Raw genomic sequence first — 56,441 nt, forward strand, 5'->3', positions numbered from 1 at the left:
GTTTGATGTGTAGTACTATTTCATGTGAGAAAGCCATATAGCTGGTTTTATATTCTACCCAGGTGCCCGCCGTGCCTCAAAAATGCTTTTTAGGGTACCTGGGACCTTCTTCTACCATGATAAACTGGAAAGCCGCCGTATAGCATATATGCCGGAGTGACGTTAAAAAGAAAATGATGCAAAGAAGACAAATTATTAATCATGCTGCATTTACAAAGGCCTATTAAAATGGTTGGTAAAATTCTAGGGTCTCTTTATCAAAGGTTTCGGATAATTTTAACATATTTCGATTTTTATTTTAGACCGCAAGTAAATCTGATAAAAATGTTAGAAACAAACACAGAATGTAAACAACTAAATAACATATCCCGGCAAATAAAAAATGTACCTCTATTTAATTGAGTTTAATTTCTTAAAAAGTACAAATTAAGGAGGTAGGTTACCTTGTTACAAGGGTAAATTCAAATTAGTTGAGCCGCAGCATGTTTTTGTATTTCGTCTAATATGAAGTTTTAACTGGTACAATTTCAATTTCGTTTGTCTCTGTCCCTTCAAGTTCAGTTTTTATCCAGGTTTGAAGAACATGACCCTCAAAAGGTATTTCATATTGGAAGAAGAAGGAAAATACGGATATTTAACACTTTTCAGTGTATTTCAGTTTCATTGATATCCGTAGAAGTCTACATAATTGATAATTTTACTAGTATGTACGTTAGCTTTCTAATATAAGCTTAAAATGTATATGTCGCGGGGCTCGTGTTTCCATGGTAACGCATTTTCTCTCATTTTTAAACAACTATGTATAAAATACGGGTTTTCGACGGCTTTAGTGCCATTCCATTAATGACCAACATGGAATATTTTGGTAATATTATCAGCAAAATACCAAGCGCTTTACATGGTACCCTATTTTTCTCAAAGTTTAAAGTAACCATGACAACAGAAATGTTTAAAATAGCCTGTATCTTGCTTTTTGTCGTAATTTCTTATTAAAAATATTGAATAAGATTATCTTTCTAGTTAATGTAGCTTTAAAACATATTATTTCTACGTAAGTTATATTTTCGTGTTATTTGCATTTATTCAAACAAATTTTCACAGCTAAGAATACTCAGAGCAGTACACCTCGTCTGGCATTTTTCATGGAAAAATCGTTCAGCATGCTGCTATTATTCTGATGGATATTGTTAAAATGAAAATAAAAGCTGAAGCTGTGTTTCTTAAATAGACCAGTGTCAACGCTTTTGAATTTTACATTTAGATACATAGGTCACGGGCTTCGTTTCCATGGTAACATCAATTTAATTCAAGAAACCACATTTTCTACTGAAATTTGAACAACTTTGGGTCTTAATTTTAGTATATACGTTACAAATTATCAACGGAACCTGAAAAATAGGTATTACAAATCAAACTGCTAGATTTTTTATTTGAAAATGGCCGTAACAAGTAACCTTTCACCCAATTGTATTCCAAATAAAATTGGTTACCATCGTCCATTTCTTTACATTCCGCATAACATTTCAATATAACTACATAAAAGAAGCAAAATATTGATTATTATTCAGAGCAACAGATTCATAAAAAAATATTTCAGCAACTAATGGTTATTTGAAAATAGTTAAAATAAAGAAAATGCACAGAATTACGTACTTTCAAGATAACAGCTATTAATTTTGCGCGGTAACTGACACGTTACGTCATAACGTCAATGACGTCATTTTAAAGCACCATTGTTTTGAAGCGTTTCTGCGGCAATTTATTCATTATTTCTGCACTATTAAGCCATAAAGCATCAGATCGAAGACAGGTTCATGATTTGTTTTCAGAAGAATGAATATACAAAGACATTTAGTTTGTCGTAAACGTCGTCGTAAATCGTCACGTTAGCTTCCGGTTGGACATGCGCACATACAAAATATGAAGGTAACCTACCTCCTTAAAGGTGAAAAGCCCAGGTATTTCGACAGCAATTGTCCAGTTACAACTGTTTATTTTCTTATGTTTACGTTTTTAAAACTAAATTCTTAAACAGAAACATACACGAATGAAATAGTAAACTTTGCTAAGCACTGTAGCAGTAATTGTATTTATAAATTTTATGTAATAGCGAGCGTAGCTTGCGAGCAATTGCGCGAAGCGCAATTGCGAGCGCGTAGCTCGCCTTACGGCAATGTGTAGGCGAATATAACAAAGGTGTGCCGAACGGAGCAAAGTGATATAGCTGAAAAATTTTCCTCTCGTCTGGGCGCCGCCATTTTGGGTGCCGCCATTTTGTTCTACTTCCGTCAAAGTCGGGAAAATTATTGTTGTTTTTTTAATTTTATATTTGAGTTACAATCTCTATGTTCATTAGGTGTCTTTATTTTTAAAAAAGTTATGTTATGGAAATAATTTCAATTTTGCTTTTATTTTACGAAGTGCGTGTCCCTAGAGGACAGGTGCTCACAGGAAATGCTTTGTTGGCAGTGAATACAGAACTTCATTTGATTGCTGAATATTATCCATCGCTCAAAAATAATGCAAGAAAGATGTCCAGTTGGTAGAAAAAAATATAATTTTCTTTTAAAAGATCAAGCATTGGCCAGAAAATGGGATAAAATATCATAAATAAGCATAAAGCCATAAGAACGCCACAAACAGGTAATGACGTCACCGTGACACCGGCTTTCCATAAATTTTGCAACATATGATATTCGCTGTTACAGGTATAATGACACTAAATTTTTGTTTCTTTTCAAGTGAATAGGTTCTCGGAATTGTTTTAAGCAGTGAATAGTTTCTTTGCCGTTTAAGCTACGCTCACTCAGAGGCTTTGCCTTTTTCATATTATCAGTTAAGTCTGTGTCAGACGGTGGTACATACACACAAACCATCGTCAGATACTGCATCTGTTAAAGTGCTGCACGTTTGATTCACTAACGTCATTTCAAAACCTACTTCTGATATACGGGATTGAATAAATGGCAACTGTACGTTGTATAAACTGGTCAAGCTATCAATGTTGGCTTGAAGAATTCAAAATTTTACTGACTCATTTCATCATCGTTTATCGGAAATCACAGATGTCCTTAAAATGTATTCTATGGAGCAATCATTATATCTCCTACGGCTCTATCACTTGCATTGACATTTGACTTTTTGCCATCATTTTTAGCATTGTTTTCGTAATCAAGCTATTTGCTCTGCTCTTGCATATTCAAATTAGTTGAACCGCAGCAATTTTTTGTATTTCGTGTAATTTAATGTTTTAACTGCTACAATCTCAATTTCGTTTATCCCTGTCCCTTCAAGTACAATTTTTATCCAGGTTTGAAGTGCATGATCCTCCAAATGTATTTTATATTGAAAGAAGAAGGAAAATACGGATATTTAACACTTTTGGGGTATTTCAGTTTCATGATTTTACTAGTATGTGCGTTAGCTTTCAAATGCTTTAAATGTATATGTCGCGGGGCTCGTGTTTCCATGGTAACGCATTTTCTCTCTATGTATGAAAGCGGGATTTTCGACGGCTTTAGTGCCATTATGTTAATACCGAACATGGAATATTTGGGTTATATTATTTGCAAAATACCAAGCACTTTACATGTTACTCTATTTTTCTTAAAGTTTAAAGTAACCATGGCAACAGAGATGTTTAAAATAGTTTATATCATGCTTATTTCGTAATTTCTTATAAAAGATATTAAATAAAAATATCTGTCTTGTTAATGTAGCTTTAAAACATCTTATTTCTAACGTAAGTAATATTTTCGTTTCATCTGCATTTATTTAAACGAATTTCACAGCTTAAAATATTTATAGCAGTACCCCTCGTCTGACATTTTTTTATGGAAAAATCGTCCTGCATGCTGTTATTAGTCTCATGGATATTGTTGAAATGCAAATAAAAAAATGAAGCTGTGTTCCTTAAATAAACAAGTGTCAACGCTTTTGAATTTTACATTTAGATATATAGGTCACGGGGTTCGTTTCCATGGTAATATCAATTTAATTCAAGACACCACAATTTTCTACTGAAATTTGAACAATTTTAGAGCTTAGTTTTAGTATATAAGTAACAAATTATCAACGAAAACTGAAAAATAGACCTGTGTTGCAAATCAAACTGCCCGATTTTTATTTGAAAATGGCCATAATAAGTAACCTTTCATCCAACTATATTCCCAATAACATCAGTTACCATCATCTATTTTCTTACATTCCACATACCATTTCAATATAACTACATAAAAGAAGCAAAATACTGATCATTATTCAGAGAGAAAGACTCATAAAAAATATTTCAGCAAATAATGGCTGTTTAAAAATAGTTGAAATAATGAAAATTCACAGAATTACGTACTTTCAAATAAAAGCTATTAATTTTGCACGGTAACTGACACGTAACGTCATGACGTCAGTGACGTCATTTGATGGGAACAATGTTTTGAAGCATTTCTGCAGCAATTTATTCATTATCATTCTACATTATTAAACCACGAAGCATCAGATGGAAGACAGGTTCGTGATTTTTTTTTCAGAAGAGTGGATATATAAAAACATTTAGTTTGTCGTAAACGTCGTCGTAAATCGTCACGTTAGCTTCCGGTTGGGCATGCGAACATACAAATATCAAGGTAACCTACCTCCTTAAGGTCGATTCAGCCCATATTCGTCAATCAAAGACATCTCTTTAAGCCTGCCTTTCGCGAATGCGACTAGCATTACAGGAATTTTAAAACATTTTACAAAATAAATATGTCGTTTTAAATATACAAAACACCTTTGCACAACAGAACTTAGGCTGAATTTTTAATTTGAAAGACATGTTTTTGAATACATATACATTCTTTTACCGGTATTCCAACCACTAGCACCATAGCTCCACTTGTCAGCAAGGCTATTGTGTAAGAATTATTTTCTTCACTGGTCTTTTTTTTTCAGTCCAGAAAATAAATACATTCATTCAAGCCATTTTGCGTGGTTTGTCATCTAATATACACAGGAACAAAGTCCCGATACTTGGGACGTAGGAAGTCGTTAGCCAGAGTTGATAAATATTCAAGTATCGGAATGATCTACGGGCTCAATACAATGTGTTTGAGAAATAGTGAAGACATGCTACAGAAAGCTGTATCTGCAGTACAGTAACTGAATTTTACTGCGGTATTTGATGTGGTTCTGGGCCAGTTTGTATGAAAAGTCTTATGTATGATCGAATGTGGCTACTAACAGTGTCTTTGCTGTATCCCGGTGACACCAGCCAGTAGACATGAAATGTTTAATTCCATTTCTCTAATTTTGATGCCATATAAATGAGGTATGAAACCAAAACATTTAGTATCTGACAGTTGTATCTAATTTTTAATATTTTTAGGATTGATACAAACAGGACTATCCCACCGCAAGAAAATCAAACGTTTGGGTGTTCATCAGTCAACATTATCTGTAGACTTCATTAATGCTATCAAATTACTGGGACAGTCCGTGGTCAAAGAAGGGGAATGTCAAGATGTTAATAATTGTCTACACGACCTTGCCAACCGGATTCGCTGAATCTAATAATCCATGCTAGTAGCCCGCCGGCGATTCAGGGTTGTGGTCAACGATGTCGCCATACAACCCTCCCGCGGCAATAGCAATGCGACAGAGTCACCAGAACTCGGTGAGCAGCAACCCACGCTTGGCTGACATTTAATATTTGGAAAAATGCAACTTTTTCGATGAAACCATACTCATAATTGACTTGAGTGAACGGTGACAACGCTTTTATCGCATCCGTGGGAAAAGATCAACGATATTTGTTTGACGGAAGAGGAACTAGTCTGTGTTAGTATGGGCAGATTCAAATAAAATGGCTATGATGGAAACATTCTAAGGTGTAGAAAAATATCTTGGAATGCTTTAAAATGTTTTTCTTGTTTTCTGTTGAATTGATAAATTTCCTTGTAGAAACATGTTATATGAAACAGAAAGTAACATATACCAATTAATCGTAAAAAGATATAAAATGGTACAATATTAGTCTGTATTCAGATCGTATATTCTGTTCATAGGGGGTAACTTCAAATTTGTATAATCATGCCCATTGTCCTATCAAAACTTGAAATAATTAGAGGTAAGTGGGAATTCTTTGTGGCCATGAAGGTGAAAAAGTAGAAATTCCTAAAAGAATATCTTTAAAAAATATATATATATTATATTATGTCGATGGTAGCCAGCCTAAAACAATACATATATGTATATCTGTTTTGTCTTTTTTGGAGATTTCGCTCCAAGGAAAATAAATATTATTAACTATTATTCGTGCTTTTTAGATTTCTTTGATATAAAATCTAGTATAAATGTTTCTACAGGACATCACAATTTCAAACACGTAGTTTCTTTCTATATAACCGGGTTTACCTGTATACCTAAGGTACTCATTCTATAAAATATCATGTCTGTAGGCCTAAATTTTCAAATGGTACATTGACTTTTGACTACTGATGCTAAACCAAGTATCCATCCACTTACCCACCGTATTTGTTTGCAAGTATACACCGTTTCTAGACAACTTTTCCCTACATCTGACGCAGTTTTTAAGCAATGACTCAGTGTGACATGGTACTACTGACTCCAAATTGAAACTACTAAGCACTAAACAGTAATCAAATGAAGTTAACTGATTATATGTCAAGATATTCGCAAGGGGGTGATACGAAACTTTTTTAAGAGTCAATAAGACCTTGACATTTGACATAAATGTGATGGGGGACTCGACATGATAGATATAAATATACTCTCAAAAACAATGAAAATAAAATGGATACACAATCTTTTATCACATGAAAACGCGAATTAGAAAGTTATACCACAGTTTTTCTTAAATCAATATGGAGAGAATCTTCTGATATTTTTATGAACTTAGATTCCTATAAGTCACTACCACGTACTAAATACACTATTCCTAATTTTTATAAAACACTTATAGATGTATGGATTGAATTCAATAATAGCAAAATCGATACAACTAAATTAGAATCTTTTCAAGAAATACGTAAACAAATACTCTGGGGCAATCGTTTCATAAAATATAGCGGCAAATGTCTTATATTTAAGTCATGGATAGACTCCAAGATCATTTTCGTTAATGATATAATCTCAAATACTGGAGAAATTGATGTTAATAAAATATTAACTTTTCTCAAATCTAAGCATAACTGGATAGCTGAAACTCAAATCATTAAAAGGGCACTACCAAATTCATGGAAAACGAAACTAAAAGCAAAAGATTCGTACTCAACAAGGGTAAAGACAGAATTAGCTTTATTTATTGAACCTAATAAACCTTTAAAAGATATGACAAATAAAATCATATATGATATACTTCTAAAAAGAAAATTTGAACGCCCATATATCCATAAATACTGGGAACAGCAGTTTGGTAAACACATTATGTGGAGTTCCTTCTATTATGTTTTAAATAAAGTCACTTCAGACAACAAAGTAAAACAGTTTAAGTACAAACTTATCCATCATATTGTTGCTACAAATCTGAATTTATTTACTTGGAATATATTTGATAATCCGTTTTGTAAACACTGTAACTGTATTGAGGATTATTCGCAGTTTTTCCTAGACTGCAGATATCTGATAAATTTCTGGACAATCATTTCTAACGTCTTCAAAAAATGTGGTTTTTCGAGATCGTTTAAAAACTTAGAAAGTATCGTCATTGGTTATAAAATTGAACTTAAAGAGTATCAAGGCGTAAATTTATTATCAAATACCATTTCGTATTGCATATATAAAACCTATTTTATTAGCGATAGACGAACTAAATATTTAAATATTAGTAATGTCCTGTACAATGTTATTATTGTTCTAATAGACTATTTGGAAAAAAGAAATACAAGACTACCTATTTTGAAAACCTTTTTGAAATACATGTAATGTAACAAATGTTGAATAATACTTTGTCACACATTCTATACATTTATATTTTCTTTTATACTGCTTTTTATATTGTATATGTTAATTTGAAAAAATAAACGGGTCGTTCTACAGATGTAAGACGATTCCAAAAAGAAAAAAAAGAAAGACCTTGACATTTGACCTACTGACTATGATATACTAGTAAATAAAATAACCTATTCAAAATGCACGACCATTCTTTTATACAACTACAATGTAAATGGAAAAGAAAAAGTATGATGAGCACTACGTGTTGTCACAAAACAGTAAACTGGAAGTGATACACATATAAAGGGAAAAGATGCTGACAATAGGACCCAAGGAATTTTTCATTTATAAGTAAATCACTGTACTGTATCTGGTCTCTTTAATTACATGAAGCTGCAGACATGCACCGAGGATGCAGTATTAACTTTAAGATGATAACTAATCATACTTAATTGAAATTCCTAAACATACGTGTATATACTCGCACCGGTGAGGGACAAGTGCTCTGAAGTCAGTGACTTAACTACTCGGTCATGGACGCCCCCTGGCACAGGAAGGGAAAATTTCTATTTGAACTGTGGCGTGTATTAAATGGAAACTTACCTTAAACTGTCTTCCAGATATTCGTTCGAAACAAACTATTTTACCTCGAGCACAGTCAACGCGTGTATGCTTTAGGTAAAATAGTTCGTATCATTTATAACCACAAATTACTTTTCTTAAAAGCTCTAACCTCATTATCAATACCGCACACGAATTCAGTTATACCATCACGTTATCTAGTACAAGACGACTTTCTTTCTTTGCACATAATTAAATTGACAATTTATCTGACATAGATAAAAGGCCAAACTATATACATGGCTATCTGAGATAATTATGTGTCTAAATTGAAAAAGTGGAAAACCACAGGTCGCCAAACACGACATAAACGAACATGTTGCAGGCTCAGTTTGGCTGAGCCTGTTCATGAACAGTAGTGGAAATGCAAGCTACCGTCCACGCCCTCTAGCCCCGGGTTTAGCAGAACTCAACATTTACATATGTTATAAGTACCAGAGTATTGCAGATGTATTCATACGGCGGTGCACTTAGAACCTTCAATGATGCACAGAGTGCAATTCCATGAAAAGCGGCGTATGGTCCCCAGAGAAACACAATGGTTTTGCCCTAAACGAGAAAAAAATGGGCAGAATTAAACAAACTGGGATCTGTGGTTATGGAGCCTGCATATGACAGAAACTGTCAAAAGACAAAATTAAAAAGCAGGCACCATATCCAAGGGGTGATTAAACAATACGCAAAGTTTCTAAAGCTGGAGTATTGGAACCAGCCAAGCCGAAATGGTCAAGCTGAAAACTTAAACAGGACACTAACACAACATAACTATCGTGCTAAACCTACCGTATTTTCGGGACAATAGGCCGCTGTACCGTACTGGCTGCAGCCGTATATTTTAACTATTTCAGAAAAAAAAAATTATCGTATAGGCCGCTCCGGCATATTGGCCGCGGTTTATATACACCACAATGAGGCGAACATTACCATGTCGTATAAAGAATATTCTTGATAAATAGTCATTGAAATGGATTGTATTTACAGGTAATCACACTTGTTAATTCGTCGAATGCAGTGAACTGTTGAGTCCGAATGTAAGTTTTCGTGAGCTATTTTCAAAGGCCCTTTCGGCAAAATTGTCCATTCTGTACTCTACATTTTACTTGATTCGATCGGATATTAAGCAAAACATGGCTACACCGACTAGAAAGAGAAAATTATCTGATACCGACACTGGAATATCCAGTTGAATTTCAACAACTTTCAAAATGCAAGTGAAAAATTAAAACTGTTGTATAGGCCGCATGAAAGACCCATTTAAAAAAAAATGACGTATAGGCCGCTTCGACGCATAGGCCGCACCCCTGAAAATTTCACTTTTTTGACGTATAGGCCGCGGTTATAAATACAGTTTTGTTAAACTGTAAATTTGTATTTTAAAACTGTGATAGTAATTTCATGAGCATTTAATGTTTTATGTAAACCTTACGTTGTAGCTTTCAGGAGAACAAATATGTAGATTGTTATCGATACCACGCCTTAAACAGCGTAAGAAGATGATACCATCACGTTGCAATTTCAAAATCAACTTTTCTTTAACAGTTTTGTCAGTGGAAAAGCATGCAAAGTTCAAAAGTTGTACCTTAAATTCTGAACAGTATCAGAAATCTAAATGGCTCCCTAGAGGTATATCATGATTTAATTGAAATGAAACTGTTGACCCCAGAACAGTTAATTAACAGCAAACAATTTATTTCTGATGGAAACCTGTCTTCATTTCACAGTCACCAGCAGAAATCATAATATTCCAAATAAAGGAAACTAATTATGCTTATAAATCAAGGGCTAATAACCAGGCATATTCAAAGAAACCAAACCCTTCAAACATAATGTCTACATATGAATGGATTAGTTTATCATGACACTGTACACAAAGTCAATATATACATGAAAACAAAACAAGCAAATAAAGAGACTCACTAGGGTACCGCCTTGGAACAGCCAGTGTCGACTTAATTAAAGAGTTAATTAAACCACACTGTTACATGGTTCCCCCCCTCTCTCTCTCTCTCTCTCTCTCTCTCTCTCTCTTCGATGAGAAAATAAACATTCCATTATATCAAAAGATTGATAAACACTATTTAGACAAAATATAAAACTATTTTACAATAACGATTCCAAGTCTTATTCAGAAAAATAGAAGCAATTTTTCAAAATGGAAAAATATTAACACAAACAACTAGCATGATTTTAACACGTTACCACTATTCTAATATTTTATTTCCAGTTTATAATGCAAATCGATCTCAACATGGTTCAAGTCCCTGAGAAAAGTGGGTCATATTGCAGAAAAAATCGGATTTACTGTGATCTGGAAATATAGAGTATTACAGGTAAGTGATTACATAACTTAAAATGATGTCAAAGCACAGGCTGATGGGACTATAGCTTTTGTATGCATTCGCCTAAAGATTCTACAAGAATAGAATCAGTAATCAGTAAGTCGAGCAGTATAACAAACGGAACAATGCATAGAAGACTGTAAAATTGTGACAACAGCAATAGGAGAAGACGTGAAAGCCCATTAAAACCGCATATCAAGACGTGAACGCCGAACGTAGATATATCAAACGCACGGACGGATCATGTTTTTCTATCTTACATTATCTTGATAAATTAGTACAATGAATCAGCATTCGTTCAAGCATCGGCGGCTCGAATTCAAAGACTGACTGGTGCCATTCAGGTAGTCCCTACCTAAATTCCTTTTGTTTGGAAAACTCGAAACCCTGGATATCTCAAACATATTTTGCTCGTCCCCTTGCAACTCCGAGTGATCGATGTTTTACTGTAATTCATACTATGAAGACTCTTATTTAGATGACAGTAAGATGATATTATCACTAATAAGTGATAACAGTAATGATTACTATGTACTCAGAGCTGTATGTGGAAACAATAGATGAATAGATACAAAGTAAAATATACTTCTGTTCCAAGGTTTGTTAGCAAACCAGGTGTTTGTGCGGCTGGTCATGTTAACCACGAGACCTCAAGATTTAAAATAACATGAGAAGGTATGTGATTTTCGTGGTGCATCTCGGCCACATTTAACAATCATGCCTACAGCTGGAAGTAAAATTGTTTAAAAGTGTTATGCTGTAGGCCAGTACCATACTAATGTAGGTGAAATTTTTATATCTGTTTAAGGTTAAAGGTATTTTCCTTTTAAAATATATGTCCAGCGAGTGCGTTGCATCAATTTCCCATGGTTCAAAACTATTGTGTAGTTTCTTTTAATCATTTATACCAGGTATGGAACAGTGAATGACAGTGTCGGTTGTTTGTTGCCTACATGGCTAGTGTATAGTGTTGTGTAATATACGATGTTGTCTACATATTTCACGGACGTACAAGTTTTGAGATAACTAGGAGCAAAACTGCTCACATAAAGAGAAACAATTATAGATTTAAGTAAACACTTCATTTGAAATCAAAATGTTTCATGTATATTTGTCAATGCCAAATACAAACCGTGTGAATTATAATATAGCATATAACTAATTTAATGAATAAAAATAGAATTACGTGTACACTTTCCATGTAAATGTGGGTTTATGACTGCGAGATAAAAATAAATACGTTTACCTTCCAATTAGTGCAATTATAATACATTTTCTTATAGACAAAATTTTTATTTACATACAAACATTATTCAAATGAATAAATTTTTCAGTTTTATCTGAACTATTTAAAGTGTCCAAAATAATATTTCTGATTTTGAAAGGTATACCATTAGGGATTTTACAGTTTTCTGGCAGATAATTTTTCTCTATAAAGTTTTAATTGATAATGAACATTATTTCCGATCCTATGATTTGTGGTTACATAAAAATGCTCCGGAGATTATCTATATATATTTTGTACAGGATATTTAATTTACATTTCCTTGAAATACGTGGAGAATTCGCGTCATATATAGAAATAGATATATGAAAGGCCTGTGTTATTTTTCTACCATTCAAAACCGACAAAAATAAGCATACAGTCTTAAATTTAGAAATATATCTATCTTTACGATTAGCTTTCCATTTGCCAAAGTTTCGAGTTTTAATTGATATTGCAATAAAAAAAAATTACCACTTACTTCCTGTCTTTGTATAACATAAAATCTGAAAATATAATACTAACCCTAACCCTATTTGTCACTGTGTGGTAAATTTCGTATTGCTTAAGAGTCTTTATGATTCACCGAAGACTGGTGAAAAGAATGCATTTCTTTCACGCCCATAAAACTAATTATTCTTCATTCTCTATTTGTGCACAGTTATAACTCATTAATAAGGGGCATCTGTGTACAATGTTATGTACTGTGTGTGTGTGTGTGCATGCATGTGTGTTTTTGTTATGTGTAATTACTTCATTCTCTATTTGTGCACAAGAACAACAGGCGTATTATTCTGAAATTTATCAAACATGTCTACACCTGAATTTCTGCTTTATTTTGCATAGTCAAGATGTATGTTATAAATCATAGTAAATATCTTCAATAGTTATGGAAGGAACTTATGAACTATAAGACAGCGTTATTTTTTTTCAACCTTTATATATAGTGAAAATGCATTTTCGACCATGAACAATTTGGAAAAACTGTCCAAAGGGACATCCATGGTTTCTTCCCAAAGCGGCCGCAAATTATCAGATAAAAAGACTGCTAAAATAGTTTCAAAGAGAGCACATTGGAAATTTAGTTTAACAGCTAAAAGTAATCTTTGTATACCTATTAATCGCCCAGAAAAAATTATCACCGAAGTATCCATTGCATGACATTTTCCGTCACACCAAAAGCAATTATTCAAGGTTTTTAAACAATGTTTTTATTTCTCGTTATTACAGAAACCCCAAAATACCGGATATTGTCTTAATTTTGTTATTTCTTTTTTAAATGGTTGTTGTTATTAATTGTAGTTTTTACAGCATCCTTGATTTTCTGATTTAGGTTATTTTCAGCTGTATCTGTATCTATTCGTGTATGCACAGAGTCTACTTTTTACATGAATATAGACATTATATTGGGAAATCCAGTCGCACAACTGCGGATTCAAATAGTTCATAGTGTTTCGCTCTTCGTTGTATTTCTTCCTTACTTAAATTTCGTTGCAATTGATTTGCTGAAATCATATAACAGATCTATGCTTGACATAAAGTAGCATTTTCATCATAATAATAATAGATAACAAGATAATTTATTTTATTTCAGTCTAATCATCATGTACATCATTACACATAACAAAAACACACATGCATGCATACACACACAGTACATAACATTGACACAGATGCCCCTTATTAATGAGTTATAACAGACTATACATAAATATCATAGATTTATCATAGATATAAATACAACATCTGGTTAAGAAATTTGGTTAAAAATCTTAAAAACAAATTTTAAGACCATAAGAATTGTTGGAAATGTATTCGGGTTTTTGTGTACAGGTGTAAATGTAGGAGTAAGCGAGTAACGCGTGTGAATGACTAGTTGTTGTAGGAGTGAGTGGATGAGTGAGAGATTTCTGGGCGGATATTAATTTAGATGTGTGACTGAAGTATTATGGTTCTGCTTTAATGCTTACTATCTGAAGAAGCTTTTGTGTGTACGGGCCCTCCGTAAGGATTTTAATTTATCCAACATACAAAACTTTTTCACCTATATAAGAATACAGTTCGGCAACAAATGGAGGTTTTAAATGAGGTCGTAGAAATTTAGCAGTGTGCCGTAACCATGGAAACTACTACTGAAGCTGGTAATCTCGGAAACTAAAAATCTTTCTTTTGTCATATTTCAAAAAGTAATGGTATTAGAAACTTGATTTTTTTCATATTTTAATTAAGTTATAAATGCCTATTGTTTACAGTGATTATATTTTAAATATCTATTTAAATTTCTTAATTGTCGTCAGCACGTGCAATTTTAGTTATTAGCACGTGCATTCAGTTGTGAATCAATAAGGTGCCTCTTTTAATCAGAAAATGTTTTCTGGACTTAGTTACAACTATGGCTGATTTTTGGCTTGAAATTTTTATATAATACGCATGAAATAAAAATTCTAAAAATTTTGATACGTCCGTTTTACACCATTTCATATATTAATGCAGCGGATTGCATGCCATATACGTTATTCATTCGCTTCCTTTTTCAATACACATGGACAATGAAAATAGGGAATAACTCGTTGAATCTCGACTTGGAATATTTAACACATATAATATGAAAAGAAAATGTTTATCAAATTATTTGTTGGAAAACATGTGAATAAATTATGTTTTTTTGTTTTTTTTACCTGTCAGTATTGTATAGATACGCTTAACATATAATGCATGCATAAAATTGTTCTCATTTACGTTGATATTTTTACTATTACCGTTACGAATTCAAGTATTTTAGATTTCATACTTCTATCACAAAGTGATGCTGATGTACATGTTTATATGGAAACCTGGCGCGTCATGTTATTTGTCAATTGCTAAATATCAGATAACAATGCTAAATGCCAAATACCTTATGCAAAATGTTTTGAAAACGAAATGACATTTAATAAGTACTATGGAAGGCTATGGAAAGCCGGTGTGCCATGCTAATTGCCAAATGCTAAATGAAAAACAGTTATTGCAAAATGCTATTTGCTATATGCTTAATGTCAAATATTGCCTGTGAAATGGTACATTTATAACTGTCAAACAATAAATGATAATTGTTAATTGCAAATACAATAAATGCCAAACGCGTATTGCTAAGTACTTATTCAGATAAAGAGCTGAAAATATCAGTATATAAATGCATCCTGTAAATAGTCATTGGCCTTTGTAACATAGCTTTGTCCCTATTAAAAATATTTCTTAACATTTTAGAGTGAAAAGTTTCGATCATGTCATCTCATAACCCTCAGAACATGCTATTGCTTCAAATCAGGCAGACAGAACTTCATATGTTTTCACGTGATTAAAAGTAATGGTCATAAGTGTAAGGGATACAGATTATTAACTCACAAAGTTAAAGCATTTGACGAATAGCATTTGTCATTTGGCAATAATTATAGGCATTTAGCACAAAGGATATGGCATATGGCATTTGATATGTATTGAAGGTCGTTACATAACTTTTCCCTGTTACATATCTTAGTCTATTATATAATAAACATTTTACAGCAAAATGTTTCGGTTCCATGTCCCTGTAACATCTGCAACGTTAACGTTAATGCTTTAAATTAGACAGGCAGCACATTTATTTTTATTTTTTTCCAAATGAGTAAAAGTTACGTTCATTAGTTGTAGAGATAAAGATCACAAAGATTGATAATTTGAGAATTACCATTTTTCATTTGATAAAAAGAATTTGTTTTTATCTTCTTCTCGTTCGCTACTACATTGTCAGACCAGTGGCCATGATGAAACTTGTGGTTTGCCGCAGATCCTCAATGCCTCCATACAGTTTCTGATGCATTGAGGTATCTATCGGTCAAGTCGCAGCTCGCTCATGGTCATGCCTTTTTACATCTCCGAAGTATATGCTCCGCAGTCTGATCTTCCTCACCACATGAACAACTTGGCGATGGTGCCAGTCTGTATTTCTCGTACATGTGGTCATTGAGCTTGTTGTGCCCCGAGCGAAGCCTGACCAACATCACTTGTTCAAGGAGACGAAAGGCATCTTTCTCTATCCTTGGTCTCGTTAGTGCCTTGATGATGGCGACTTTCTTCTTGTAACTCAGAGGCTTTGTTGGTTGTTCTGACTGAGCTTCTAGCTTAGCCAGTTTGTCTGCCTCTTCATTGCCTGCAAATCCACAATGGGATGGAATCCAATGAGGTGCAACTTTGCAGGTTATACTCAGGCCCTGCATTCTCCTGGCTAGTGCGGAGCTTTATTGTTGATCAGAAGGGACTATGAGCCCCAGTGTTACGAAAAGAGAAGTTCTCCAACCATGTAAGACGATGTAAGACGATCTCTTTTTGCAATTCAAAATATAGTTCCATGTTGTTGATGAGAACTTGTATATGAGTCAGATAAGGATATGACAGTTATAGCGTTGGCTTAGATGTATTGCTTATTGTATTCAGAGAAGATCTAGATCACTTTCACTGTGAATTTCCATGTCTACATGTATACGGGTTATCGCTAAATGACAAATTTCATTGGAATATTTTCAGATTGTTATGTTTTCAGACAGATAACGTCTTATTTAATATATGTAACCTAACATCTCAAACTATTTTTTGGTGAGAAGACATGCTATATCTAATGGCTATATATGTGTTTTTATATCATTGAAATGCTGTAAAGCACTGAAAATGAGGTTTCAAGATTTAATTACAAATGAAGAATGTAACCTTTACCATTTCGGTATTTTCACTCAAAGCAAATTGATTCTAATATGGTGTGCATATTGATAAGTACCGGAACAGTCGTACAAAGTTGCAATAAAGAATAAATCCTAGCACTGAGACGTCTAGGATTTATTCAAGTTGCTCAATTTGAGTAAGTGGTAGTGCGTGGGAGTGGGGGATCCGGGGTTTGGCCATCCGCAGTTATTCATTAACACTTGAAATTCGTCCTTACACATAGTCCTATACTTACGTTCTGTTTGCTTTTTAAAACGAGATTATGGTATAATATTATGTATGTTTTTCAACGTTTAGAATGTAAGTCATCATAGTAAAACGATCATTTGGATTTCATTTTGTTTTTCAATTTGTCAATCAACTGTAAAGTACAATGTATATAAAATAACTAGAAATATGCGACTTATTGAAGCAACGGAGCCGGAGTGAAAATGTATAAAGATAACATTTACTGACCATCTTTTTGCAAACCGTCACTTTAACATACGTATTTTTTCTTCGCAACCGCATGCAGAGGATGTATATTGCTACTACAAAGTGCATGAAAGAAATACAGACAAACTCTTTTTAAAAAAAAAAAAAAAAACATCGTATTTTCCTTTTATTTTTCCATTCGTACATTCTTTCTACATGTACATTAGCATCACTTTGGTAGAACCACTCTACACACACTGGAAACCTTTACTCTAGGCCTCGTTTACTCCCATAATGGTGCTGCTGATTTATGAAGAAAAGTACGGTAATATGATTAATTATTAAAACAATAGAAGTATCAAATCTAAAAGATTTGATTTCGTAATAGTAATAGTAAAAATATCAACGAAAAAGGGAACAATTTTATGCATGCATTAAAATATGTTAAGCGTATCTATACAATACTGACAGCTAAGAAAAGGCAATGTCACAAAAACAATTTATCCACATGTTTTCCAACAATTAACTAAATAAACTTTGTTGTTTTTCATATAATATCTATTAATTATTCCAAGCCGAGATTTAAAGCATTATAAATTAACTTCATTGTCCATATGTATTGAAAAAGGAAGCGAATTAATGGCCTGTATGGCATGCAATCCGCTGCATTAATATATAAAAAGATGTGAAACTGACGTACCAAAATTTTTAGAATTTTAATTGCATGCGTATTATACAATATTTTCACGCCAAAATTCAGCCACAGTTGTAATTAAGTCCAGAAAACATTTTCTGATTGAAAAAATGCACCTTGTTGATTCACAACTGAAGGCACCTGCTTATTACTAAAATTGCACATGCTGACGACAATTAAGAAATGAAATAAGATATTTAGAATATAATCACTGCAAACAATAGGTATTCGTAACTCAATGAAAAATTGAAAAAATCAAGTTTCTAATACTACTACCTTTTGAAATATGACACAAGAAAGTTTTTTGAGTTACCGCGATTACCAGCTTCTGTAGCAGTTTCCATGGTTATGGCACACCGTTACATTTCTACGACCGATCTTAAAAGTCAGTTCTTACTTTACTTAATTGTTTATCATAGTAAAAAAGTTTTGTATGATGGGTAAATTAAGTGTGTCATATATTTTGAAAGATTCCTCGTATATACCTGACAAATGATAAAAATGCATTGTTCTTGATAACTAGTAAGTATGAGCTATCTATTTACATAGTAAGACTAAGGAGCAGTTGCTAATCACTCAGAAAATTAGATGAAAATGATGCATCTAAAGACAAAACAAAAAGAAACACATATAATATAGCTTGAAAGTTATTTCTTTTATTTAAAAATTATCACCTGTCTGAAACATCCTGATATAAGTGAACTGATTAGTAGCTACCTTAGAGCAAAGTATGACAGTATATTTGTTAAAAGGTATTACTGACCATTATTTACGCTTACGCTTAAAACTACTAAAATTCATGTTCTACAGTAGAGCTTCTGTTTCCTTTCAAGTGAAAAAAGATAGCAGGTTTTTGGCAGATATATATGCAAAGTTTTCTTCACTGAAAATTGTAATTATTTCTCATCATCAGACATACTGTAAAATACTGCCTAAAGACTGATCCCCATTGTCTAACAATTTGTGGTTTCCATCCCATCTCTCTACACGTTAATGTACAAATTGAACAACACGGGAGATAAGGGGCAGTCTTGTTTCCAGCTACACTTAACACCAAACCATTCTGTATCAAAACCGTTCAGCTTTACACAACATTTAACATCTTTATATAAGGATGAAATTGTTTGCATGATTGTGCCACTTAGCCCCACCTGTTTCCCCGGCTTTCTTAGCTTTTGCACAGACATCTTCAAATGCAATGGAATCAACTATTGGCATGGTAATAACTAGTCAATGTGCAAAGGAATGTCTGCCAGTATCTCAAATATTTTTTTTAGATAAATAATATATCTTACTAGTTTTTACACATATCTATTACATGCTCAAATGTTCTTAGGAGGAAGGTTTAAACTGGTATATAAACATGGATATACTTTTAGTTAATTGTATTTTGTGTTCAGTAATTTGGATACTGAAGTTTCCACCCCGGAAACGGAATCAGTAATTAATTATACAGCATAAGTATATCTCTATATATAAGTATATAGTGGTGTATATTTTACTGTACAGGAACAGAAGTTAGGTCATTAAAATAAAAAAGTTGTAATAACAATCGGGAATCATCTGAGTTTTCTGGCCTTAAATTTGACATTTGCTTTGAGTACATTTCAATACTTAAATGTAGAAGTGCATAAACTCGATCATAAAAGTATTATGAAACATGTTAACAATCAGTATTTACATTAAATGGGAAAACATATACTGATTTGTATCATTGATAAAGATAGGTTAATTTCAAAAGCTGGATGCCATCTTTCCTGATAAACAGATACTGGAGTGTCTGTCCCCAAAGATATTTAATCGAATTTGCTATAATTGAAATAATATCAGTAAACAAATGAAATGAGATCATCTGTCAACACAAAGGTAAGTCATTCATCAACTTTAACATTAAAATTTCCTAAAAGTATTATACGAAATGTATTATATATACATAAAGGTATAACATGACCTATAATTGTGTCAGTGCGACGCTAAACTCAACAAAAAAATAAAAGTACCAGAAACGTCCATTCCCAATTTTGTTTTTATGCTTCTAGATCAAACACCTGTTAAATAATTATTAAATTTCTTTGAAACACAAAGTAATTCATCTCGTTATTGAAAGCAATGTAATAAAAGAAACGGGTTTTAGAATTAACATTAAAGAAATTAAAGAAAATTGCAAGAACATGAGATGACACTTACAGAATATTGTCATTTCAAATAGGCCATCTAATCCACTTGAATTACCCCCACCCACCTGAAAGTGTAAATAATCAAATATCAGACACAATCAAAGCGAGACCAACTGTAAAAAAAAATGAACACCAAACATGCCTTGTATCTTAAACAGTTTGGTCAGAACCTCTTTTCGTAAACCAAATCTTAAGATGTTGGTAAAGTACATCCCCATAAAAACTGGGTTTAAATTCCGTCTCGTAGAAATGTCTTAAATAACTACTGAATTTCAAAACCAAATCTTATTTTATGGTAAAATTTAGTATATTATTTACGTAATTTATAAAAAAAAGTAGTCTTTATGAAGATTTTTATTTGTTATATATAGATCACGTTTAGTAAAATACTCAATATGACTTCACGTTCTTGCACACCGAATCGACGGAGAATTATATATCATATAACATGTTGCTTGGGGTATATCCCATCCAGATGAGGGTAATTAATAAGTCTAAAGTTAAAATCACCACCTTGTAATATGTTTTTGTATGTCGTAAGAAGAGAGATTTCGTTTTATTTAACTGGATAAATGGTAGCCACCATCTGAGCATAAAACAGATTATCCTATTAAGAATATCGTCCAGCGTGATGTATTGTTATATGCGGTTACAATGTCTGCCTGTTTGTCTGAAGAAAGAATCAAGATAACAAAGGAGGATGACACATGCCCCCGATGGCACTTTGAATGAATAGTTATGGCCGATGTTAGAGTTTAGGACCTTTGACCTACGGAGCTGGGTCTTGCGCGCGACACATCGTCTTACTGTGTCACACATTCAGGCATAGTTATTTTAAAATCCATGCATGAATGACAAAGATATGGACCGGACATGCCCATCAATGCACTATCATGAAATTCGATCTTTAACGTCTAAGTGTGACCTTGACCTTTGAGCTACGGACATGGGTCTTGCGTGTGACACGTCGTCTTATTGTGGTACACATTCATGCCAAGTTATTTGAAAATCCATCCATCGATGACAATGACCGATGTTAGAGTTTAGGACCTTTGACTATCAGGAACCTACGGAGCTGGGTCTTGCGCGCGACACATCGTCTTACTGTGTCACACATTCAGGCATAGTTATTTTAAAATCCATGCATGAATGACAAAGATATGGACCGGACACGCCCATCAATGCACTATCCTTTAACGCCTAAGTGTGACCTTGACCTTTGAGCTACGGACCTGGGTCTTGCGCACAGCACGTCGTCTTACTGTGGTACACATTCATGCCAAGTTATTTGAAAATCCATCCATCGATGACAAAGATATGGACCGGACACGCCCATCAATGCACTATCATTTAACGTCTAAGTGTGACCTTGACCTTTGAGCTATGGACCTGGGTCTTGCGCACTGCACGTCGTCTTACTGTGGTACATATTCTTGCCAAGTTATTTGAAAATCCATCCATCGATGACAAAGATATGGACCGGACAAGAAAATTGCGGACAGACCGACAGACTGACAGACCGACAGACGGTTCAAAAACTATATGCCTCCATTCGGGGGCATAAAAATAACAATTTAAAAACAAATCTGCACAACGGGGTGCATAATTAGGTACCGTAAATTCCCTCGTATAAGAATTGTATGTTTATATATATATATATCAACAGCATTAAGTGATAATTTGTAAAAAAATTTACAGGAGTGCCATTAACTCGACTCAAATTAAGACTTAAATTTTGCTACTAATGCTGCCAATTACTCATTTTGAGAATCAGGTCCTAAAACATGTCCTATTTAGTAATTTAGTAAGGACACGAATTTCTGACACTATACATGGTATACATTGCCAGATAGAACACATACATGTGGTTTTACAAACCCATCGCTTGCCTGAAGGAGATATCCTGTGTTATTTTTGTTACAAAGTCAAACCTATTTGTGTTCCTTATGTATCTAACCATAATTTGAGCTGTACAGCTGAAGGAAATACCTGCAAGCAACTTCCTACTTCCGACCCGAAGAAGAGATCCATTAATTTAACCCGCAACCTTTTACATGTACGCACACATTCTATGCATAATATACTAACTAAAGGTTAGGCTTAACCTAGGTTTATAGTAAGAGCGGGCACAGTGGTCGAGCGGTAACACTGTCGAAATACGAAACCAGGAAACGTGAGTTCGAGCCCCGCATCTCCAACTTAAAATTACTAACATTGGGATAAGAGTCCCGTGTATGGGTGTTTTACACCTGACACGCTTAAGCACTAGGGAAGCTTCTGTATCTTGCACTATTCTTCCAGTAAGATTACTAACAGTCTTCTGTGGGAGTCGCCTATATGGGTTAGTGTTGACGACTATAAATAAACCTATATACAAACAAACAAATATACAGGTTTACAGTACATTCAGTATATGCCGACGTTCAATGTGAGAGAATAAATACTCTCCTCAATTAACCGACTTCGTATTTGGACATAGTGTTAGTATTATTTCTGGTATTTTAGGATCAAGAAGCCCACCGATGTTACTGTATAATAGTGTCCCATTCAAGCCGTTGCTATATCATTGCCTCTCATGAACATACTCGATCAAGCCCAGGGCGCTATAGTTTTTGTTAGAAGCATTCTTGTGCATGATTCTTGTACTTCAAAATAATCTTTTGTCATGACCCTAAAATATTTTTGTACGTCGCAACCATTTATTGTCATGACCCTCATATATTCCTGTACTTCAGAACCATCTATTGTCAAGACCCTAACATAATAAAGTACTTCAAAGCTATCAGTAGTCATATGGACAATACTAGTACATTACATTAATTATGATCAGCATTTATTTGCAAAACGAAACAAATTACCGGACTAAACATTTCAGATTTGACTATCTATATCTTCATTATTAAATAAAAAAAAATATCTTCCGGAAACAACATGACAAAACTGACATTAACACGAAAATCCAGACAAAACAACTGTTTCCCATTTTGTGCATCATGTTCAATTTCATAATTGGTATCAACATCTCTTTTTATTGCAATACCTTCTGCAGACGCATTAAGTACTTGAACATAGATTCACATAATTCATTCGCATTTCTATTCAAATATATACTTACATAATTATTTCTGTGGTTTGTGTCATTTTAAACTGTGCGTGATATGGTTTTGTCCGGCGGGGATAATTTATTTCCTGTAACTTTAAAAAATGGTGAGTGTTAGAAATGAAATTTTGTATATATACTACCAGTTTAGACTGTCCATGTGTAGTTTTGCTACTGACTAACCAATGCGGTTATCAATGAGTTTCCTTCTGTTATGTCTGTTTGCTTTACTGTGTCTATATGCAACTATAGTAATGTACGCCATCAACAGCTGCGAGTAGAAAACAAGGGTAAATATCAAACAGGGAATGCCACGTTCCAAAAACGCAGTCTCCCAAAAACAAAACTTACAGCACAATGCCAACACACAAACATGCATACAAAGCAAACACATACGGACAAAACGAACAAATAAAGGAACACAGTGGGTTGATGGTGCGAACTCAACCTCACTCTTATCCTCATCATGTTCCAAAGTCACAGGACAATGAAAATAAAAGTAATCCCTGCCAAGTGTATCTCTAACATACGCAATGGAAACAAAAGGCATGGTATTTAAAACACAAAAATGCTCCTGTATAATTATATAAAAAGCAAACCTTAGGAACCAAAAACGTATTTACTCAGTGCCTTTGCAGAAGACAGAGCATCAAGAGAAACACCCTTAAGGGCCTGACGAAACAGGCCAGAATAAAGAAATCAAAACAGTTTTTGCTGGTGGGATTTAAAAAAATGCTTATCACAGAGTCTCCCCCCTCTTCCGCCAGACACAATCAAAGAGGTAAGCGTAGTGTCCAACTGTAAACGTGTTGAACACTTAACATGCTTTGTATCTCAAAACAGATGGGTCGTAACTTCTTTAAATAAAACGTTTTATGATATTTATAATTTTACTAAATACATGTGAAAAATTACTATGACCCAAAATCTTACGAAGTTTGTAAACCACATCCTCATAAAAATCGGGTTTTGAAATACCTTACACTTCCTGATGTGCTGGTGTGGCTTTTTTAGTCAAAACATTATTTCATTTTTAAAAGGAAGGCTTTCTTGAAAAATGCGAATGTAAGTGATAGACCAGAGACACATATGGGTACTTTAGACAATATGTTATTCCCAAATTTATCCGTTATCAGTGAAATAATCGCAAGTTTATCCACCGAATCGACGTGTTTGTACCATCCTTCTACATTTCTATGTAGATATCCATTTTATACTTATACCTACATAATTGTATAGTTCATTTTAACGGACAGATGTGTTCTTGGCTATTCCATCTGGGTCTTTGTCCTGGTTTTCAAAATACAATTAAATCCTGCACATACCGTTACACACGCTGAAATGCTTCTACTGCATATGTTACGGCAAATATGTTAACTAAATTGTAGCAATAAAAGATAAGAATAATTTTCTACCGGTGTTAGTCTAAATCGATCCATATGCGTATGACAGTTGGTAACTGCAGAAACGAGGAACAGAAAATGGAACCTATAGAAGCACTGACAAGAACTCTCCACACAGTAAAGTCTGAAAATCTAGATGAAACTTTCATCCCTGGTTTCTAGATAAAAAATGTGATTAAAGCATAAAAGTTTTGCTTTTTGCTAGTGTAGGTAAATGGGCTAAGATAAAACATTTTAAGGGTACCTGAAGAGTGATTTGCAGATATGGCAATAATACAAAAATGCAGCAACAAAGTAATCTAAATAAATGCACTCGACAAATGATCTTTCTTTATTTCTACTGAATCGCTCAGATATCTTTTATTATTTTCTAGGGAGAGATTTGAACCATTGTGCTCAGGAATACTAAATCGATAAGATAAAGGTAAAAGAAATAACGTATATCTGACCATTATTGATTACAAGTCAGATACGAAATAAATAGTTTCACGTTCTGTTGCATTTAGAGATGAACATTACCTATAGCTTTTTTTTTCAGTATAAAAATTGTTATAATCACATGAAATTCAATGCAGGCACATTCACTTTGTACACTTAATATGTTGTATACGAAATTAAGCAAAGTATCCTTTTCATATTAAAGGCACTGACCTCCAGATTTTGGCTAAAATTATCTTTCCTTACAATTGAAGTTTGGTCATATTATGAACATATAAGAACATTAGGTTTTGTTTCTAAACTATCTTATTAAAATGGCAAATCAAGAGAAAAAACATGCAGGAGTCAGGAATTGAACCTAGGCCGCCTCGGCAACAAAACTTTTCCTGCGTTCTTGGTCAATACACTACAGAAAAATACGTACAAAACGGTCGTAACATATAAAGCTTTATAATTAAGTCAGTTTACCTCCGATACCCCGATACAAACGCCTTTCGGTATTCAATGGAAAAATTAGTAAACACAAGTAATTCTTATGTTTCCATAATATATAATATGTCAGTAACTAATATAATATGTCAGTAACTAATATAATATATCAGTAACTAACTTTTAAAGTCTTCTTAAAAAAATAAAGCAAACATTTTATGATATGTAATTTTTTTGTTATTTGTTATTTGTTATTTGAGCTCAGTACTTTAACGATTCAAAGTTGGTAAAATGTAATAGCTTTTCATGTCACAAAATTTGCTGTCTTCCGTAACATTTTCTCTAGCAAATCGTGACAATTTATTCAATGAATTAGAGAATAAAAAATACTAGTAGTATTAAAAGAAAATGTAACTGGACCAAAAATGTAAAAAAAAGGTTTTAAAGTGTAGATATCTGTACGTTATAGATTTTTCTCGTTGTTAGTATGTGATACGTCACTGATAACAATAGTGGCACTATCAGAAAGTGAACGACGTATTTGACTGTAGCAAACTTTTCTCATTTTGTGGTTGGCTCAACTTGAGTAGTAGCTCCATTGCAGAAATTGCAGAAACCTAATGTGTGGCGGATGCAAGAATAAACTTGTTGATGTGTAGACGCGTTTTCGATCACTGTGGATTGCGTATAGTTACGACTGACGAAAAATATAACCCAATCGAAAATGTTGGTAATTTATGTTTATTTGAATTTACTCGATAAGAATAAGATATGATGTTTTATATTGTTTCGAAATGCATAGATATAAGGTGCGCTAGTGGTTTAGGTACGATACAAACGTTATATCACTCCGATCATGAATAGGGTTGCATATTGCATTATCTCTGTAAATCAGACTAGTCAAATTATGTATTTTTACTGTTACAACGGCAGTCCTTTAATGCTGAACTGCAGTCGTCAAAAGTCTGTCCGTACGTGAACTTGTTATTATATTTACTAGCCTGTTGGGGTCATGGATTCCATTCAATTTACCTGTATAATAGACTTCCAATTAAGACAAGGCTAAGAGGCTTAGGGTATGTTGTACATTCCATGACCTCTCATGAAACGGCTCAGTCTGTTTTACAATGGAACGTATCCAAGCATTTTCTATTGTTTGTCAATTGGTTTTTATTATTTTTAATGTCATACAACCACTAGCAAGTCCCAATACACGCCAAGTGTCAGTATTTAATGGTTCCTTTCGATAAATCCAAGGCGGATATCAGCCTGCTTGTTTACTTTGGTGATACTACAGTACTCGTGTTCTTCTTAAGGTATGATGCTAATGTTATACTGTTCTCCACATCTTGTAAAATATTATTGTCAAGTTTTATAAAAGTGGGAAGACGTTTTGTTTATGTTCAAAGTATACTTTTGTCATTGAATAATCATTTCTGTGAGAAGATCCTTTGGAAGCAGAGAAAGCAACCAAGCAAAATAATAGCAGACTCGGTTTTATTGAGTCTGTTCATGAGAGGTAAGGAAAGTGCAACACCCCTCAAGCTCCCTAACATCGACTTAAGCAAACCTCTATTACTGAATGGACTCCATGATTCCAAAGAACCAGAAAATATAACAACACTGAATCCAAGCACGGGGAGACTTTTTACAGCCGCCACACGGCATAAAGATTTTACTTAGGAGATCGACCACCGTGGTGATGAGCTGAGTTTCACAAAAAATTCTGGAGAAAACCACTTTAAATGAAGTTACAGTCACTGTGTTGTTTTTTTCTTTCAGTTGGTTCAGTTGATGCTTGCAAATAACGTGCTCGAATATCTTATAAGAGTTTCAATTAAGGGACATTGGTTTATAGTTTCCATGTAGACGGACATCACCTTTCTTGTAGAATCGAGCAAAATTTAGTTTTGCCATTCAGAATAACGATGGAAGTGTTTATTTATAGTGTATTATGTAAATTTATAGTGTTAGAAATAATATAAAGGCTAGGGCCAAATTGTTTGGAGCAGTTTCTAAGCATAACGTTGGCAATGTTATCTGGACCTTTAGTTTTGCAGTTTCTCGACTTAATCTGTCGTAATGATAAGAGGTTGAAAGAGCACTTTTCTTGAACTTTTTTATCGTTACGGGTAGTTGTTTTGAATTATTCTTCAGCTAAGTTATGGTCTGTGTCTCTGCTTCTGCTTAACAAGTGAAGTTCATTGGTTTTAAACACAACAAAAGGCTGAACCCTCCTCATAATGACACTAACATCTTTTGGATGTGATTTTAAATTGAAGGCACGTATATAATGCTTAGTGTTGTTATATATTCTGGTCCTGTGGGATCATGGAGCGCATTCAATTTTACTATTAACAGGTTCCGCGCAAGCCGGCGCTAGAGGGCGTCAGGGGTGTTGCACCTTTCACTACATCTCATGAACATCCTCAGTCAAACAGTCAACTATTATGTTGCTTGGTTACGTTCTATGCTTCAGAATGATCTTTTCACATGTTTTATTAAATCTTGAGCGTTGGAGCTTCTGTTATTGGAGCATCTTCCGTATGCCACGGTGCGGACTTGGTCACTTAAGGAGAGAATATTAACTGAATGCATATCTTTCTCACCCTGTAACATTTGGCGCCCAACGTTGGATATGGTCAGTATTACGACGCTTGTAGTATTTTGTACCTCTTGAATTCGATGACGAATTTTCTATTTGCTCAATCAATCCGAGCCTGTAACATTTCCGATTGTATCGTGTTGAGCGACCTGTTGAGTTTCCACTTTTTCTATTTTGTATATCACGGTAGGGACTTGGTCACGAAAGTGGAGAGCACTCGTCCTGTAAGCGAGGGGTCTCGGGTTCGAGCCCCGGTCTGACTGCACATTTTTCTCATCCTGTAACAAATATCTTGCACTATCCTTTGAAAACATCAAATGACGAAAATTCTGCAGGTGACGTCCATGTGTGAAATATCTTTCGACTATGAATAACTTATTACGTGCTCTATACTATTCAGTTTAAATTTTGATAATGGCATATAACAATTTATCACAATCATGTTTGATATCATGAGAGTGAAATAAATTCGTCAATTTGGTATTATTCTAGTGTCATAACAGTTTGACGCTAACGTCTTTTCGAGTACAGAAGACGTTGTCTTACTTTGTCCGCGAAGTGTTTCAGCCAAAAATGTTAACATGTGATAAAAGAATATTACTTTTGTGTCTTTCTACATTGAATGTAGAAGCTTTGTTCAATAAATATGATAAATTTTCCTGCAGAGCCTCGCATTATATTATTTCATTCAGCCCGTTTAATAAATTCAGTATGGAAAGACACTCATGAAATAACCTGTATTAACTACGCAGGTATTGTAATATGTTGTATGTCTGTGTAAGAAACTACCAAATGCACCATGGGATATCTCTAGGCTTGAAAGAAAGTTTAGGCTGTAATCAGTCGAAATCATTTGCTGAAAGCGTTAATACACTACACTAAATGGTTTTGTTTTCGTTTCTTGTTTGAAATTGAAATTACCGACATAAAATCTCGACAAGACTTATAGTGAACATTTTTTTGCTCAAAATAACCCATTATTGTCAATTTCAGTGTTAAAATAAATAAATATTTAAATGTAAAGTAAAAGTTAAAGGTTAATTTCATTTAATGTCGCATATGATCAACAGACAACATGAGATACGATTAAAGCTATTGTGCGGTCAACAAGTATCATGTAACAGATTCTTACATGTGCTTATTTTAGCTCTGGAACAACTACTGAATAATGTGGTCTAAGAAAGGGGGCTACCAGAATAATGTTTTTTTCGAGTTAGATATAACAAGGTTTGTGATCGAACAACCGTTCACCTGTACTTAAAGTGAGCATGTATTCTTGAGCTGTTTAGCTATTGGGGGGCTTGGGAAGAGATAAACATTTATATCATTGCTTCAGGTTGGAGATTATGTCTAACACAAGAAAATATTGTCAATCAGAGAAATAGTTTGCCAAATTAATCTCTTGAACTGTAACCGAGGTACAAGTTCTTCTGCATAATTCTTAACTGAAACTTGTTTGTTTTGATGCACACCGCATGTTTGGTGTTCAGCCCTTTTACAGTTGAACTCTACTCTTTTCTATTTGATTTTGTCTGACGGAACAGGTGGTGACTCCATGACAGGTAGTGCTTAAATCAGATCGGGAATGAGTTATTTTGATTTCTGTTTTCTGGCCTGTTTCGTCGGGTCATTATGGGTGTTTCCTTTGTTGCTCTGTCTTGCTTTTTACATAAATATACAAGAGTATTTTGTGTTTTACATAACATGCCTTCTGTTGCCATTGCGTATGTTAGGGTTTCACATGACGGGGATATAACTTTTATTTACACTGTCCTGTGACTTTGGAACATGGTGGGGTGAAAGTGAGGTTAGGTGCACCATAATCCGATTTCAGCTCTCAACTGGTGGTTTTGCCACTGACCGTTCAAAGGCGGTACCTCACAGTGTTCCTTTATTTGTTCGTTTTGCCCTAGTATGTTTGCTTTGTATTGTGTTCATTGCTTTGTGTGTGTGTGTGTGTGTGTGTGTGTGTGTGTGTGTGTTCGGGTTTAACGTCTTTTTCAACAATTTTTCAGTCATAAAAACGACGGTGTCTACTTGTAGCAGAGAGCACAATGCCCAACTTTATAGTGCTGCCTCACTGGAATATCACGCCGTAAACACGTGGCATGATACCCCACCCAGTCTTATTATACTGACACCGGGCTGACCAGTCCTAGCACTATCCTCTTAATGCTGAACGCCAAGCGAGGAAGCTACTAGTACCATTTTTACGTCTTTGGTATGACGCGGCCGGGGATCGAACCCACGACCTCCCGCACTCAAAGTGGACGCTCTACCACTAGGATACCGAGACGGTCTACAGCTGAAAAATGACTGAATGCAACCTGAAGATCATGATGTGTGCTGATACTGGAGACAGTAGTAGTTGTTTTGGTTGTTTTAAAATTGAATGAAACATTTAATTTCATTGTAAATATTCTTTTATGGTTGCTTTTAGTTAGGGAACTATTCTGAAGTGTCTTTAATCTATGTAATTTATGTATAATGTATTCATAGACTGCTTTTACCAAGATGAGATCTCATTTGAAAAAAGTTAAAGAAATCACCTATCAATGTCACAGGGGCCTGAACATTGAAACCTAATTCTGATCAATAACTTGAGAACCACTCGACCCAGAATGTTAAAACTTCATAGGATGATTGGACATGTAAAGTAGATGACCCCTATTGATTTTCTAATCACTTGATCAAAAGTTAAGGTCACAGGAACCAGAACTTTGGAAAACAGTTTCCAACCAATAACTTTAGAATCATTTGACCCAGAACCTTCAATCACGATGGTAGGAATTACATAGTAGATGACCCTTAATGTTTCTGGGGTCACTTGACTTAAGGGAAAGGTCACAGAGGTCTGAAGATGGAAAAACTCTTTCTTGATCAATAACTTTAGAATCACTTGACTCAGATCACCTCAGATAATACACCCATAAACTGATTTCAGTTATTTCAAAATTGAATGTATGCTCAAAGCAAAAAGAACATCACTCAGTCCTTAATATTGCAAAAGAAGGCAATAGTCAGCCCTTAATTTATATTTAATACATTCAGACTTTGGTTAGGGAAGATGCATATTACCAGGTATTTCTGTGAGGTCTGAATTTCTCTGAAGTTTATATGATCATGGTTCTGCAATGTTACAAATTTAGCTAGTATAGTTCAGTATTTAATAATTTACTTTTTAGTTTTTATCTTTGACAATACATGTTATCAAAGGACCCGATTGGAAATAAGTTGTAAAACATTCATGAGTCATTCTAGAATAACTATGTGACTAAAACTGTAGAATACCTATAATGTCTACAGTATTAAATATATTTTTTATCTTGTTAGAACTGTGATGTCAAAATTAATGCTATGTTGCTTGTATAATTTAATTTTACATATTTTACCACAGGTAAAATAAATGATTACAATTAAACTGAATGCTAAGCTTTTAAATTTTTGTTTAAATAAACATCGAAATAATAATGATGCAAATAACGATTTCATATCAGATTTGATCTTTTTCTTCAAAAACATAGTGACAAACATTATCAAGTTTACCAGTTGGTTCTATTAAACAATTAGTTAAGAACAAAGGAGCTATGTCCAAGGGATTAAAATAGAGAAAAGTGGAAACTTCACAGGTCGCTCAACACGACAGAAACGAAACTGTTGCAGGCTCGGTTTGATTGAGCCTGTTCATGGACGGTAGTGGAAATGCATGCTACCGCCCACGCCCTCTAGCCCCGGGTTGAGCAGAACTCAACATTTACACATGCTAAAAGTACAAAAAGCAATTTAGAGACATCCGCAGTTGTATTGAACACTTACCATAATATTCTATTGATATTTTTCACAGCTATGAAATGCAAATTAGCATGTTTAAGGGAAGTGTCACTGGTAATAAACTTATAACTACTTGTTCAACAAACTGAATTAAAGCATGTGCCATGTAATGGGAAAGTAATTGAAATGTAATTCTCAATTACACCTCAAAAAAGCACTGAAATTAATTAAATTAAAATTACATGTAACTGACAAATGACCCAATTACAAATTACATTCAATTACTTAGGAAATGTAATTTAATTGCAATTAATTACAATTACATTTTTAATTACCCCAGGTCTGATGTATGACATATAAATTTGTATAGCTGTCCAAAATGCATAGAATACTATAATTTCTACGTGATTCTGTAAATGATTATGCCATGCATCTCTCTGTTATCCTTTAAGGTATTAGATCACTAATAGAGAACCTCCTTTTTGAAGAGTATTCAATTCCTACCATAAACATACTTTTACTGCAATTCTTAGGAGGGCGTAGGTTCAAGCCCTACTGGGACCAAATTTTCCCCCCGTATTTTCTAGTAAGTTTTTACTTCTTTTATTGATTTCTTGTACAAAAATGGTAAAAGATGAATCTTATAAGCGATTTCTTGGTGTTCAAAGTGAATTTACTACTTAAACAGAAGGGGTAGAGTTACACATCTTTAAAGATATTCAGTTACACGCGGTGAAAGTTCTCTATTTTGCTTTCACTCTTAGATTATATATTGTGGAAGAAATTTAGGTAGGTTTTACGTCTGCCCTAAGGTTATTTTTAAATGAAGTAAGCAAAATTCAAAACAGAAACACAGCATTCGACCTTATTTTTTTAATGTTGAAGTATGAATTCTGTCTCATTAAATCCATTTACTTGAGGCACCATAGAAAAAATGATATTGACATTTTTTATTTTGTGTTTTATAATTGTTTACCAATAGTTTGATGTTCCTTTGATTAAAATTAATGGTAAAATGTGTTCTCTGCAAACGTTTTGGATAGTGGCTATCACTTTGAAATTTGTCTCTACTTGAGCTTGAGGAGATACCATACGTTATACAAAATTTATAAAAAACGGCACGGTAAAGTTGTTGAAAAATTGCAAAATTGTGCAAAATACGGTTACCTTTCAGAATATACCAAGCAAAGGCCATTTTGTAAACATTACTATTAGTGCTCTAATACCTTAAGATAACATTAGAAAATATTACATAATGAAGGTAAATCAATTCGCCCCCTATGAATGAAATGTACGTATGAACGAAACGTTTTCGTCTTTGATAATGTAAAACACAATGACAGAATACACACACTGTGTAATATGCAGAGATAAAGCTGATAAATCATGCGAAATGTAAGACGTATTTAACAAAAATATACAATACATCGAATTAAAATTTTATCGAAACACTTAGATAATGTTTATGTTGTTTTAAATGGAAAAGGAATTCCAGCGACCACTTCGTTATAGATTATGACCTCGTTCTATAAATAGCTTATTAAACAAACGCTGGTTCCGAGCACAGTTTCATTCATAACAAATGATATGAATTATACTGCGCATTATTAATTAAATGTTTAATAAAAATATTACTTTTAATTGGTATGATTTTGCATATAATGCAATAAATAATGAGCGCAAAATATGTATAACGTAAAAGGGAAGCATAATTTTTAAAAATCAATTCTTCCAGATCAGTTGCTATAGGTTCTACGGGACGTTATCGCTGCGTGGAATTGCCACAGTAACGTGAGAAGAAACAAATGACCACATTCTACGATTTATATACCGAAACAGCGTACATGTTGTATTTTGCTACAGAAATAATGTTTACATTAACAATAGAAACTATAATATTATTTGTTTAAACAACAGTTTTTTTTGCTATTTTATATTAAAAAATCGTTTTAGAAACATTCTGACGAATGCTGAAAGTAATATTGTAAAAATGCTTTGTCTCTAATTTGCTTAAGGGGGTGGGGGCGTAGATGTAAGCGATAATTGTTTAAACATAAAATTTCAACTGTATTTCAGGTTATATTAAGATAGTGGACTCGTAATGGTAATGTTTAACAATTGCATTGATTTGATACAGTCCTGGAGTTAACATTATTTAGCACTGTGTTGCATTTTGAAACGACTTTTACTGTGTCGTTTTTCATTTTTTTTGTTTTTTTTTTTTTTTTGTATAATTTATGTTATTTCCTCAAGCTCAAACAGAGACAAATTTCAAAGTGATAACCACTGCGCAAAACGATAGCAGAGAATTCATTATACCAAGTATTTTGCTAATAGAAACCTCAAAGTATTGCGTAACAATTATAAAACATAAAATAAAACTGTCGATAACAATTTTTCTGGGGAGCTTCAAGGATTTATTCGGACAGAAATTAAGCTTCTACACTGAAAAATTATGGCCTTGCTCTCTGCATTCAAAAAGAACCATAGGGAAGAAGTAAAACCTACCTACATTCCTTCCAAACTTTGTAAACTAAAGAATAAATGCAAAGTCAAGAACTTTTACAACATGTAAATAAGTCTTTTCAAAGATGTCTAAACCTTCACCCTTCTGTATCAGAGGTTGAATTCACTTTAAACAGCAAGAAAAGGCTAATCAAATGAAAAATCTCCGCTTTTGTACAACTAATCAATCATAATAAGTTTTGAAAATAAACAACAGTTTATATTATTAGATAAAAGAAATTTAATGAAAAAAAAAAGTTTTGTCCTAGTGGGGCTTGAACCTACACCCTCCTGAAAAATTAGTTAAAGTAGTCTCCTAAACACGGTATATTGATATTAGATTTTACCTATTTATATGCAAGTCCATGCTATATTAAAGTCAATGAATCAACTTGGCTTTTTAGTGTTAACTTTGAAACCATGGTGGGGACCAATGATAAGGTTACAAACGTAGCATAAACCGGTTTAAATTAACCTGTGGTGTGTTTGCCACTGACATTTACATGACGGTACCCGACTTTGTTCCTTTCGTTTTTCATTTTGACCCCGTTTGTCTACCATTTTTGTTTCATTTATATTTTGAAGATATGTTTATGTGTACAAATCAATACATACACTGTAATGAGGCTATGGTTTGATTGGATTGCGTTTTCAGAACCTGACTTTTTTGTTAGATATTAATCTTTGCGTTTTTCAGATTCCCAAGTAGAATGTGCAGTTTGTCTCACTAATTATGTCATCCCCAATGGAGCAAACACAATGTATTTTTTCACCATCTATAGTCTGTAATATCCTTACACTACCTTCTCAAGTTAATCAAGATGATTCGTCACAACAGTACCCTATGCTTGCCTTAGTTTGATATGGAAAACCCATAATATCTAAGATTTTGCAAACATCTTTCCCGCACAGTTTTCATCCGGTGTTTTGTGGTAGCCAGCCTTTCTGTACTTTCAGTACTTTGATATATTACTTGCAGTAGAGAGTTGGATGTAGAAATAAAATCGAAATAAGTAGTATACATAAAGTATTTGAAAGATTTGATAAAAAGACTCTAGAAAAGTTTTCCAACCAATTTAATAGGCTTATAACTCTGCTGCATTTATAAATACTGTGTCTTCCTTCTTTGCATCATTTTCTTTGTAACGTCATTCCTACATTTAAGCCATAGGGGAAGAAGTTCCTAGGTATCATAGAGAGCATTATGTAAGTCAAGGCGGGCACGTGGATAGAACATAAAGCCAGCTATATGCCTTTCTCACATGAAATAATTTTACACACCAAGCGTGGCATCGAACCCAGATCGATGAGGATTAAGTGATTCAAAATAAACGACATTATCAACTCGGCCACAGAGGCTCCTCTACATGTTATTTGAAACGCATACCGCTTTTGTAATTGAAGGTATATTGCACCCTTTCTTCCTCTCTGGTTTTAATAGATTTTTATAAAGAATATATTAGTACAATAATACAAATTTATTTTTCATTTGCGCTTTTTTTGTCACGTTGGCGTCCAAACGGACATGACGTCGTTTGTATTGTACGTTGTTCTTTCTGACGAAGACATAAAAGTCGAAACCAGTAAGAATGTGTTGTGTTGGTATTTTTAAATCCTGATCTAATAGTTTTTAATGAATTCGGTCATGAGACCTAGAACCTCGAAAACAAAAACAAAAACAGAAAAGAAGAAAATGCGATAGACAGCAATGATAACTAATTTTAAATCAAGTTTTTAAATCAAGTGCATCTACATTTTTATAACTGCCGTGACTGATGTTGCTTCAAAGTCGATTATGTAGTGCCACCAGTTAATCTTTGACGTCGTCTTTGCTAAAAGTTTTTGTCTTGAAATCCACCCGTGAAACATGAAAATTTAAACATTTTAAAATCACGAGACTTGTATCTAATGATGTAGAACTCAACTTAGACAAGGAATCCTAAATTAAGATTTATCTTTTCTAATGTAAGAAACAAATATTGATTATAACTCTGGCATTTCACAAACTAATTGCAACAGTTATATCAGAGAGGAGAGAGTTATCCTTTTGTAATTATAATACCTCCCTTGAAATTATTATTTTCATCTATAATTTTAATGCATATTTCAATATAGAAAACCTTGAAATTTTGTCATATTTTAGTCACGGCAAATACAGATATCTACTCCCAAGTGCATGCTAAATCAGTTAAATATTTTCACGTTACGATATTGTATACTAGACAAACAACAACATTCTGGTCTTAATCTTATTTAAGATGCACTAAATGCAAAGTACAACAAAATGATGCAGACACTACTTTCTAAATTTTACCATCGTAGTTCAGGTTTGGTTTTAAAATACAATAGCAATTTTAAGACACTTCTGCGAAGAGGGCATTTTTGTGTTTTGCATTACATGCTTTCTGCTGCCTATGCAGAATATAAGAATAGATTTCGCTTGACTGAAACTTGGTACTCGGACGAGAAACAGCATCAGTTTGAACTTCCGACTTGAACCAGAATGATATAAATTAAGCGTAACTAGTAGAAATCAAAGCGCTCAAAGCGCTGATGGTGGCTGCTAATCAATGTGTAAAATATTACAAAGAAAGTGACCTTTGAGGAATTCTTAATATCAACCAAAAGAACTTCAGCTTTTAAGATTTCTTTCTAAAGCCTTTGGACAGTGCCTGTCATTAATTATATACACACTGATTTAGTCCTTATCGAATAACTTTGGTTTTCATGATTTTTTTGTGGAAGAAAACAGCACAAAACATGCACCACAAATGCCCCTCAGAATTTCAGTTCTGCAGCCAGTGTATTTAAGAGGCGCATTAATTACTACTCCATCTGTTATACCGGTACTCAAAAGCCCGCTAGACATAACAGCAGGCTTCGCAAAAATGTTGGACATTTAAGTCAGACAAACTTACACCTTTAGTCAGACCGTGAAAAAAATCGAAAAATAAATTATGTAACTGGCGAAATGAAACCGTTTTAATTTTTATACATATTTGTATCAATCCAGATATTTTGAGCCGCACCATGAGAAATCCAACATAGCGCGTATGCGACCAGCATGGGTCCAGACCAGCCTGTGCATCCGTGCAGTCTGGTCAGGATCCATGCTGTTCGCTTTCAAAGCCTATTGCAACTAGAGAAACCGTTAGCGAACAGCATGGATTCTGTCCAGACTGTGCGGATCCGCAGGTCCATGCTGGTCACAAATGCACTATGTTGGTTTACTCTTGGTGCGACTGAAGTGAGCAGAATCTGACTTAAAACAATTCAATTTTTAAGTTGGTCAAATCTGTTATCCGATGGCTTGATACAGTCTGACATATTGTCGTTTCAAAAAGGCGAGTATTAATATCATCGCTGCGCCCGTTGATAATTCGTGTTTTGTTAGACGAAATTGTACCGAATACCTGTGTATCTATGCATTAATAGAGTATCTTATGTTGTACATTTGCTGAAGGAAGATTATCCGTGAGGGAATATTATTTAGAAAACATACATGTCTTTGATTCTCGTGGCAGGTCACATTGCAAAAAATATTGAATGAATTTTATCTGAATATACTTTTGTTTTGTTCACTCTCGTATTGCAAAGCATGTTTAATTATATTTTGTTCTTAATATAACGATGAACTGTACATGTTCAAGTTATATCAATAAATTACTGTCCTGTTCTGTTTTGTTCATAAATCATCTTACTAAATTAGAGCGCTAATTAGTGTTAATTGGCAGTAGCAACGCCTGAGAAAATCCGTATCACTGCTGATTATTGATTTTCTATAAATAGCCTTATTAACATGTGGTCATATTTTTGAGTGTTTCAAACGACAACGAGACAATACTGTCTAAAATTCGGTAACATTCTTAAATCATCAGGGTTGCATTAATATAATATCTTATAATTTGATAGCTATGATTGACGAACATTTAAGTTTATTCTGACAAACTTGAAAATTGCTGGCTGGAAATTTTAAAGCTATGGTAGGTACAAACTGGTATTGTCTATGGACCGGAAATGTTCGGAAACTTTTCCGTTGAAATTCCGTTTCTATTTTTAGCCGACGTATATAATCTGTAGATATTGCTATTAGAAGTCATCGTTCTTTATCAAATACAGTCTTATATTTCGAGAGTTATACATGTGACAATGCGGTTAGGAAACATGTTTGAATTGTCAGTCTGGATTCCCGGCTAGATTTCTACCTTTTCTACGTTATAAGCTACGTGACCTCTAGGGCAGTACTATGCAATAGCTAATCAATATCATCGCTCATTTCAGGTGACATAAGGTCAACGTTTATTCACGTGATCATAAATTTGCATATTTGTATTCATACACGTGGTTGTTTTAATTAAAACGTTGGCTTCAGTTTGTATTGATTTTAGTTGCCGAATTTACATTAAAAATGGTAATAAGGCATATATTGTAGCATTGCATATTCTCCACGTTGTGTAGATAATTATTTCCCTGGAAAGCCTGGAACTATTTTTGGTTGTGTTGTTAGGATGGTCTTAAATTCTGACAAGATTTCTCAAACAGAGTATTCTTTTTAACACTGGTGGCAGCAGCCACCAAAAATCAAAAAGGCGGTGATGTTGCGATCACATGTAGAAACACGATCAATATGCGAAGGGTAACTCACGGCACTGTTTAAAGCTTTGAATATGATATTTGGAAGTTCGTTTTCAAAAATTTAGCCATACACGTAGTGGATGTGTATAGACCACCGGCTCTATTGACTGGTAACCGGTTCGTTAATGATTTTTTTTATTTCATCGAAAATATTTTACCCCATTATGACAATATTCTTATAATAGGAGATTTCAACTTGCATATGAACGATGGCAACAGTTTTATTACAAACTTCAAGGACTCCCTAGTAGCAATGGGCGTGGAACAGCACGTTGATTTCAGTACTCATACAGGAGGACATAGCTTGGATCTAGTCATAACTGAGTCACTTAATGGTGTTCATGAAGAGAAATGTGAGCCTGGACCATTTTTATCTGATCACTGTGTTGTTAAGGTTCTCTTAGATGCTAAAAAAGAGACTATTACTAGTAGGAGCGTGACATTTAGAAACTTTAAAAATTTGAACAAATCAGAATTTTCCAACGACCTAAGTGCAGTAAACGTTATATACATGAAGGCGTTATGGTAAAACAGATCAGTTTGAGTCATATAAACAAGTAAGAAATGAATACAATTTTGAAATCAAACGTCAAGAGAGAAACACACTCTGTGAAAAGATAGAGAACGCTAAAGGTGATTCCAAGACTGTATGGATTGGTATCTGAGCTAACTGGTACCAAATCTGAAAACCCACTTCCTCAAGGAGAGTCTAATAATTCATTGGCCGAAAAATTTGCTGACTTTTTCATGGCAAAAATCTCAAAAATACGTCAATCCCTAAGTGAATACCAAAACTTTGAACCTCAAGTAAAGGATATACAAAAAAATTAAACAAATTTACTGAATTGACTCAAGATGAAGTGAAAAATCTCATCAACGAATTGAATACTACGTCTTCAGAGTTAGATATTTTGCCAACACGTATTCTGAAATCACATGTAGATGAACTTCTCTCTAGTATCACTAAATTGGTGAATCTCTCATTACAACAAGGTGTTTTCCCTGTGAAATAGAAACAAGCAGTTGTTAGACCTCTGCCAGAAAGCCGGTCTTGAACTAGAGCTTTCCAATTATCGTCCTGTGAGTAATTTATCATTTCTATCAAAACTTTTTGAGAAAGCTGTTCTTTTCAGATTAAACAAACATGTAAATCAAAACAGTCTTTTGCCTAAGAACCAGTCTGCATACAGGAAATACCATTCCTCTGAATCTGCGCTACTTCGGTTAGTCAATGATCTTCTAAGTGGTATGGAGAAAAGGGAAGTCACGACCCTTATTGCGATTGACTTAAGTGCGGCATTTGACACTTTCGACCACGACATTCTTCTACATGTCCTAAAAGCACAATATGGCGTCTGTGATACAGTTCTTCAATGGGTAGACTCCTATTTAAGGCCTCGTACTTGCAAGATTAATATCAACAATGTATATTCATCAGACCGCCATCTTGAATGCAGTGTTCCCCAGGGCAGTTGCCTTGGTCCTTGGCTGTATCTAACCTATGCTGGAACTCTTTTTGATGTCATTCCAAAATCCATATCAGTCTACGGTTTTGCTGATGATCATATAGCAAATAAAAGCTTTCGTCCTACATCTGTTTCCGTAGAATCACAAGCGACCGTGAAAAGTGCGCAGTCATAATCAATGACTGGATGAATAGAAACAAACTGAAAATGAACACTTCCAAAACTGAATTTATTATGTTTGGTAGCAGACCTCAATTGAACAAATGTTTTACACATTCAATTAACATTGCTGGTGATGATGTCAAACGTGAAAGCACAATTAAATATCTCGGTGCATTTCTTGACGAAACCTTGAACTTTAAAGATCATGTAAATCGCAAATGTCGTACAGCCATGTTGAATTACCTACGAATTAAGAACATCCGAAAATACTTGACAAAAGCAGCCACTGAAATTTTAGTTTTGTCTCTAGTTATTTCACATCTGGATTATTGCAATGTCATACTGTATGGTGTAGCTAACTGTGAGGTGCGTAAGATGCAACGTATTCAAAACATGTGCGCAAAACTTGTCCTTAACAGAAGGAAATTTGACAGTTCTAAAGCACTGTACCACTTACATTGGTTGCCGATGAAAGCAAGAATTGAGTTCAAGATTCTTTCTTTCATGTATAGCTGTCAAACTGACAGAGCACCTCTGTATTTAACAGAACTGCTTACAGAGTATATTCCTAGTAGACAAGGTTTGAGATCGTCTGAAAATTCTGAATGTCGTTATGTTGTTCCATACAACAAGTGCAAAACATTCAATGGTAGAAGTTTCTGTACTACTGGTTCAAAACTTTGGAATGAACGCAAAAGTAAATCACTTGACACATTCAAAAAAAATCTTAAGACACTGTATTTCAGAGATTTTGCGGCATTGTTTTGAATATCATGCGAAAACAGCAGGTGATTTGTTACAATAAGACTGTTATTTTTATTATTGTCATTATTGATATTGTTATAATAATAATTATTATTATTATTATGTACAACGCCATCGAATATATCATTGTGTAAAAATAGGCGTTTAATCGAATTATTCAGTTTATGATTCAGTATACGTATGTTAAGGTTTCACCTGGCGGGGATTATTTTTATTTACTCTGTCCTGTGACTTAGGTTAGGTGCACCATAAAGAGGTGTAAGCACCCACGTGGTGGCTTTGCCACTGACCGTTCTAAGGCCGTGCCCACTGTGTCCCTTTATTTGTTCGTTTTATCCTTGTGTGTTTGCTTTTTGTGAGTGTGCGTTTACGTTTGGGGAGGCTTTGCGTTTAGAACGTAACTTTCCCAGTTGAATATTTATCCTTTTTGTTGAAATTTGGTTTATCATCGATTTATGAGTTTAAAGTAGGCTTACAGCTAAGATTCATAAGTATTTTGTCAAAATATTGGTCCAGGACCTGTTTGCACGTTTAAGTTATGTATTTCTTGCTCACAATGCGCATTTAGACATCGAAATTCTAAGTGTAGTTTAAGCTATTTACTGCTCCGTCCTGGTACACATTTTCATCATTATAGAAGAAAGAAACTTTTTCCACAATTCCGTGGCGCATAAAGGTTGTAGTTATTGCTCCATCAGTACCCTGAACATTTTATGTATTACTTATCGGATGTGTTGAAATATACTTGTCTTGAATACTATTTAAAAACCCTTGAATTTAACTTACTAAGCCAAGAACCATACACCTCCCTAGTACCTTGCTTAATGTTTGACCCATCTGATGATAGTATAAGTAAATATGAATGAAATCATAAGACAAGGTATATACACGGCGAATGTCATCATGTACATACATACATACATACATACATACAATGACTGTGCTTTGTTCAAGCTCTGTAGTTACGTTTAGATTGAGTACATTAATTAATCATTTATCAAATTATGACCACGTATTTTGGTTCATAATTAAAAATGGAGACTGTCCTTAGCAATATATAGTTAGCTATAAAAAGCTCATCCTTTGGTTTTACTGAGCCGCACATAATTATTTCCTCTACTAAAGTAACCTCTAGGCATAGTACACGTCATAGCAATACGCAAGTTATTTTTTGTGGCAAGGAAGCAAGTTTTAAATTACTATTTCCTGTAATTGCGCTATAAATACATAACATCTGCACAATACATTCAGTGGAGTTACTTTTGTGAGTTTTTAAATCTTTTGCATATTCTTCTGTCTGAAACTATATTTAAACTACACAATATATTTTCAACATAAAAATTGTCAGCAGTAAATATGCATGTCCAAAAGATATCTTTAATTGAATTAAAACAAGTAGTAACATGTACCAAGAACGTACTACTTAAACAGACGTTTTACTGTGTCATGATAATTCACAACCAGACATCTTCATAACTGCCATAAAATACGACATAAATGGCCTCTGAGCGTGAAACTGTTGTATCTTGTTCTTTATTTATATACAGATATAATAGTTTCGAATTGAAACGAACGCTTGTTTGTTTCAGAAGTCGCCATCAAGAATGAAGTTACTGCTTGTAGGAGCGATTGCCGTGCTGAGCGTAGCCTCATTGGTCTCAGCGAACTATATGATGCCGATGCATTATGGTAAACAATACGGTCAGTTGTATTTGTTATAACTTGTAACTGAAGGTTCTTAATTGGTTTGCAACATTGATTGAACAACGTTGCAAAGTACTGATATATGAGTGCTCATTTGGCTTCATTCGAGGTCAGCAATCAGTTACTATAGTTCAATATAGCTTTAAATGCAGAAAGAATGTCATGCACTTACCATACGGATGTAAGCGTTTTATTTCTGGAATAGTTTACCTATCTGAAATTTTTTTTCGAACTTAAGATATATTCCATTTAGACGATGAAAAAAGAAAAACGGCTTTTGGTATGCATATCACATCGCATCTGTATTTTTTTCTTTTTCAAATTGTTCGTTTTCCACCAAGTTTGACACAGAATGTATATTTGACATTGAAAAATAATGAAGTGAAAGAAAATAAGTGTTTAGATATTGAAGAACGTTGATTTTCTCCATTATTTCAAAATCGTTACAACGGTTCACCATAGTTTTGGTTATTTATTATAATATCTTGCAAAATTCTCGTATGTCAATAAGTTTCTCCCCTGACTTTTAATCTGTTGGTGAGAGAGACATAAAATCGCTTAAAACGTACGAACGAGACGCTGAGTTGAAAAAAAGAGACGCCGACATTGTTGACAGTACTTTAGCGCCTAACTCATAAGACAATTTCTATCGAATAATTAATTGGCTTTGTGATTTACTATATTATCAAACATCATTTGATTTCACAATGCCTAACTTGAGTAAACATTCCTGACATGAAAGCGGATCACAGGCATAATTCACATTCCAATTAAGTTACAAATGGTACTAGCACTCCGCGATTTCAGTTAGCGATGCATCTGAATCGTCCTGAACTTTTGCAGTACATTGCGTATCAATCAAGAACAAATGATAGGCGGATGAAACACCTACTATCATAAATAGAGTGTAAATCTATGTCAGTATTTTACTGCAACTTACCATTTTCTAGTATCATATAAGGGAACGCACAAAATTTGCCACTTTTTTACATTTATCCGAGAAATTAAGCGGAGTTATAATTTTAGTGGAATATGTTTTGGTTGGTTAATCATTTCCGCCATCGTCTCTGTCCGGACTTGAGGGCCTTTGACAATTTGAAAACAGAACAATTTCGATTGTATATGCGCCAATCAGCAGCTTCTTACCCGTCAGACACGGACAGGTGGTCACACGTTGCAGGTCAAAGATACGATATCCGCCGAGATACTGTATAATTCGAATCCGTCAGCCTATTTATATACATTTGGTATGTACAAACTCCAGGAAAAACCGCACAAAGAAGAATGCCTCTAAAAACTCGTAATCTGCTTAAAACTGACATAACGCAAATCCATATATTAGACAGAGTATTATTCTAGAATATTATGGAAGCTCTTACCAATTGGACATTATAAGTTTTCATTGAATTAAAGAATTGTTGAAATATATCCAGTTATTAGTATTAGTATAGAATTATGCATCGGTCTTAATGTGAATTTTGGTAGTTCCGTTGCAAAGTTTAACTGATAAAAACACCGTTTTACTGTCAAAAAACACTACTATACCATGAACTGAAACATTTAATAATCGTTCTGAAAAAGGCATGGCGACATTATAATACATTCATACAAATAGAGATTACATGAGAAATGTGTTGTAATATATATTATTAACTAATAAATATCTCCTTTCAGGCGTTGGCGGTTACGGCGGTGGTTTCGGCCGCGGCGGTGGGGGAAGTTTTGGTTTCGGCTCCGGAGGCTCGGGTGGCGGATTTGGCGGTCTTTTTGAAATGATCATCTTCTGTGAGTATATGTTATTCTTATATAGCCTGCATTTTATGAAAAACAAGATCACAATCGCTGCGAAACAGTACAATCAATTTCTTTAAATTTTATCAAACATGTTGTGCCTGTCCATTTTATTTTAACACCGAGAGTTCCGGAATTGTACATGTATTAACATGGATCACGAATTTAGATAAAAAGGCTATTCATTTTGAATGTAAAACAAAACGTATACTATCGGAACTGAGCATATGCTGATTATCATAGACACATATATGCACTGTTGATAGTTTTATTGAAAAAATGGAGAGCTTACATATTTTAAATACCAGGACATAGCCCATTCTTATATGGAACTTTTTCGTATTAGCCTCAATACACCACATAATTAATAAGCATATTCATGTATACACTATGTGAATCACTTTTTGAGCTCATATTAACTATTATAGCATTTGTAAACATAGTTTTTATTGTCAGGGTGTGAGAGTATTTTCTGGTTATATTTAACCTCTTTACTTGAAGTTCTTGTTAAATCACTTTCAGTCTTTCAAATTTTCTTTCTATAATGAATGCAGCTGGAGTACAGACGAAATTGAATGTAAAATGTTTGTTATCATATTGTTAATTGATTTGATTTCAGTATTTGTATTCATCCTGCTAATCCAAATCCTGTTTGGCGGTGGAGGACTCGGTGGAGGACTTGGTGGTGGACGCGTCGGGGGCGGCGGTGGAGGCGGTGGGGCCGACTATTAAATTCTAAAACGCTTGGTAATGTCTGTTCATCGTTTTTTTTTTTTTTTTGCTTTACTGTATGTATTTTAAAGTTGGTGTAAATTATTGTTTTCTTCATAAACGTTTAAGACATTTCGAGAAATGCTTAATGTGACTTTCACTTTTGTATATTTCTGATCAATTGCTATAAAAGAAGGTTTTAAACAGCAAATTCTAAAGTTTGGAACATTCCAATGTTTGTTCAGTGCGCCATATCCATAACGTTGATACATGCAGATATACTACTTTCTGTACATACATTCACGAAAATATCTGTTTAATTTTTATTTGTAAATAAGTAAATAATCTGTTGTACATCATTACTATAATATGAGCCGTGCCATGGGAAAACCAACATAGTGGGTGTGCGACCAGCATGGATCCAGACCAGCCTGCGCATCCGCGCAGTCTGGTCAGGATCCATGCTGTTCGCTAACAGTTTCTCCAATTTCAATAGGCTTTAAAAGCGAACAGCATGGAGCCTGACCAGACTGCGTGGATGCGCAGGCTGGTCTGGATCCATGCTGGTCGCACACCCACTATGTTGGTTTTCCCATGGCACGGCTCATATAGTCTTCACCTATCATGTGCGACTGTTGTAGCTGTATAGCGTTTCCACATAATCATTATTTGTTGCGGTTCTGTTTTAAAATACGCGAACAAGCGTTCTTTATATACATACAAAGTGTAGAATTTGGAACCTTAAATTTTCAAGAAAGTTCTCCAAAGTGCCAAAAACTATTTTACAAACATGCAGAATATTTAAAAAAGGATCAGATTAATAAATGAGCCGCGTCATGTGAAAACCAACATAGTGGCTTTGCGACCAGCATGGATCCAGACCAGCCTGCGCATCCGCGCAGTCTGGTCAGGATCCATGCTGTTCGCTAACAGTTTCTCAAATTCCAATAGGCTTTAAAAGCGAACAGCATGGAGCCTGACCAGACTGCGCGGATGCGCAGGCTGGTCTGGATCCATGCTGGTCGCATACCCACTATGTTGGTTTTCCCATGGCACGGCTCAAATGGAATTTTGAGATCATTGTTATACCTGCGCCCGCATGTAAATACAACAATTGATATATATTGTTTGCAGTCAAAGGGAGTCCTTTACTGGAAATGTAAATCTAAACAGGGCATATTTCTGTACATTATTGACAAAAATGTTTCTGTGAGCTTATTTACCGAAAACAAATTAAAAATGTAAACAAATTCACATAATCCCTTAGCATTTTGCAATGCAGGTAGAACATTATTGCTTCGAACAAAATGTCAAATTGACAAGGAGGTGTTACAGTTTGCATAAGTAAATACGTATCTTTTTATACCGACAATACATGCCGTATATTGCAGCAGAATCCAGATTAGATAACTACGAACGAATACCGACAATCGAGACTGCTGGACAACGTGAATACTGACAATCGTTTTGACGTCTGTTGTTTCCTACTGTTGCCATTTTCATTTAATAAATATTAACCGTAGCAACTACAACCGAGTTTTTTTATACATATACTCTATCAATGTTGTTGAACAGACACAATCAAACCAAGTCTGTTATTATGTTGGTTGGTTTCATTCTTTGCTTTCAAAGGATCTTTTCATAGATTGTATTAACTATCATAGTAACCGTCTTAAAGTGCCGTGTGGCGGTTATATAAAGTCTTCCTGTACTTGGACTCAGTGTTGTTATATTTTTCTGACCCTTTACGATCATGGATTCATTTTTGCTGTAATAGAATTCCGCGTAAGTGGGTGCAAGGGGGCATAGGGAGTGTTGCATATTTCGTTACCTCTAATGAACAGACTTGATTGCGTCATTTGCTTCCAGAGGCATAAGTAAATACGTATCTTTTTATACCGACAATACATGTATCTTTTTATACCGACAATACATGCCTTCTTTTTACAGTAGCCATATAGAAAAACATGAGGTCCATACATTTTATGGAATACATCGATGCAATTATACAGATCTTACATATAAGTGGTTTGCCGACAAGGCAAAACAGGACAACTGTCTGTACCTCCGTAAGAGTATACAAAGTGGGAATGTCTTCATTTCAGTTTTACTTTTATCGGGTAAAATAACTTTCAATGGTTATTTCAAAACGACAGAATATATGTTTTTATGTGTAAACGCCGGTTTTATTGAAGAAAGCTTCAATAAGAAGAACCGAAATTTAATAAAAAAAAAACTCATCAATTATATGAAACATACAGAAAGCAAAATTTACACTGCATTAATAAGATGCTAATAATAAAATCGTTTTGAATGCAGAAAGAAAACGTTTTTCTGCTTGAATGTCTCGAGAGTAAAACAGAGTAGAATCTTTAAAAGCGTTAAGAACACCAAAGACAGCTGAAAAATAGACAATCCAGGAATGGACACCGGGAAGATGAGCACACAGCCTGATGTAAATATCAGTCACAAGAGTTATCTCCTCCGCCCAGCCAAATGTTAGCCAATATCTTTGAGCACTTGAAAACGAACTGAGCATAGGTGGAAGTCATACAACATATTTGATTACAATTTCAGCATGTTTTAAAGATGTACTTTTTACCATCAATGCTCTCTAGAAAAGTGAAAAATGAGAACTTTGTACTTGAACTTTGAACATCTTTCTGGGTATATGGAACTATGGAAAATTTGCATATTGCTTTGTTACATAACGATGTCACTCTCTATATTTTGTACTATAGATTCATTTTAATGGAACTGCACTCGAGTGAACTTTACATCAGGTAGTCTAATATGCTGCAACCTTACACTACTGCGTCCATTGTGTACCATTTCGCAGTGCTATATGTTCGACGCCCAACTTATTTGTATTGCAGTGATTTTAGCTTTTTTATTCGATCAGGTTTGCTTTGCACTTATTGATCCTCCTTTAAGTGTAGTAATACAGAGACTTTAAACGTTTAACGGTGTTCCGTTCTACAAACACGCACTATGTCTCATGGCATCAAACAACATAGCCGAATGTATATAGGTATGATGTTCTCACACCAGAGGGCGCTCGTGTTCTTGGTTTCGAAAGTTTCCGTGAGACCAACGACGTCAACCTTCATAATATGTGATCGTTTGTGCGTGCGTGTGTGTAAAAGAGGGAGACAGAGCTTTCGGCAGTGTTAATACAATGCAGACATGTACCTGTAAGAAAAAGTGCTACAAAGAAAGTATTTCATTTTGCTTTATTTATTGTATAATTTGGTAAATAACGATATGCAAGAAAATAATTTACCACAGATAGAGCCTCGTTACCGATAAAATAGCTAACCTCGAATTGAATATTCGCATTTGCAACAACAACCAGTTGCAGATTATGTTTTCTTGGAAGTGTGGTGTTCAACGTAGAGCTGCATAAACTTAAGGGTTGTTTGGTAGAAATGCTACAATTATTTTAGGTACTACAGCAATGTAGCGTTTGTAAAAAATGACAATTTATAATGCTTTTTCTGGTACGAGTCACACTGTCTTCGCATATAACAACCATTCTAGTGTGCATCTTCTCTCGGAAAAAAAAAACGCGTTTTACATGCTTAGTGTATCGCTTGGCATTTGAAACAAACCGTTCACTATACCTGTGAACAAACGGGTAGCCTACTAAATTGTTGCGTGTGGCTTTATGGGCATTATTTCTTATATTTTTCTTCATACCATATGTTCAAAGTCTAAGTTACAAGCACATGTGACTGAATGTGTGCTAAAAACTAAATATAACATATAACAAATGTTGTTATAAACATTCAAAAGAAAGCGTTGTTTTTTGTGAGAGATACGTTAACAGTCTTTGCGAACATTTCTCTACTTTAACAGCTGTAGATCAGTAGGAGAGTTGTTGAATCGTGGAATGTGGACTCTTTTTACCAGACAAATTATTTTTTTAACATCGGCCGCTTCAAACAAACTAGAGGTTTCGATTTTCGTTGCCTAACTGAGGTGTTAAATTTCGGTGCAGTGGAATTTCAGCGGATTTAGAATATATTTATGAAAGCTTATAATAACAGTGTAACAATGAAAACAGGGTATTACAGCTTTAAAACAATGATTCCCATGTAACCTCTGTCCCTTAACCCTAATCATGCTGGACACATCCGTGCAGTCTGATCAAGATCTGCACTGTTCAATATTCAGTCAGTATCTTTTTGGTAAGCACCCCTTTCAACAGTTAATGGTACTGTCCTAATTGAAAGATGGACAAGTTCATTATAGGAATTTAGCAGGGAAAAGGCTAAATGCAATGTTTCTGCTTAGTATGCTTATAAAATATGCCTTTTGTAAGTTGAGGTGCAAAAACAACTATCTGTAGTTTGAAATTCTTGGGGAAATAAACGTGTCGTTGTAGCGAGAAAAACACCACGTTCCATACTTTCCTGAGGCAAGAATATATTTCTGATTTTATAAAACCATTTCCTGTAACTGCTATATAAACAAGGAAAAGCTACATTATAAATATCGTGGTTATGCTTTTTAAAGTTTTAACATGAATAATTTCACATTTCCGTGACAAAATATATCTATACTTGATATGTTTAGTATTAAAGGAAAAACGTACTGTTTAAAAAATAAATAAAAGGAAGCTTCTCAGTAGTACAAAAAGAAGTTCAAGCGTAAAATCCAACTCTCTCACTCACTCACTCACTCAAGCGTCGACAATATTTTGCTAAGAAATAGCTGTATGAGCACTTTGAGAATTTATTTCCCATCCTAAGTGTTGATTTCTTAAACAGAACTACATATGTATAGAAATAAAAAAATACATCGAAAGACTGGAATTTAGGATAGAAAAAGAATAATTTAAATATCTGAAAAGAAGTAACGATTTCTTTGTTTATTAAAATACAACTCCAAATTGGAAAATATATCTTCGGGAAATGTCCATACAAAGAGTGAGCTTGCACATTTGATACTATAAAATATATGCCTTTTCTATCACGAAAATATACTTTACCCTAATATGAAATTTTGTCAAAATTTGATTGGAACCAAAGTGAAATCTGCAGGTGCACAACTTTAATCATGTAAAGTTTCATGTCTTTATAATGTGTAATGCTTTTGATACATACAGCACAGAGTTCTAACAGCTCATTTCACCTAAAGTCAAAGCCTATAATATTGATTATCCAGGTGGAATAATTTCTGAAAATGTTTTCATTTAGTTTCTTTGTTACATTAAGGTATATTTTCACGAGACTACTGGGTGAACTGCTTCAAAATCTGATATTGCTAATGTTTGAGAAAATAGAAATAGCCCAGCAGAAGGCCATATTTTAAAAGGTTGGGCCACATTAAAGGCACTCGCTACAGTTTTTCCGGACGGGTCGATATTTACCCCAACACCGTGCCAATTTGGTTTCGATGTAGCTCACTACAGTGTTGGTGCGGTATTCTGCGCATGCCCGGAAGTGATTATCTAATGTCGCGTACGGCAAAAATTCGCAAATTATTGTAGGTTCGCATGCATTTAGTGTACAAACTGTATAATATAATGACTAAAGGTTAGGGTAAGTATCACCATGGTTACAAAATATATACATTTAAAGTACTTTTAATTCAAATTGCTTCAATCCGACATATACTGAAGTCTGTTATTTATACCAACGCTCCAACTCTGCATTGAGTCACAGCTGTTTCTAATCCCGAACCGTACCCGTACCGTACATTCGTAGGAATAAGGTCAGTAATTCGGTCGAAAATGTGCTTCCGTGGTTTAGTCGAAAGAAGTCCATAATAAATAGATCCTAATTTTCCCATTTTTTTGCGCAAATTCGTGTAGAACGAGTGCTTTAATCACCATTTGTCATTACTAGAATACATTCTGCATGAAATGAGACGGTTTTCATGTTCATACACCCAACATGGCAAGTTTTGCAGATCGAAACCGGAAGTAGGTGTTTATTGTGTGGACGAGAGCAAATATGCGCCATTTTTAGGGTAGCAGACCACAACTGACTGGCATTTCACTAGGAACTACATAACCCCCTATTTTCTTTTCATTTTTTCGTTAATTTGAGATAGAACTTCCATGAAAAATAAGTGTAGGAAAAAGTGATGTTCTCTAAAGACACGTAAAGACGACCTGAAGTTGTCGTTTTTTTATATGAAACAAAGAAGGATTTGAATTACTAGCCTTTAACCTTATAGGAATAAGGTCAGTAATTCGGTCGAAAATGTGCTTCCATGGTGTAGAGAAGGATTTGAATTACTAACCTTTAACCTCGTAAACTATAGGTTTTGTTAAAAAAAAGGCGGAAACTTTCAACGTTCTATCCCATCAAAATGCCTCAGAAACACCTTAAAATCCGATTATTAAGAAACCTGCCGTTTGATAATTTCATATATACATTTCTAAGTCATTTGCTCAAACACTGAAAGAGTATTTCGTGCCAACCTGCGTTGTATAAATGCCCGCCACACCCCACCTCGTTGTAATTTGACTTTAAGCGAAATCTAATATGGTGACCTATCAATTTTCATTTTGTTTTAGATTACGTAGACATAACTAAAGGTATGTGCAGAGTTTGATTAAATTCTATTATGTGAAACTAGATAAAATAGCAGAAGTACCAACTTAAAACTGGCAAAAGTATGCAAAAATAGTCCCTGGGTCTGCTTAACAAGTATTCCTTCCTTTACAAAATCATGTTCTTTTGATTTCTCTGAGCATGTTTCAAATAGATATATTGTTTTCCATTATAAAAATGCTTAGATAATCAAATTTATGCTGATTATTGTACTTTACTGAAATATATTTTAGGATTACAGAAATTTTGAAAAATGTTTAAAATAGCACCATATCTAGGGGCAAATTAAATTGAAACAAAGCTGGTGACCTAGTATTTTTATTTCATTTTTCAATACATCATAACATGATCTTTTAATACAAAACATTTCATCAAAATCTATTATTGAGAAAAAAATTACGAAACTGTAGCGAGCGTCTTTAAGTGAAAGAAGTGTTTAAAATCTGTTTAGAGATAAGTTTGCTTTTATTGATCAGCCGCAGTCTTTCATTCTCGCATACCAGAGCTCTACCATGGTCCCCCGGTAGAACGTTCGTCTCGGGTACCATGTCGAACATCTGATGAATGAGAATGCAGTCTTTGAGAAAATAGAAATAGCCCAGCAGAAGGCCATAATTTAAAAGGTTGGGCCACATGAAAGAAGTGTTTAAAATCTGTTTAGAGATAAGTCTGCTTTTATTGATCAGCCGCAGTCAAAAACGTATTTTTTTCTATTTTTATTTTTATTTTTATTGTATATGCGATCGGATGAATTTAATTTCTTTTCACAAAGGTGAGATTTTTCATGAAGTCGGTTCGAAGAACTTAATTTTGTTTAGCCCAAGAAAACAAAACCACTTGAACAATAATCAAGGTTAATCTTTGTTTCGGAAGTCACCAATCAAGAAAGAACTTACTGCTCCTTGGATGCTTGTGCTAAGCATGGGCACGGTGGTTTTAGCATATGGGCAACGCTTCACAATTCTATGGTCTGTAATATTACCAGTTTTATTTTATTTATATATTTATATATTTATTTAAAAGTTAGATGCATTTCATTGATTGATTTTCCTGTCAGAAAAAAACGTCAATTAGTAAAGAATAAAAATAATTACTGGCTTTAATGAAGTAATTAAACAACAAGAAGTGTGGATTAAACCTGGTCTTCGTTAAAACTTAAATTTATGTTTTCATAGATGAGGTGCTACGTTATAACATACAGATATCTCGCGACCAGTATAAGAGTAACAAAGAAACAATTTAGTATATTTTCATGTAACAGGAGCACCATACCCAACAGACTTTAGTAAAACGGCTAGTTAAGCTTTTCAGTAATAGAAAACAGTTAAAACTTCAAAATTTTTAGAAGTTTATTCAATATACAATCATCATAATAATACACATTACGTAATATATTTGATGTAGGTCAACATGACTCATGATCAAATCAAAATTTGACAGTTACTACACATTCTGAAAAGGATTGTCAATGGCAGAAATATACTTATAAGAGTTTAAATACATGCATAAAAATACACCTCGCTGTGACAAATAATCATAATTAGGTCATTAGATTTGTAAATGAAAATATTATCGTTAAGGAACTTTTAAACGTGGGAGTAGTTAAAATTATGTTTTCCATGAAGAAACAATTACGGTTCTTCAGATACTGATAGTACAGCAATATATATGCTATTAACAATAAAGGGATTTTCCATACCGTTATTCATTTTGTAGAATGACTGAAATCTTAGGTTGTTTTAGTCATTTTACAAAATGACTGATTTTTTTCAGGTATTTTGCAAAAGCCAAATAAATGTAAGCAAGCATTTTGTAGATTGCCTAATTGCTATAAAGCAAGTTAAAAATATATATCTGCTCCTATATGTAATAAGTGAATACGATATAGGCTAAAGTTTTGATGCGCAATACATAGCCAAACCACGCTGAAAAGAAAGAGACAAAATGTTTAATATTTTCTGAAAAGTACATAAGTCAAATGGGAAGAATAATCAAAGGCTATCCTATCAAATAAATTTTGTTGCAACTGAGTAAGATTTTTCAAAATGTTAAGAAAAAAACAAAGCTTTCATTGACTGAGACAATCCATTGAACGTTATTATGCAAACTATCAGCGGAAGCAAAGTAGTTGTCTTGAATGGAAAATTTGAAAAATTAACTACAATTGATGGTTGATCGGACCTTGGATTTTGGCTCGCTGTTATTATTCACTTTCAGTTTATGGATATTGATTTTTAGTATCCTTCAGCAACTCCAGTCCACAATATAAATACATTGTATAGATGATTTTCTTTTGTCTGTTGATATCCTCTCCTACAAAAACAAAAGTGGATAAAATCTTTTACATTGCTTACTTAAGAATATAAGATCAAATTTGTTTTACAGTTAAAATTATTTCATACTCTGTGTGCTTGAGGGATGTTAGTTTTCAGGACAAACAGCAAAAAAAGCACAGGTCACCTCACTCGATATTATCTTATATGGCATTTTCTTCACCTACTGCTTATGCATTTCTGAAATTTAGTAAAATTTACAGAATTGGGGAACTTTTTAAAACATAAACTATCCCACTTATTGTTAAAGGAATTTCAGGTCTTACAGGTCACTATGAATACATGATGATATCACTATTATAAGATTTTAAAAAATATTTTGTTGTTTTTATGACACACAAGAATGCTCAAAATGAAGAAAAAAAAGTTGAGGTCACCGTGCATCTAAGAGATATATTTAGAGAAAAAAGAAACGTTAAAAACTGGTGGATTTTGATATTTGTAGATTTATACTGCTTAGATAATATAAAGTACTATGTTGAAAACTTTTATTTCCATTGTAGCTTATCTTTATCAGAAAAATTACAGAACCAAACCTGATCTACTTAAACAGATATTTGAAATTATCGTCCCCTACACTAGCGTACATCTTACATCAGATAAAGGCAAATGCCGACCAATTACAAGGGGGAAAATTCGCAACAAGTAGAATCTTTTGGTCAAATGGTACATTATAAGCCATATTTTGATGATTTTACATTTATTTTCAGTATAAATTTTGTTAGAAAAAAACGACTCAAACATTTTTCAAAATGGCGGATATCCTAAAAAATATTTATATATAATATTATATTCTGTATATACGGTGAAACCGATTGAGTTACATTATTGTATATTACTTAATTCGATTAGAATATTTAAATATGTAAATAATTAAAGGATCTTAATTAATCTTTTTTTCCGCTATATATATTATACGTGTTAGTCATTTATGATCTTACAGATCGTCAGCATATTGTCATCATTTGCTCAGTACTCATAAACACACTAAATAGCGAACTTAAAACCACAAACGGTGAAATAATGAAATATTGCCTTATTGTGTAGCAGACGTTATTGTTAAAATATTTAAATTAATGTCTGCAACGAATTGTCACTACCAATATTCCTTTCCCATTAAGACAATGAAATAATTATTCCAGCATGCCTTCCCTAGATGAAGTAAAGGTAAGCTGCGCTGTACGGCGTAGCGTATTTTATGACAGACATATGTTCTGTTTTGTCATAAATTCTTGTATACATCAGAATTTGAGAGAGTAAAAATTGCATGTCCTTGCACTTCGTACCTGTTGTAACAGACAGGAGTTCAGGTGAATTTCACGTTTAAGGAAGGCGGTAAGGTGAAGAGTACTTTGAAAAATTCTAAAAGATAGGGGTTCAGTTGTAATTCACTTTGGAAAATGCTAAAACTGGGTCCCAGTGAAATTCACTTATTGCATTTTTAATATCCTTGGCAATTAGATATATATTATTAGATATTCCAGTGGTTTACATTTAATTGACAGAAAGAAATATACTGTCAACAGTTAGGAATTTATTCATTACAAAATACATGACGTGACGCTGTGTCATCTCTTTGAGAACATCCGATTTATTTATCCAGTTTCAGATGGCAGTGAAAATGATATACAGTTGAAATAAATTTAAAATTGTTAATTACCTTATACACGTCAAAGCGACGAATATCGCTTGTTTTATATACTAAAAGTATTAATTACTTTGTACTCGTCAAAGTGAGATGAATATCGCTATAAGCATTTGAATAATCTACATGATCACACAAACACTTACGTAACAAATGCATGTTGCTTTCACGGAAGTGTTTCACAGACCTTCCCTTGTTTTATCCAAAACCCTACCTAAAATTAACATGTTTGCAGTTACA

The 56,441-nt window shown here is 34.0% G+C and overlaps 2 protein-coding genes across 2 annotated transcripts in view; one reads left to right on the top strand and one right to left on the bottom strand.

Annotated features, from left to right (window-relative positions):
• LOC123523637 (ctenidin-3-like) overlaps window positions 1-8,681 on the bottom strand; it is a 17,858-nt gene extending 9,177 nt beyond the window's left edge. The window contains exon 1 of the mRNA XM_053537943.1: window positions 8,663-8,681. The gene's annotated coding sequence lies outside the window, so the exon portion shown is untranslated. The remainder of the gene's footprint in view (window positions 1-8,662) is intronic.
• A 33,998-nt stretch (window positions 8,682-42,679) lies between these two features.
• Window positions 42,680-47,189, top strand: LOC123523636 (uncharacterized). Its single transcript, XM_045301293.2, has 5 exons — window positions 42,680-42,715; window positions 43,041-43,152; window positions 44,830-44,940; window positions 45,566-45,693; window positions 47,049-47,189. Exons 2-4 carry the CDS (start codon window positions 43,056-43,058, stop codon window positions 45,676-45,678), a joined length of 321 nt encoding a protein of 106 aa, XP_045157228.2. The 5' UTR covers window positions 42,680-42,715; window positions 43,041-43,055; the 3' UTR covers window positions 45,679-45,693; window positions 47,049-47,189.
• Window positions 47,190-56,441: the final 9,252 nt, after the last annotated feature.

Source organism: Mercenaria mercenaria, chromosome 3 (assembly GCF_021730395.1).
Source record: "Mercenaria mercenaria strain notata chromosome 3, MADL_Memer_1, whole genome shotgun sequence".
Classification (NCBI taxonomy): Eukaryota; Metazoa; Mollusca; class Bivalvia; order Venerida; family Veneridae; genus Mercenaria; species Mercenaria mercenaria.

Bases quoted from the DNA above. Each gene is read 5' to 3' on its own strand.
- LOC123523636 (XM_045301293.2), top strand. From the start codon at position 43,056: ATGAAGTTACTGCTTGTAGGAGCGATTGCCGTGCTGAGCGTAGCCTCA. The intron at 43,153-44,829 runs GTCAGTTGTATT...ATCTCCTTTCAG, and splicing joins GCATTATGGTAAACAATACG to GCGTTGGCGGTTACGGCGGT. The intron at 44,941-45,565 runs GTGAGTATATGT...ATTTGATTTCAG, and splicing joins TTTTGAAATGATCATCTTCT to TATTTGTATTCATCCTGCTA.